The sequence below is a fragment of the Podarcis gaigeae genome (assembly GCF_964106915.1).
Source record: "Podarcis gaigeae genome assembly, chromosome: 13".
NCBI lineage: Eukaryota > Metazoa > Chordata > Lepidosauria > Squamata > Lacertidae > Podarcis > Podarcis gaigeae.
The window spans coordinates 24,788,705-24,851,199 of NC_139689.1; the positions used below are offsets into that span (position 1 = coordinate 24,788,705).

A 62,495-nucleotide genomic window follows, 5' to 3' on the forward strand; every position below is an offset into this window, starting at 1 on the left:
GGTCTCTAACGCAAAATGTGAATCTAACTGTTTTACAAAAACCAAAAACAAAACCCTGTTCTAGTATTGAATGAGAGGTATGTATCAAGAAAATTTTGGTGAGGATTGTAACAGAATCCCATTGGCACAGGAACTGGATGAATTACTCTTTTGAAAATATATTTAACAAAAAGTATATACCTCCTGACTGTATTTTTTAAAACCCTCTAATGGGTTTCCAAAAATATTTGCAGCAGTTTTTGAAACAAGCTTAGCTTAATCCCTTTAGATAGAAATTTGTATGGTTCATCATACACTACACTAACATGTAACTACAAATGTGTGGGTGATCCACAAGGGGGCAATGGTGTCCTAAAAAGTAACACAAAGCTACCCTCAAGAGTGTGCTTTTTGAATTAAGCCCTTTTTGTTGCTTTGCAGTGGATGTGATCTTGGCTCCCAAGACAGCTCACCCCAAACTGAAAGTGACTAAAGATGGGGAAAGTGTTCAGAACACAGGATTTTTTTCTAATGTTGCTGACTGGGAAAAGAGGTTTGACTCCCGCACATTCATTCTGGCAAAACATGGATTTTTATAAGGGAAACATTACTGGGAGGTAGAGATTGGTCAGAAGAAAACTTGGGACTTGGGAGTTGCCTCTGTAAACATTTTGAGAAAAGGGAGGATCACCCTGTCTCCTGAGAATGGCTACTGGGTCATAGGATGTGATGATGGGAAAGATTACTGGGCTCGAACAGAGCCATGGACCCGCCTGAAAGTGAAAGGAAAGCTTACAAAATTAGGAATATTCCTAGATATGCATGATCAAGTCTTGTCCTTTTATGATGTTTCCAGTGAAAGGAAATTGAACGTTTACAAAGGACTTGGTGATGGGAAGCTTTATCCCTCCTCTACAGGCTCTATAACTACAAAGCAAGATGAACAGCCGCTGAAAATTGCAGTACAGTTGTACCTTGGATCCCCAACACCTTGCGAGTTGAACGTTTTGACTCCTGAATGCCGCAAACCCAGAAGTGAGTGTTCTGGTTTGCAAACATTCTTTGGAATTTGAACATCCAATGTGGCTTCTGTGCAGGAGCTTCCTGCAGCCAGTCGGAAGCCGCACCTTGGTTTCTGAATGTTTCGGAAGTCTAGCGGACTTCTGTAATGGATTCCGTTTGACTTCTGAGGTGCAACTGTATTTGAAACAAAAGGAGATACTGGTGGGGAAATGAAAAACAAAACAAAACAACCCTTGGCTGTCGCAGAATCAATTAAGGGCATGTCTTTAATTTAACCAGGTTGTTTTTTTCTGCTCTTTAGATATTAACACCTTTTAGACTACTTAGATATTTGACTCTATTCCAGGGGTTGCCAGTGTGGTGCCTATGGGCACATATATGCCTGCAGAGTCCTTCCCTGGAATATACAGAGTTTGCTTCTCTGTTCCTCTGCTCCCCATTGAAATTAGGCTTGGGGAAAACTATTTTATTTGCGGGCAATAGAAGAGGATACAGAGTGTGCTTGGTTGCAATTTGTGTGGGGTGCCCACAACATTTCTCGAGTTTGCAAATGTACCCCAAATAATTTGAGGATGCCTACAATCTATTACATTGTATATTTTAATGTTGAGCCACCCTGATACCCTCACTTATAGAAATATTGATAATAAAGAAATATACTAAACAAGGGTTTTATCTTTTACAAAGTATTATCCCTAACTAACTGTGCTAAACATTTGTGATAAACAAATATCCTTATTTTGAACCCAAACACACCAAATAAAACATCGATATTCCTACATCTAATTTCCAGAACTATGTATTTGTATGAGTTTTTTTATTTTTCATAGTTGTTATTCCATTCCATTTTATTTATTTCTTCAAATGTTCTAAGAAAGAATAATGCAAACATTGTTCTTAAAGATTCATTTTGATTTGATTTGTTCTCAGTATGCTCTTTTCCCATAGTATTTTATGCAATGAAGCCTCCAATATGTTCCCAAACTCAGCTGAGCCAGGATGACCAAGTTACACCATTTGAGCCCATGTTGGGGGGCTGATTGTGGGCTGAGTCAGGATTTAGCTGTGCATCCTGGAAGATCTTGTCATAGGATTGTCCTCTTAGCTGGATGCAACAATCTTTTTATGAATGCTTGTTTACACTTTAATTACAAAGGCAAACAATATTGCAAAGAAGGATTACAATTTGAGCTGCTAGAATGAAGTAGGAACTCCATTTTGAAAAGGAAAAAATATAATAAGAACTCCTGAGCAGGGGCATTGTGGAGGGGAGCCAGGGAGCCAGAGCGCAAACACACAATTTTGAAGGGCTGCAAGCCAGGAGCCCCCATGCAGCGATCCCCGTCCTCCCCTGTGCAGGCAGGGCACAGAGGGTTCACAGAGCCTGCCACGCCAGCCCAGCCTTTCCCACTAGCCGTGTTGCTGGTCCCCTTGATTAATGGCCACCCCTTGATGAATGGCTCAGGTGGGGAGGGCTGTCCTGGCACAATGCCACTACCGAGTGTCAGGAGGGGGTGGGGTTGCGGGCTCTCATCCCCTCCCACACTCCCGCGGGGCTGGCTTCAGCCTCGCGGGAAGCCGGGATTCCCTCTCGTAGCCCGCGCGCCAGCCAATCGGCTGGCGGCATGGGCGGGCCTTCCAGAGGCCACTTAAGGTCGGGGCAGCCCTTGGCTCGCCCCTTTTCTTTCCTGCAGCTTACACGGTTTGGAAGGCTTTCTCTCGCGCAGCTGTTTTCCTGGCCGTGTTTTGCTGCTTTCACCTCGTGGCTTGCATACGTTTCACTGGGTCGAGACTCTCGCAGCTAGTCTCCTTCTAACCTTTTCCGGACCTCCGTGCCGCCCCGCCTCGACAGACCACGACCGCGAACGGCCGCAGCGCTCTCGGTTTTCGGAGCCTAGGAACCGGCGCTACTTTCCTTCCCCCCTCTTTTCGCCCGCTTGCCGCGATTTACCAGTCGAGTCTTGCAGCGCTCCAACAAAAGCTTCACGGAGGGATCTTCGACAGTGAGCAGCTGCAGCGCTCACTACAGGTTTTTTCACTAGCGGTTGTCAAGCAGGGGCGAGGGGGGTAACGGGGGTGTCCTTTGAGGGTCGAGCGGGCGCGGAGCCTGTGGCAGCGGAGGGTTCCTTTTCTTCGGCATCTTTCCTGCTGTTCTGTGTTTGTTTTCCCTACGCCTCTTGGAGCGGCAGTAGACCTATAGTGTTCAGGGGGTCCCGTGTGGGAGCGAACGGGCGCGGAGCTTGTGGCGCCGGCGGTTTCTTTCCCCCCCCCGTTCCTTTTGTGTGCATTTTTCGCTCCTTTGTTAAGTTTTGCTGTGCGCTGCGGGGACATTTTTAAAGCTCCTGCTTCCTTGTTGCCTTAGCAACAATCGGACCGGCCGCCATATTGGGGAAACCACGTGGCTTTGCGGCGGCCATCTTGGTCGAGGCATTGCCAGTCGGCAGAACAAGGAATCTCAACGCTGCCCCGTGCTTCCCCTAGGAGCTTCTGTGGCTATATTTATGCCTTTTGATATCGTTTTCCCCTTTGCGATTTATTAGTTTTTATTATTCCTTTAGCCTTTGTCTTTTATTTACCTTGCAACTTCATTTTGTTAGCCAGTTATTCCTTCCATCTTAGCGCTTCCCTTGCTTCCTTACCGGAGGAGTTACGGTGTTTTGTTTTTGTTTTTGTTTTTGGTTTTTTTTTTTTCCCCGTAGATAATTTTCCTTTGGTTTGCCCCCCCCTGTGCGGTTTAATTAGCCATTACTATACGCTGCTTATATGCTTTAATTAGATATCTCTTGTTCCTCATTTCATCTTAATCGCCTCTTACCTCTTTAGCCTTCTTCGCCAGGCTTACAGATTATTTAGCATTTTCTCTTTATAGCCGTTATTCCCTCTCTAGCCGTTGCAGTTTAATTAGCATCTTACGCTCACTACAATTGGCTGAGCCAGCCGGTGAGTTTTGTGAGCCCTGTGTTATTCATTTTATTTACTGCTTTTATTAATTTTACTGCTTTTCAGTCTACATCCAGCTGCGCTTAGGTCTTTTCCATTATTCTGATATATCAGTGATTTCTGTGGTTTTTTTTTTTTTTTTGCGCTCTTGGATACTAACTTTGGATACTATTTTACAGGTATCTAACAACTGGTGTAGGTTGCATAGGGAAGTAACAATTTCTCTCTCTTTTTTTTTTTAATCCGTGTATTTGTATTTCATCCTTAATCATAAATAATAGTATTAATAATAAGAAAACAAATTAAAAAATAATTAATACAATAAATAAATAAATAAATAAATAAATAAAAATAAATAAATAAATTCATAAATAAAAATATTATATTGAAATTTCGATAATTAGATTTAAAAAAAAAAAGAGAGAGAGAGAGAGGGGTGACGGTGAATAATCAAATTAATCAAACAAATAGAAATTAGGGAAGGGGTGCCGGCCTAAGCTGTTCACCGCATCCACGCCTGCTTTCGCCTTAGCATGGAAAGCAGTGGTAACCCCCAAGCATCCCAGCCTGGTAACGCCCTGCTACCAGCAGGTCCTTGTAATCCCCAGGCTCTGGCTCAACTTTTTTCTGCACTTCAATCCTTTTACGTGCAGTGCAGGACTCCTATCACTCCCAATCCGAACATAGTGGAAGTGTCTCAGGATTGTATACCGGACACCCCCTCTAGTCAGCAGGGTCAGGACGGTCCCTCCACTAGTGCAGCAACCTTGGATAAGCAGGCCCCCAGCAGACCTCGGACGCGCTTGCAAGCGGCGCGTGCTCAAAAATCTAAGTCGGGGCCTGGAAAGGGTAAAGCAACAGCAAAAGAACCTAGGGCTAATACCCGGAAGGCCAGGCCGGCAGTGGTCTCTCCTGCTGCCCCTCGGCAGGAGGTAATCGATGTTCCTAGTGTTTTTCAGGACAACCCAGTTGAGAGCTCTTCGGAGGGGTCATCATCGGACGAAGAACTTGCCCCGCAACAGGAGGCTCCAGCCGTCGATGACCCAGCCCCACGTGGCAGCGGGTCTCATAGTGGAAAAAGGAAGGCAAAGAAGAAGCATCGGGCTAAGAAGAGCAAGAAGCGCGACACTTCCGAGTCCGAGGAGGAGACAGGTACTTCCTCTTCCGATGGGGATAGCGATGCCCCAATGGAGACATATTGGGGTGAGGGGGAGGACACAGGAGCCCCCTTGTGGGTTCATGAAAGAAGGGCCAACTCACACCGAAAAACCTTTAATGGCACTCTTGATTGGAAGGATGGTGCCTTGGTTCAGGACGTCAAAGTCTCAACCAACTCGGCTACTGACTTTATTCTAGGGAACCACCTCTCTAAGAGGAAGAGGAATAAGATATTGAATGGTGATTTTGTTGACATGTTTTCGTTGCTACCCCCGGCTCAAATTAAGGGAAAAGGGGAGAAAATGAGATATTATGGTAAGAAAAGGTATAGGACCCTCCGGGTGGAGCGAACTTTTGAGAACTGGCTTAACGGGTCCCAGGTCTTCATGGCAGTAGTGTCTGGTTGTTATCCCAAGCGAGGCATGCACCTCGCGTCCTACCTGGCCCATGTGAGGAGGGCGCGCGAGTTGGCGGGAGATGAGGCTGCCTTGGCGTATGACGAGGAGTTTCGGAGAAATGCCTCGCTACTGTCTTCTATGCGCTGGGACCAGAAGGACAATAATTGCTGGATGGAACATGTGGGGCCTAACATCGAAAAGAAAACCCTGGTTCAGCAAAAATCTGGTAAGCTGGAGGCGCAACGCCGCAGACAGTGTTGGGACTTCAATAAGGGGACCTGTCAGCGTGCAGCATGTAAGTATTTGCACGAATGTGACAAGTGCTTAGGCAGCCACCCGGCCATCAATTGCTATAAAGGGAAGCAGCAGCCCTTTCGTGGAGGCAGGGGCCACCTCAACCGGGGTGGCCGAGGTGCCCCTGCTGCATCTTCAGCACCCGCCCAGGGACCAACTGGGTCCCGTTACTAATGTTTCCCTTGGCCTAGCACACTCCCCGATAAAATTGCAGCCCCTGAGATCACTGTTGAAGCTTTACCCAAATAGACAAGCTGCCCGTCTGCTGGATGAAGGGTTTTCCCTGGGTTTTAGGATCCCTGTTGCCTTTACCCCCAACGCTGGTTGCCCTCCTAACCAAAAATCAGTCCTAGAGAGACCTGACATAGCTGCAAGAAAGATCCAAAAAGAGATTGTTGCCGGGAGGGTGGCCGGCCCCTTCACAACACCTCCCATTGAGGAGCTGCACATTTCCCCGCTCGGTATTGTCCCGAAGAAGGCCCCTGGGGAATTTCGGATGATTCATAACTTATCATACCCCAAGGGAGCCTCAGTTAACGACGCCATTCCACAGGAGATGTGCACGGTAAAATACGCATCGTTCGATCAAGCAGTTAAGTTGGTAAGAGGTTTCGGTAGGGGCGCCTTTATGGCAAAATGCGACATTGAGTCAGCTTTTCGCCTTCTCCCGGTCCACCCAGATGACTACCGCTGGTTAGGTTTTAAATTCCAGGGAGCCTACTTCATCGATAAAGCCATGCCCATGGGTTGTTCTATTGCCTGTGCCGCCTTCGAGACCTTCAGTACATTCCTGGAATGGGCCCTAAAATTTAGAACTGGCGTCGGGGGAGTAGGTCACTACCTGGATGATTTTATTTTGGTAGCGAGTAATGCTGGTGAGTGCAGAACCCTGCTCCAGGCCTTCGAGTCTTTAGCCAGGGAGCTGGGGGTTCCTCTGGCGAGCGAAAAGACTGAGGGTCCGGTCACGACCATGACCTATCTGGGTATCGAACTTGATACCCTCGCCCAAACGTCACGCTTACCAGCGGAGAAGTTAGTTGCCCTGAGAGAGCTTATTAGCCAAATGCTGCCTTTAAAGAAGGTTACCTTGAGGCAAATACAATCCTTCCTGGGGCACCTCAACTTTGCCTGCCGTGTGGTATCTCCCGGGCGTCCTTTTTGCAGTCGACTAGCCAAGCTGTCTGCGGGTTTCATTGTGGCAGGATACCTTGGCCCTGCAGTCGGATTTCCAGGTACATTCGGACGCAGCCGGGTCCCTGGGTTTCGGTGTTTATTTCAAGGGTCAGTGGTGTGCTCAGCGATGGCCTGCCTCTTGGCAGGGAAAACCAATATTACGTGATTTGACATTTCTGGAATTCTTCCCCATTGTAGTTGCAATCCACATATGGGGGGAGCAGTTCAAAAACCATAGGGTCTGTTTCTGGACAGACAATCAAGCGGTGGTCTCGGTTTTGAATAAGCAATCTTCACACTCACCTAGAGTAGCATCGCTCTTGCGGTATTTCGTCCTGTCGTGCCTGCGGTTGAACCTTCATGCGTCTGCCAAATTCGTCCCTGGTATAGATAATAACATCGCGGATGCTCTATCTCGTTTCCAGATGGAGCGCTTTCGCTCATTGGCGCCGGATGCGCAGCAGCAGCCGCAGCCGTTTCCGGAGCACCTCTGGAGTATTGGCAACGAGAAGCAATAAAGGGAGTATTGTCTGCACTGGCTCCTTCTACCCTTAGATCCTATAATAAAGCATGGCTTGACTTTACATCCTTTCGCAGGAAGAAGGAGCGGTTTAGGCCCGGCAAGCCGCCATCTAGGTCAGAAGTCATAGAATATATGGTTCACCTTAGAGATCTAGGCCGTGCTCCCAAAACTCTTAATATCCATTCGGCGGCAATATCCTTCTTTTCGAAAGCCTTATTCTCCGTAGATCCCTGTTCACATTTCGTAGTGCGTAAAATGCTTGAAGGCTGGCGCAGGTCCAGACCTCAGGGCCAAGACAGTAGAAGGCCCATAACACTTGATATACTCACACAAATCCGCGGGAAGCTTAGGGTTATCTGTTGGTCAAGATATGAAGCCAGATTATTCTCTGCGGCATTCTCCTTTGCGTTCTTTGGGGCCTTGCGCATAGGTGAGGTAGTCTGCGATGACCGAGCAGCCAATAGGGGCCTACTGTTGGAGGACGTAACGGTAGCCAGCTCACAGGTGACATTAAAGATACGTAGTTCCAAGACTGATCAGCTCGGCAGGGGAGCCCTTGTTCGCCTCCAGGCAACTCAGAAGGCTGGCCCCTGTCCGGTAAAGGACGCTAGGAAATATCTATGGGTAAGGCCAAAATCACAGGGCCCCTTTTTCTTGCATTCTGATGGATCCCCTCTCTCTAAACACCAGTTCACGAGGGTCATGCGCAAAGCGATCGCGGCCATTGGTCTTCCGCGAGAGGAGTATGCCGCGCACTCCTTTCGAATTGGGGCGGCAACCACTGCGGTCCATATGGGTTTACCGGCTGAAAGAATTATGGACATGGGGCGTTGGAAATCTAACGCATACAAGGGTTACATCCGGAAGCCTTTTTAATCTTCCCTCAATTTTCCCTCCTACCCTCTTCATGCATTCCTTCTGACCCGGCCCTCTTGTTCTATCCTTCCAGGTCCAGTTATGGTGCGACTGTGGATTATCGGCCACAGTATCGTGCATTGGGCAAAGCGTCGAGCAGCGCTCAGACGAGGGGATGCTGACCTCCTACTACCTAACAACGTTAAAGTGTCTTGGATTACCAGGCGTGGTATGCGTTGGGAGGAATTTTTCCCTGCCATATCCAGAAGAATCGCAGATGAGGGCTCGCCCAACGCCTTGGTTATACAACTGGGCGAGAACGACCTGGCTTACAGGAAAGGGGTGGACTTAATGTGGAACATCATCAATGACTTGGAGTTGTTGAGAGCATCCCATGCAAACATTACAATAATCTGGTCATCCTTACTGGAAAGGCGATTTTGGCGGGATGCTGAGAAACCCGCGGCGGTGGATAAAGCCAGGAGGATAGTAGAGCGTACTGTTGCGCGTAGGGTGGCCGCTTTGGGTGGACGGGTCATCAAGCACCCTGAAATTCAATATAACAGGGATACGCTCTACCGCGGGGATGGCGTGCATCTATCTGATGCTGGTAATGATATCTGGTTGTCGGATATTTTTCAAGGAATTAGGGATTGGTTACAGGCATGAAGGTATTGGCGGCGAGCGGCTTAATGCAGCTCGGGTGGCGGTAGGCATTGGCCGGGGTATTGTTATGCAAATTTGTTCGGGGGGGAGGAGCGCCATCACCTCCCCCATTGCTTGAAGGGTAGTTCGTTAAAGGACTCCGAGGGGCGACGCCTCGTCCGAAACCTACGGAGGCTAGGGCCTAAAGCGCGCCCCCGAGCGGTAACCCCTCGGGGAGCGCCTAGGGATATGCATCTCGGGTAGCTCCCCCTGTTGGTGTTTAACCCTTCCCGGTTAGACCGGATAGTCGGTTAGGGGCCAATGCCTAAAGCCAATACCTCTCTTACCTGTAATCAATAAAGTTGTGGCCATTTTCGCCCATTAACCTAAATACATGTGTCTAGTGTCTTTATTCACTCTACCTGTGGGGGGGAGGGAATAGCCACGCAATGCCACTACCGAGCGTCAGGAGGGGGTGGGGTTGCGGGCTCTCATCCCCTCCCACACTCCCGCGGGGCTGGCTTCAGCCTCGCGGGAAGCCGGGATTCCCTCTCGTAGCCCGCGCGCCAGCCAATCGGCTGGCGGCATGGGCGGGGCTTCCAGAGGCCACTTAAGGTCGGGGCAGCCCTTGGCTCGCCCCTTTTCTTTCCTGCAGCTTACACGGTTTCCCACCCACCCACCCTTTAGGTTTGCCATCGACCTTGCTATGGGCTTCGGCTGGTCGCCGCATGGGGCCGGGTAGGAATTTTCCATTTGGCTAATTGGCTGGTTGTGGAGCCACTTGGTTTTTCGCCTACCTCGTAGCAATTCGTCACAACTTTCTCGGTTTTGGCGGTAGGCATTGGCCGGGGTATTGTTATGCAAATTTGTTCGGGGGGGAGGAGCGCCATCACCTCCCCCATTGCTTGAAGGGTAGTTCGTTAAAGGACTCCGAGGGGCGACGCCTCATCCGAAACCTACGGAGGCTAGGGCCTAAAGCGCGCCCCCGAGCGGTAACCCCTCGGGGAGCGCCTAGGGATATGCATCTCGGGTAGCTCCCCCTGTTGGTGTTTAACCCTTCCCGGTTAGACCAGATAGTCGGTTAGGGGCCAATGCCTAAAGCCAATACCTCTCTTACCTGTAATCAATAAAGTTGTGGCCATTTTCGCCCATTAACCTAAATACATGTGTCTAGTGTCTTTATTCACTCTACCTGTGGGGGGGAGGGAATAGCCACGCAATGGTCTCTGTGAATCCTCTGTAGCCTGCTCTCTCCTGTGTGCACATATTTGAAAGCATTGCCTTCAAGAGCAGAAGACCCAAAAAAGATACAGGAAAATTTTCTCAAATTTTATGAGAAGTTATACAAAAAAGGAGAAGAAGACCTAATCCAGATAGAAGAGTATCTCAAGAACTGTGAAGGAAAGATTGTAACAGAAGAAGAAGGGTCCCAATTAAACAGACCCATAAGAATAGAAGAGATTCAGGATGCGATTAAAAAAATGAAGTTAGGGAAGGCACCAGGACCGGATGGCTTATCGGCGAAATACTATAAAGTTTTGGGAAATCAATTGGCACCAGCGCTTTGTAAGGCCATGAATAATATCCTGAGAGGGGGAAAAATACCTGAGTCTTGGAGGGAGGCATTTATAACGTTAATTCCAAAACCAGACACAGACAAACTGAACATTAAAAATTACAGGCCAATATCTCTATTAAATAATGATTATAAAATATATGCAGACATCATGGCTAATAGAATGAAAAAGTGTCTTACAAATTTAATCCACAAAGATCAGGCGGGTTTCCTCCCGAACAGGTTTTTGAAAGATAATGTGAGACACGTTATTAATATAATTGAATACTTGGAGATCAATAATGAGATACCAGCGGCACTGATTTTCATAGACGCCGAAAAGGCGTTCGATAATGTCTCTTGGGCGTTTTTAATAAAATCTATGGAAAAGGCAGGGATAGAGGGAGAATTCCTGAAAGGAATTCAGGCAATATATTCAACCCAATTTGCCAAACTGGTAATAAATAACAATCTCACAAATACATTTAAAATAGAGAAGGGAACAAGGCAGGGGTGCCCTCTCTCCCCGCTCTTATTCATCATGGTGTTAGAAGTACTGGCGAGTAAATTAAGATCGATACCAGAAATACAAGGAATAAAAATAGGATCAAAGGAGTATAAGTTAAGAGCCTATGCGGACGACCTGATGCTATCCCTGGAAGAGCCGCAAGGAAGTATCGGCAAAGCGCTGGAGACTTTGGAAGAATACGGTAAACTTTCAGGCTTCAAATTGAATAAACTAAAGACAAAGATGTTAATAAAGAACTTAGGAAAGGTAGAAAAAGAAAAATTAGAGAGAAAATATGGAATAATGGTAGCTAAAAAAATAAAATATCTAGGAATATGGCTCACATCAAAAAACATAAACTTAATTGAAGACAATTACTCGACAACATGGAAAGAAATCAAAAAAGATATGGATGTCTGGAACAGAGTCAATCTCTCATGGATGGGTAGGATGGAGGCAATAAAGATGAATGTCCTCCCAAAAATGCTGTTCTTATTCCAAAACATTCCGGTAATTAGGGGGCCTAAATTGTTCAAAGATTGGCAGAAAACCCTCTCAAAATTCATATGGCAGGGAAGGAGGCCAAGGATTAGATTTAAACTACTTACGGATCGAAAGGAGAGAGGAGGATTTGCAGTTCCTAACTTAAGATTATATTATGAGGCCGCCTGCCTATGTTGGGTGAAGGATTGGATAACCTTGGAAGATACTGACTTATTGGATTTGGAAGGGGTAGACAACAGGTTTGGCTGGCACGCCTACCTGTGGTCAAATAAGGAGAAAGCTCACAAAGGATTTTCAAACCATATTATCAGGGGTCCATTGTACGAAGTCTGGGGAAAAAACAAAAAACTGCTAGAATGGAGAACTCCTTGGTGGCTGTCCCCAACAAATAATTTAACAATTAAAAAAATAAATATGGAGGAGCAAAAATTGACATATGAAGATTTATTAATAAGATCGGAAGACAGCTGGAAACTAAAACCATATGAGGAGCTGAAGGGGAAGTTGAAAAATTGGCTACAGTATCATCAAATCAAATCAAATTTTATTAAACGGTCACAGACCAGATTGACTCGTCAGCGAAACATAACACCGGAAAAAACAAAGGACAATTTCAATACAAATTAGGCCATAACTACAATTTAAAATTGGACAACATGAATAAAATTAAGTATTTGCCTTCACCTGCATGTTGACATTGGAAAGCTCTTGTTTTCTGCGCCTGATAGCGGCTGCACAGAATTTAGCAACATTGATCGTGATTACAGGAACCTTATCTTCTACCAAGGCTCTCATACATTGAAGTTCTGATTCATTTTTAAACTTTCGTAGAACTGGGGCAATAAAGGTCAGGCGTAGATCCTCGTAATAACTACAGTGCAGCAATACATGCAAACTTGTTTCCACTTCCGATGAGTCACATGGGCAAACACGTGACTCATATGGTTTGCCCTCATATCTGCCTAGCAGCAGGGCAGAGGGCAGAACGTTGAATCTGGCCAGGGTAAAGGAATGTCTGTACTTAGGTATTTGTAAATCAGCCAGATAGTTTGCGGGTGAGAACCCTCTCCCAGAGTCTCTAATTGTGGCGTGTTTATCCATTTTGCCCATATGACATTGCAGCTCTATGTCCCTAATGCGCTGGAGCACTTGACTTCTGGCTCTCTCATATCCTGCCGCTATCAAGATCTGCGGGGAGAAACCCAAGCTTCTTATCTTTTCAAACAGGGAAGCTTTCCAGGTAGAATGAAAGGTGTCTAAGAGTGTTAGGGGAGCCAAACCGGCCGGGGAAAAAATAAGTTTTAACCAGTAGTGTATCTTTAGAATCCACAAACGCGTGTTAACAGGTAGTTGTCCAACTTCTAAGCGGACAGCTATATTAGATATACAGGGAGGGATCCCCAATAAACACCGGTAGAATTTTGCTTGAAATGCCTCCATAGGCGCAAAATTTTTAAAACTGCAAACCTGGGATCCATAAGTGAGTTGTGGGAGTATTTTTGCAGCAAAAACCTGGGAGGCCGCCGGAACGTATTTTCCCCCTTTCCCGTGAAAGAATCTTGTAAGGGCTTTGTTGGCCCTTCCTGCGTTGGCGATGGCGTTTTTCATCTGTTGGTGCCACGAGACCCTTTCCTGAAAAGTTATTCCCAGGTATTTGAAAGTTGCTACCTGGTCAATAGGTTGACCATTAATTCTCCATTTGTGTTTCCTTCTTTTTTTTGAAAACACCATAATTTTAGATTTGCTGTAATTTATTGATAGTTGTTCCACTTGACAATAATCAGCAAGTGATCTCAAAAGCTTCCTCAAGCCAACGCAGGAAAAGGAGAGTAGGACTGCGTCGTCCGCATACAGAAGCACCGGGAGGGGCATACCTGCCAGTTTGGGAGGGTGGGCATTTTCTTTCGCCATATTTGCTGCTAGAGAGTTAATATAAAAATTAAATAGCATTGGCGCGAGGACACATCCTTGTTTAACCCCATAGTGTGTTTTAATTTCTTTAGTTAGATGGCCTGACCGATCGCATCTTACCCTCACCCTGGTGTTTTCGTATAGACCACGGATAAGGCGTAATAAGCGTTTATCTATGTTTGTAGCGCCAAGCTTTTCCCAGAGTCTATCCCTTGGTATTAGATCAAAGGCCGATTTGAAATCCACAAAAGCTGCATATAAAGACCCCCCTTTTCTAGAGTATTTGTCTGCCAGGTGTTGAAGGATAAGGGCCTGGTCTATAGTTGAACGCTTTGCTCTAAAACCAGCTTGAGCTTCTGATAGAATATGCTCTCTTTCCATCCACTCCACTAATTTGTCACATAAATGAGCAGCGTATAGTTTGCTGATAATACTTAATAGACTGATTGGTCTATAGTTAGCTGGCTCAGATCTGTTTCCTTTCTTGAATATTGGAATGATGATGGCTAAGCCCCAGTCCTCAGGGATAATAGCTGTTTGATTTATACTGGTGAATAAGGCGGCTAGCACAGGGGCCCACCATTCAACATTTGCCTTAAGAATTTCTGGTGGGATATTGTCAGCACCCGGGGCTTTCCCTGATTTAAGAGATTGAATAAGGCCAGTAATTTCTTCTGTGGTTACAGGGGGCCATTCCTTGCCAAATTCACTTGAAGCGGGAGGCAGAACTGGGACCAGTTGATTTGATGAATATAATGAGAGGAAAAAGGCCTCCCATGCTCCAGCAGGTATAGAGTATTCGATTTCAATCGGGGAGTCTCTCCAGCTTTTTGCGATTGTTTTCCAAAACGTGGCAGAATCTTTCCTTCGGGAGGCCTCCACTAGGCACTGCCATTCCTCCCTTTGTGCCTGGAGCTTTTTCTTGTTAATCAAAGCTTTATAACTACGTTTTAACTCAAACCAGTCTAATGGAAGCGAAGGTAGGTTGCTGCTCTATATTTCCTGTACTTATCCAGCAGGAGGCGTTTCATAGCCATGCATTCTTGGTCAAACCAGGGTTTGGATTTATTAGAGTGTAGAGATTGCCGTGGCATTTTTTTGTTAGTCAGATAAGGTTGTAGGGATGAAATCAGTTCCCGGAACATGTCTAATCTAGCCTCAGGAGTTGGGGAATTAACGAGGTTCTCCTTTCTAGCAAGAAAAGTATCTGAGTGAAGTCTTTCCGATATTTCATCACTCAATTTGCTGGACCATTTAATACGTGAGTATCTTAGCTCCATGTTTTCGAAACATGGGGCTTCAAGTTTATCAGAGCAAAATAAATCTTTTCTTACGTCCAGTATTAAACAGAGCGGTAGGTGGTCGCTGTCGACCCTCTCCACCACTTTGTATTCCCGTGCTCTGCTCAAAAGGTTAGATGACACTAGGACGTAATCGATAGTGGAGGCTCCCATGTTGGATATAAATGTGAATTCCCCACTGGGTTCTCTGTCGACACGACCATTTAATACGGTCAGATCCAAATTGTTGGAAAAACGTAGAAGGCATAGGCCTGCGTAGTTGCAGCCCTTGTCTTTTGAGAGCCTTGGGGGAATAAGATGGACTTCTTCAGAAATGGGAGGTACGTCATGGAAATGAGCATATAATGCTTCGTCTGATTGGCCAATTCTGGCATTTAAATCCCCAGCCAGCAGCACTGCCGCTGCAGGAGTTTGGTTCATTAGCTCATCGACATATGATTCTAGCCTATGCCAGATATTTTTGATAAGCTGCTTGCCTCTTTGGGGAGGGGCGTATATATTAATCAATAGAAGTGTGCAATATCTGCATTTCATTAATAATGCCATGGCCACACTGCTCAGAGGCTCCAGCTCGACGAAAGATGCTCTCAGCCTTGTGGATATTAGAATGCCTAGCCCACCCTTAACTCGTCCCCCTTTGTTGCTTGGTGAGCCTGCGAGCGAGAATGAGGCAAAACCATTTACATCTAAATCCCCTGTTAGCCATGTCTCTTGCAGGAAGACTATATCATGATCTTGAATGAAATTGACAAATGATTGGTCAGTCGCCTTGTTGAGCCAACCAGCAATGTTCCATGATAAAAATTTAAGATTGGCTTTATCGGAGTCAGGTCTTTGTCAATTATTAGCTAACGTACTTTTAGGGTTTGTCGCTTTATGTATCGGTCGCCTATCGTCTTTGTATGGCGGGCTATCCAGCCGCTCTATGATTTCACTAGGTGGATGCAAAGTGCTCACGTTTGTGAACACCAAATCTTTATTATGCATATCTTCCTTCTGTGGATATTCTGTTGCGGCCTGATTTTGGCCCAATTCTGTTTCATCTAGGTATCTCATTTTGTCCCATACGTCTGGTGGGGTCACCTTAGGGATATTTCTCCTTCGGGGGGGTGATGGAGTGCTCTCTTTGGAGGGTGGCACATTCTCTCTTGGTGGAAAGTTAATCTCCGCTTTAATCTGAAGGTTACGTGCTGTGGTCTTTTTTTGGTCCCCCTTAATAACCTCGTTGCCTGAGGCTCTCTCGGCCAGCTTATCTCTTAGCTTGTCTAGTCTTCCCAAGATGTCAGTTTGTATTAATGGTGGGAACGTCCAGAACTGGTCAATTAGGATATTTTCTTCCATAGTAAAGAAATCCTCACCTTTGCTCACAAGGCATTGCGGGTTCTGTTTGTCAGGCCAGAATTTTGGGAGTTGTTTCCCCTTTCTAAGGTTTGCCTGCTTAGTTTTCAAAAGGGGGCTCAAAGGAGCCTTATTTTCAAAGAGCCTAAGTATTGTCATCCGTGCTTTTAAAAAGGCAGGTCTTGACCTAAAAATAAACTTGGCCAGGTTCTGATCCCCAAAAGTGGTCAGTGCTCTCACTGAGTGACCATCATAATGTAGATATTCCACCGAGGTGATATCATTAGAATTAACCATTCCTGGTAGTATATCATTTAGACTAGATACAAAGTTCATTATTCGCTGTTTCCCTGTAAGGAAGCCCTTAGGTTTCGGGAAGTTCGTGAATACCAATTTTTGGGGATTTAGAATCAAATTCCACTCTCTTTCCTGACTGTAGGCTTGCCAGGTCTGAAGGGGGGTATCATCTCTACTAAACGCTTCCTCTTCCCCGCTGTTCAATTTGCTAGGTGTTTTATTGCCTTCATAGGTAGAGGCCTCTACTTCCGCAGCATCAGGTTTGTTAAAGAGTTGGTTATCCAGGGACTGAATTGTTACTTCTGCCTTCTCACTTGCTACTGGAGTCAGCCTTGGCGAGTCCTCCTTAGCCGGTTGCTGTGTAACTGTCTTTGTTTCTCTCTTTTTACCCTTCTTTTTATTGCCCCGTGTGGTCGATTTATTTGGAGCCGAGGGCAGAAGTTTAAACAATTTCTGCCAATGTGTATTTCGATTACTGCAGGTATACTTGGCTTTCCTTGTTGCTTTGATATTTTTACTTTTCTTCACTTTTACCCTTGAGTTATGTCTTTGCAGACTCTTATTTATTACTGGTTTGTTCGTCCCCACTAGCTCAACTGTTTTATGCTCTTGGGGCATATCATTTAGTTTTATCTCTTTTAATTGAGGTGTGAAGTTTTCTACTAACGTCAGCAATAGCCCATTTGTTATTATTAGATAATTTTTTATGTTAGCTAGATCAGTACTTATTGCTAGGGAATAATCCAAAGGGCAGCCGTCACTCAGTTCTGTTTGAGAGTATTTTGGAATAAGTATTTTTTGATGGGTAGATGTAATTTCTTCCGTGGGCCGCTGTTCCTTAGTAATAGAGGTATTTCCCTCCTGAAGTTCCTCGGCTAAAGCTAGTTCTTGCGCTAGGTTGCATGAAGAGTTAATATTACCACTATCTTGATATGTCTCTTTAAAATAAGACGTCCAATCAAGAACAGTTAGAGAGGGGGGTATTACTTCATCAAGAATTAACTCTTTTTGTGGACTCTTGTCCTCCTCCATCTTAGGGAAGTAATTTGTGATTTTGCTTTGTCTTTTACCAGGGCCCGGGGAGCTGATTGCCGAGTCAGGCAGTATACCCAACTCCTTATATGTTCTTCTAGTAAAAACCATGGTAAAAGTTGTCTTGATGTAGAGAGAGGGCAGTTTACCCCAGGTGCGACTGCCTTAAATTGGGGGGCAAGTGGGGGTATCAATCTATATTCCCACCTGCTCTCTACAGCAGCTTCCTGATGTGCTCATCAACAGCCTCAGTATATTTCTCTAGATTAAAAACTTCCTATAAAAAACAACAAAAACAAAACAAAAACAAACAAACAAACAAGCAAAACTCAGGATGCCTTCATCAGGAGTCTCTGAGAGTATAAATGCTGGTCTCCTCAGAACAGTTTGTTAAAATAAGGAGTCTTTCCAGCTACTGCACTTCCTCTTCAGCTGTGAAGCAGGAATGCTGTCTCCAGCTAGTTCACACAGCCCCCCAGCTGGGCGGGGGTCAGTCAGTTCAGTTGACCCCCAAATCTCCAAGCTTTATCTTTCTCTGTGTTCAGCAGAGCTGGGTATCTATGGGCCAGTCTCAAAGCAGGGCTCACAGTCGTGTCTCTCCTTACCCTCCTTCTCCAGGCACCGTTGGTCGGGTGAGCAGTTCACTTCTCTCTCTGGTCTCAGTTCAGGCAGCAGCGTTCTCTCCTCTCTTGCAACCTTGACCAGGCAGCTGATAAGGAGGGAGGGAGCAGGCTGGGACAAGCTGAAGGCAAGCTGAAGCTCTCAGAGGCAGCAGGAATTGTAAAAGTACTCAGAGTCTTTAAAATGTTTTCTGTTTGTTTAAAAAAAAAAAAAAAAGGACGTCTGGAGGGCAATTAAGATAAGGTTTTAAAAGAATAAAAGTGAGCGCCGGGGCAGCAGAGCTGGGTGTCTATGAGCCAGTCTCAAAGCAAGGCTCACAGTCGTGTCTCTCCTTACCCTCCGTTGGTCGGGTGAGCAGTTTGCTTCTCTCTCTGCTCTCTCTGCTCTCAGTTCAGGCAGCAGCGTTCCCTCCTCTCTGGCAACCTTGACCAGGCAGCTGATAAGGAGGGAGGGAGCAGGCTGGGACAAGCTGAAGGCAAGCTGAGTCTTTAAAATGTTTTCCGTTAAAAATTGGCATCCGGAGGGCAATTAAGATAAAGTTTTAAAAGAATAAAAGTGAGTGCCGGGGAGCACAGGGGAGCGTGACTTGCCTCGGCGCCATCTTGGAAGGCTTCCAGAGTTATTAAATCAAATCAATGCAATATGGACAGAAGACAAAAAAATTGGAATGAATGACAAGAAATCGAAATTTCAGATAGAAATAATTGAAAGCAAATCTAAGTTACTATCCAAAATGTACAATATACTATTAGAATGGGATACAAAAGATGAAGAGATTAAGGAAGTTATGGTGAAGTGGGCCATAGACCTGGGACATAATATAGAATATGAAAAATGGGCAAAACTGTGGAATGAGGGAATAAAATTCACGGTGAGTGTGGCAATCATAGAAAACTTAGAGAAGATGATACATAGATGGTATATAACACCAGAGAAACTAAACAAGATGTATAAGACTGGAAATAAGGCCTGCTGGAAATGCAAAACAAAAGAAGGCAACTTTATACATATGTGGTGGACATGTGAGGAAATAAAAAAAAATTGGGATACGATATATAATGAGTTAAAAAAAATATTTAGATACACGTTCCCTAAAAAACCAGAGGCCTTCTTATTAGGTATTATTGGGGAGGAAATTAGGAAGGAAGATAAAATCTTATTTCAATATTCAACAGCAGCGGCCAGAATGTTAATTGCCCAAAACTGGAAAAGTACAAATATACCAACGGTGAGGGAGTGGCAAACAAAACTATATGACTTTGTCGAATTGGCAAAAATGACGCAGAGAATCAGAAACCAAAAGAATACAAAGTTGAATAATGATTGGACTAAATTCATGGCATATATAGAAGGCAATTATAGAAACCTACCAACTACAGCAGGTATATTATAAAACTTCCGATGTATAAACTAATAACCAATATCAGCTGAAAAAACGAAATCTTTAAAACTAGGAGTCCGAAATCAGGAGGGAAGGAAGTCAGATAGTGAGTGTTATGTATTAGTTTAATTTTTATTCATTCTTTTTTTTTTACTTGCCCCCCCTTTTTTCTTTTTTGTGTTGGTGCATTTTTGTTTTTTCATTTAATGTTTATGTGCTATTTTCTTTTTTGTGTATGTGATGAATGAAACTTAATAAAAAGAATTTTAAAAAAAAAGAGCAGAAGAAGGGGAAAAACAGAGGTTGTCCAATTGTTCCAGAAACACTTCTGGAACCCTTTGGAACTAGAATAATCTATGTCAGCTAATTTAAAAAGCAGGTGCATTCGTCATCTCCTACTGCAAATATATAAAAGCCTGAGAGTGGAAGTTGTGTTGGAAAGTTACTCTGCAACTTTGGTCCACTCTAAGGGTTGCAGAATGTCCACAAGCATCAGTGAACATTTCTCTTTATTATGTGATCTCTTTTGTTCAGTTCTGGCCTCAGCAAAATAATGTAACATTTAGGGAAAAAGATGCAACCCAGCAGCCCAGCACTAGAGGCTAAGATGGAGAAGATCTCCACAGCTACCATGTATTTCCCTTTCGTGCTCAGGTAGGTGGGAAAAAAGGATAACCAAACACTGCAAAACACAAGCATGCTAAAAGTGATTAGTTTGGCTTCGTTGAAACTGTCAGGTAATTTTCTAGCCTGGAAAGCTACAGTGAAGCTCACAATAGCCAGGAAGCCCATGTAACCCAGGACACAGTAGAACATAGTCACAGACCCCTCATTACATTCAAGTACAATTTCTTCAGTCACTGAATTCATGTCAATATCTGGAAATGGAGGATTAATTGCCAGCCATACGGTACAAATAATTCCTTGAACAAGAGAGCAGAGAAGAACAATGGAGTTGGCCACCTTTTTCCCTACCCATTTTTTCATGCTACTTCCTGGCTTGGTGGCCATGAAAGCCAGAACCACTGTAATGGTTTTTGCTAGGACAGAAGAGACAGCCACTGAGAAGACTATGCCAAATGCAACTTGACGGAGGAGACACATCACCTTCACAGGATGGCCAATAAACAACAAAGCACAAGGGAAGCAGAGCAGGAGGGAGATGAGGAGGGTGTAGGTGAGGCTCCGGTTGTTGGCTTTGACAATAGGAGTGTCACGGTGGATTATAAAGGCTCCTAGCACTAGAGCAGTGATCAAGGAAAAGAAAAGTGCAAAAATAGCTAAACTCATCCCCAAAGGGTCCTTATAAGACAAGAAGGTTATCAGCTTTGGAATGCACCGATTTTTTTCTTTGTTTGGATAATGATCTTTTGGGCACATTGTGCAAGAATCTGCATCTGAAAAAAAGATGAAAAACTTTTTCAGAAGTTGCTTTTTGCAGTTGAAGCTATTCCTTCTATTTCTACAATCAGGTTTAGGAATAGCACCCCCCTTAAAAAAATTAAATCATGCTGTAGTCTTCCCTTTAAGAAGACATAAGTGTGTGTATGTTGATGTGCAACTTTCAAGATAAGTGAATAAAACTACTAACATATCACTTGGCACCAATTGTATTCTAAGGCAAGCTTACCCTTACTACTTACTAATGTTCCAGCTAGGCTGAATTTAACAGGTAACAGAGAGAGATTGAAACATTTGCACTAACTTCCAGGATGAGATATCTCTGCCACATAATTCAATGGAAGTAATAGTACCACTCTAACTTGCCTTGGTCAGATGTGGAGTGCTGTGTCCAGTTCTGGGCACCACAATTTAAGAAACATATTGACAAGCTGGGATGTGTGCAGATGAGGTGATCAATGGGCTGGAAACCAAGCCTTATGAGGAATGGTTGAGGAAGTTGGGTTTGTTTAGCCTGGAGAAGGGGAGACTGAGAGCAGATACGACAGCCATCTTCAAATATCTAAAGGGCTGTCACATGGAAGATGTGGCAAGCTTGTTTTCTCCTGCTCTGTAGGGTGGGACACAAACCGCAGAGTTTCAAGTTACAAGAAAGGATTTTCTGACTCAACATCAGAACTTTCTGGTGGCAAGAGCTGTTTGATAGGGTAACAGACTCCCTCAGAAGATGATGAACTCTCCTTCCTCAGAAGTTTTTAGGCAGAGGCTGGTTGGCCGTCTGTCATGGGTGCTTTACTTGAGATTCCCCCACTGTAGATGGAAGGGGTACCAGCTCCTGGGGACTGTGCCCTTTTTGGCCCCAGGCTGGGCTCCCCCCAAAGTCCAATAAGTGTGGAGGTGAAATACGGAACCAAGCATGGCATGGCTCCAATGGCCAGCCCCTTCTCCACTTCCTTCTGCTGTGAGTGGAAGGAGGGCCAGTTGTGGTGCCAGGAGGAAGCAGAGGCAGCAATGACTACTATCACCAACTACAAGGTGCTTTAACGAAGAGGCCCTTTGTGCCATCATTGCCATACTCTTGACACAATGGTGCAGAATGCTAGATTACTCTAGGTGCTGCATATTCTACCTTCTTCATGAGAAATCTTCCCTTTTGGACATTGAATACAATCATAGCAGCAAAATGGCTCCCCCTCCTTTTTCTTCTTCTGGTAACCAGGTTGACAGTTGCCGTTACAGAGTGAAAGGGGCATCACCTATTCAGGAAATGTGAATAATTCACATTGAGAATATATATTTATCAAATAGCATGATAACATCACTATCCTCATAGAATTATCCTTGGATTCTGTCATATTAATGCAGGTGCTCATGAGGTGTTGAGCAGTGTCAGTTGGGATGGTCAGTCGGTCTCTGTACCTTCTGTGCTGGTAGCATTCTCAGTTTCATTAACATACAGTGGTACCTCGGGATACAGACACTTCAGGTTACAGACTCCGCTAACCCAGAAATAGTACCTTGGGTTAAGAACGTTGCTTCAGAATGAGAACAGAAATTGCACAGCGGCAGCACAGCGGCAGCAGGAGGCCCCATTAGCTAAAGTGGTACCTCAGGTTAAGAACAGTTTCAGGTTAAGAACGGACCTCCAGAACGAATTAAGTTCTTAACCCAAGGTACCACTGTATAATAATAATAAAAAAACTGGGATAAAGACTATAGAAACTTCCCATTAAGGATGCTACAAACAATTGTTTCTCCTCTCCCTCCCTCCTTTTATTTTATGGAAGCTAAAAACTATCATGATGTCCCACCTGGTTAAAACTTCTAGGCCACACAATGGCGTCTTCATCAATGCTCAAATGTTTGCCATGAGGAGCCCAAGGATTCATTCTTCCAACTTTCATTCTAACAAATGACTTATTGGGGAAAGTAATCAGATTTGTAATATCAAACCCCATTGTCAATTCTCCATTCTCATTCAAGTGCACCGTTTCTCCTGCACTGTTGTTAAACGAGATGCTCCTCAGAATATGATGCAGCTAGGTGGAATGGAAAAATAAATCAGTGTTAGAATTATATTAGTATCCAATAAATTTCCTCTAAACTTGCATCCCATCCCATTCACTTAGATTTGTGGATGAATATTTGTTGATAGGGTCAAATACACCCCATGTGAAAGCATGCTGTGAACCACACATGCCTTGCCCAACCCTTCTCCTTTCTTCGGATTTTCCTCTCTACAGCATCTTCACTTCTTGCCCTTATGCAAAAATAATAGCTGAAGCTATTTCCATGTTGTCCCTTGTTAAACTGCATTCAAAGTGTTTAACTTATTATATATACTTGCAGTGTCTGTATGTTAAAGTGTATATTCTTGGGAAAGTATTAACTTGAAGTTAAACTTTAATTATGTTTTTAATTGCATATTAATTGTGTTCTGCTTTTAAATTATAGTTTTAACTGTTTCATTTTGGTTTGGGAGACAGCCAGAGAATGCCTGCTTCAGGAGGTGATTTTACTGCGGTTAATAAATTAACCCACTTATCCATCTGTAAGCCCCACTGAATTTAATAGGACCTGTGGGTTAAACCACAGAGCCTAGGACTTGCTGATCAGAAGGTCGGCGGTTCGAATCCCTGCGACGGGGTGAGCTCCGGTTGCTTAGTCTCTGCTCCTGCCAACCTAGCAGTTCAAAAGGACGTCAAAGTGCAAGTAGATAAATAGCTACCACTCTGGTGGGAAGGTAAACAGCGTTTCCGTGTGCTGCTCTGGTCACATGCTGGCCACATGACCCGGAAGCTGTATGCCGTCTCCCTCGGCCAATAAAGCGAGATGAGCATCGCAACCCCAGAGTCAGTCACGACTGAACCTAATGGTCAGGGGTCCCTTTACCTTTACTATTTCAGAGTAGGCATGATTAGAAATGCAGCCTAGGGTAGCCACCAGACCCAATAGAACTGGCTTGTTTATGTTGCTACCTTTCCATGACCAGCTATTCTGTGTTGAGTCAAGTAATACAACTGAGTCTGGTTTCCTTTAAAGACATCCATGATTCTGCTCTTCCACGTGTGATTTTCATAACCCTAAGACATACGGTGTCCATGAATAGTCAAAGATCACCCAACGTGCTGATTTTAGACTCCTATAATACCCTAGTCCATTTCATATCCCTCTACATTCTGGAAAGAAGCTGTAGAAGTGAATAAGTTGGGGGGGGTTGAATCTTTTTCCATTGGGCTGAAAGTTTTGGAGGGAACTTGTTAACAGTTTGTATGACACCCTTGACACTAAACAGTTCACAAGAGCCAGTCCTATCTGGTTTACATCTCCATGAAATTTAGTGATGCTTACTTCTGAGTAATTTATGGTTATTGTGACATCAATCCACACTAGAAAATGTGACAGTAGGGATCCCTTCTAAAATAAAATTGGACACTTTGCAGTTTAGTTGGCACTAAGTACTTATATAACAGCAAAGCTTTGATGTCCACAACTTTGCAGTGGAGGATGTGACAAAAACAGAACTTGCCCTTGCCCATGTGACCTATTTGTTCCCACTCATTTGACCTTATTGACTCCATCTTCATGACCTCCTTGACCATACCAGGTCCAGGTACTAACAACTGCCACTCATTATATATAAATATTATTATATCTACACTTATACAGGGCCACTTAATACAGGATGGTACTTTTAGTTATATTTGCAATCAGGTGCTCTGGGTGGACCAATATTTCTGTGACCAAGAGCAACCTTGTAAATTTCAGAGTAAACAATTTATAGAAATGTTATAGATATCTCTTTCATTTCCACAGAGAAAACAAGGGGAGAAAACTGTAAAACCGAAAAATGTTGTATTGCAATATTCAGGAAAGGTTCATAAATGCCCAAATGTCAAATTATACAATTAAATTAAAAATCTTTGAGGCGTTGTGTGAAAGGCCTTCAGAGCACATGATCTTGACACATACAGGCTTCACCAACTGATGACCTCCAATTGTTTTAGAATACAATTCCCATAATTTCTCACCATCAGCCCTGCAGACTCAAAGTGATGGGAGCCATTGGATACACGTCTGGAAGACATCAGAAGGGTGAAGGCTGCATTAAGATCTTGTGCTCTCATGGTGAAGGCAGAATGCTGAGAAAACTACTACCTTCCATGGCTGCATATTTTTAAGCTGTAGCTTCCTTCTTTCCACCATGACTTTAGATTTGAATATGGATAAGTACATGGCATGTACCGAATTTGCCAGAGCCTGTACAGCATTGTAGATACTGTAGCTGTGGCCAGTCATGCTCATTTCAAAAAAAGGCCCAGGAAGATTCTGCAGCCTCTCTTCTCCAGTACAAGTGTCCACATCATCTCCATTAAAATGGGAATTTGGAAATGAACAGCCAAATGCTTGCTCCCAGAATGGTCGGATGAAGCCATCTCCCTTCATCAAATGAGGGTTTAGCTTTCGAAGAAAATTTTGGAATCCTGGCACCTCCTGTGAGTGGGCTGTGAAGGCTAAGGCACCATGGAAGGCTTCTATATCCCAGTCCTTGTGCATGGACACAGCTACAATGTCCATCTGGGCTACCATAATCCACACTTTACGAAATGATTTCCCATACTCAGATTCTCCTTCATGCAGCAGTCCTCTCAATGTTATCATGGTCAAAACTTCTCCATAGACAACAATAGTGTTGGCTTTACTTTTTACAATGTCTGAAAATATTTTGTTCCACTTTTCTTGCAAATTTAAGAAGTCACCCAAAAAGGCTCTTACAGGAATTTTCTCAGTGAAGGCAGCACAGATTCTGTTCTGAGAAAGTATTGGTAGTAGGTTGCTCAAAAATGTTTCTCCAGTTTCCTCCTTCATGGTCATTAGACCCACCCAAATCCATTGGAAATGCAGAAGTAGCTGGACAATTCCCTTGTACTGGTGGATTTCATTTGGAGCCATCCGATACAAGGACAGTGAATGAGATTGATCCTTCAGCATGGGGACAAAATCACCGTAGGTGAACTAAAAAGGGGGGGATTCAGGAAGTTGTTTTAGAAATTGATTTGGAAACCTGTAAGGCTGGGTTCATGGTGTGCGTGCATGTGTGTATTTATAGATACTGAACATTTTGTTTAAAATGATGTGAGTTGCTTGTGAAGAGTACTCAGAAACTTCACCCAATATAAAATTCTCCTCTGCACCTTAAGTAGCAGATAGAGAGACATGAATATTTAATTAAAATTTACAATATTTTATACTGCTCAAAAGAAATATCAAATAATTTACAGAAGGAAGAATAATATGCACACCAAGAACATTTAAAAGCAAAAACGTCTTAACTGATAAAAGCTAGCAAGGAGAGAACAGCTGGAGCTGGCTGGGCCAGAAAGGTGATTAATGTCTCCTTCCAAGAGGAGTTGGATCCTGCCTCCTCAAGAAAGGCAAATAGTTTTGAGAACTCTATGTTCCAAGAGTATGTTATACCTGTGGAAACTTATACATGTCCAAGATGGCAGCCAAATAGTAAGAGGTTTCAGAACCCAGTCCTCCTATGACTCCTATGAGGTTGTTCTTGACATCACAGTTATAATTAGGGACAAATCTGTACCGTGTGGAGAAAAACTCCATTGCAATGTGGAAGCTCCACTTCTGGCTGAAGTAGCTCTCAGGGATGTGGAATCCAAAGGAAGCGTTCGGTAAAATCTTGGGATTTCTATTAATCTCATTTACAGCAAATATCAAGGCCAGGACATGCTGGTAATTCTTTGTCACAACACTGGGGAAAAAAGTTAGATAATAAGGCACCAGGAAATGTAACAAAAATAAAGTTGTTTAGTAGCTGTCCCGCTTCATCAATAGCAGTTGATAGACTGCTGAGAGCATAGCAAACTTGCAGAACCACAGAAAGCTGCAACATGTAGAAAGTGATAGTATGTATATATTATTACACCTTGATCCTGAGGCAATGTATCTGGCATTGTGGGATTAGAGGATTTCAAATGATTTAAAGGTCATTGTAGAATGATCAAACTATATGTGAGATTGAACGAATCATGTATAGTTGCATGGATTTTTAAAAAACGATTAATAGCATCTTCTGAATACCCTATGAATATAAGCCCCTCCGGTGTTTACTGATAAACATTCACATGTGTGCTACTGATTCCATTAAGGCTGCAGTTGACAACCTTTGTCATAATACAGAAAAACAAAAGATACTTACATGGGAAAGCTAGTATCAGGAGTAGGGTATTCAGTGAAGGAAAATGAATCCAAAAACAGTAGCATCAGAGAGGCAGCCCCACCAATTATAAGATCGCCTGACTTATAATACTTATGAGGCATATAGATGGGGTCATGAACAATGCATCTTGCAGTATGCTCCTGGAACTCACTGTGAGGTATCTGCAACAGCATTAGAAACATCTCCAATAACACTGTCCCAATAATGCTCATTCCCCTCTCAGTGCAGATGCCAGAATTTCCGCCTTCTTTCATAACAACAGGTATGTATAGCAGTCTGGCTTGAAAAGCAGCAGCCTCTGCTGATGCAGTATTTGGAACCTGTATCCTCTATCTACATACATATACCAGAAAACTATATGGAATTGGAGTATGCTGGATCCTGGGTCCTTAGTTCCAGTTTTGAACAACAAGCAAGGTTTTTAAAAACATAGCTTGGCCTTGGTGTTTTGTTAGGATTCAGATTCTGGAAACCAGGAGGTGGCTGGTCAAAAGGAGAAAAATATGGCACATATCAGAGGCCTTAATGACAATCACAATGTATGCAATTGAGAATGGCAAAAACTGTAATTAGCCTCCCCCAGGGAACTAGGCTCTTGGTGACATTCTGCCCAACATACTTGCTGGAGAAGGAAAACATGTTGGCCAAAACAAGCACAACTTTTTCTGTGTTCCTCAGGGTAGCTGAATTTCTGCTACTTTCCCGACATCATAGCCATGCCATGTGGCAACTTGAAAGGATCTGCTGAAAACCACTGGCGGAGAAAGGGGGTGCGGTAGGTGCCAGCCACCCCGGGTGTCATCCTTGAGGTGAGGTGACATTGCCGCCGCCACCCCACCCCCTGAGATGCTCGCCGCAGGCGGCACTCTCTGGGATGCTCGCCCCACCCCCCGTGGGTGCCTAGCCCCGCCCCACAGGTGGCAAGCCCCGTCTCCAGGTGCACAGCATGCGTGCCGCTCCAGGAGCCGGAGTAGCTAGCTCCACCTCTGCTGAAAACAGACCTTTACAGGAGCTGAAAAATGAGTACTGACAAGCAGCCTTGATTGCACTGATCCCCTCAACTAATGAATATTCCGGGGGGGGAGTCTTTAAATGTTTTTATAGGCACAACTCTACTCATTTTAGGATCATCTGCATACAGTTGTCAGACTGCTTAGGCAGAATTCCTAACCCCACTTACCTGAGAGTCAGGTTCTGGATCCAGCTCTGTCATTGTAAGCTCAGGTAGCCTCAGTGACTAGAAATGCTTTATACCAACTGCAATTGATTTGACAACTACAGTCATTCCTGGACCTGGAAAGCCCGGCTGCAATAGTTCATGCTTTGGTTATTTCAAGACTAGATTATTCAATGAACTCTGTGGAGCTTCCTTTCTGCTTGATCAAGAGGTTGAAGTAACTGCAGAATGCTGCAGCACAATTGCTGACTGCAGTTAGGTCTTCTCAGCATATAATTTCTGTGCTCAGAGATCTGCACCGCTTGCCAATTTGCTACCACACCAAGTTCAAGATGTTATGATTAGTATATAAAGCCCTTCAGAATTTGAGACCACTTTACCTATGAGATATATATGCCCATTCAAGCACTTTGATTAGTCAAATTGTTACTGTTACAGGTACCACATAATACCTATTCTGCATGTGTATGAACATGGTCTTTGAGTGTGGCAAGACTTTGGAATTCCCTGTGGCAGGCATCTTCATTGTATTCCTTTTCGTGTCTGAATATTTTTGTTTAGACAAGTTGTGACGGAAAAGTTTGTTTTTGCTGGGCAGGTTGGTTCACCGAGTGTTTTCCTTTTCTTATTTTCCTGCCAGCAAATGGTTAACCACCGGCAGCTTCTGATTGGTCAGGGTTCCAGGAGGGAGGGTTGAAAAGGAGAGGATTTTGAGAGGCAGGTTTTTTTAGGTTGGGAGATAGGTTGGGAGAGGAGAGAGAGAGAGAGTTGGTTCTGAGTAGAAACATCCACTCTGAGGAATATATCAAAAGCTAGAGAAAGGAGACTCTGAGCTTAGTGTGAAGGACGGTGTGTGGTGTCCTGTGAGAGTATTAGGCCAGGAGTTAACTGGGAGATTGAGGCTGAGGCAGTGGCAGCAGAAGTAGAAACTGGAAAGATACAGTCTACTTTGGTCTCATTCCAGTCGGGAGGGGGGAGATTTTGCTACGAAAAGAGAAGACGCGCCAAACCACTTAAGAGGGGTGTGGTGATCCCTTGGCTCTGTTACTTGGAGTACCTCAGGAGTAGGGTTGTCAAAGGGGTGTGTAACTGAGAGGAAGTACCACCTTGTTTAAGAACCAAAGTATTAAGCAGCAACAGCTGTGCAACAACTGAGAAAGAACTGAAGTGAAATAGCATTATAATCTGAAGTATCCTGTGTTTTACCCACTTTGTGTCATAAACTTCCTTTGTTTAATAAAATATTTATTGTTTATTTAATCAAATCCTGCCCGAGACTCCAAATTATTAAGCTTTCCCTCACACAAGTCCCCCACTGGGGTAGTTTGTAGGAATTCGTGGAACTGGTGTTCTGTGAAATGGGTGCACTATATTTAAGTGAAGGCAGGCCCAACAGTACCAGGGGGGAAAGTACCATTGCGCCATCACACAAGTCTACACAAATATTTAGAGGATTGATGTGAATTTTATTGTTATTTTAACTTTCCAAAGGTTTTAAATTATTGTTATCAATTCTTGGTATTGATAATTTTATTGTCTTAACCACTTTGAGGTTGTTTTTACATTCAAATGGTGTATAAATCTTATGAAATAAAGAAATATAGCAAATCTGGATGTGTATTTGTGTAGGGGATGATGCAAGAGCTGCACAACAAGCTCTATGATCTCTGAAGGGTAAAGACACAACTTCCTTTAGAATGGCTGCATGTTCAGTCAGTGGAAAAAGAACAGAACAGGCGTTAATGGCAAAATTGGGGTGAGATTCATCCAGCCCAACTCTAGTCACAGAAATCTAAGGGTGGTTGTTTGCTTATCATATCGCTACCATCAACATTTGCAAATAAATTTACATAATAGATGAATAACAATATGATCTTACTTACTTTCTCTATTTCTAATTATCAGCTGCTCCCTGTTGTTCAGCTCAGGCCTCAAAACAATAATATAACATTTGGGGGAAAAGATGCAACCCAGTAACCCAGCACTGGAAGCCAAGATGGAGAAAATCTCCACAGCCACCATGTATTTTCCCTTGGTGCTCAAGTAGGTTGGAACAAAGGACAACCAAACACTGCAAAACACCAACATGCTGAAAGTGATGAACTTGGCTTCATTGAAACTGTCAGGTAGCTTCCTGGCTAGAAAAGCCACCATGAAACTCAGAATGGCCAGGGAACCCATATAGCCTAAGACACAATAAAACATGGCAGCTGATCCCTCCTTACATTCCAGTATGATTTCCACATTCAAGGAGTCCATGTTCCTATCTGGGAATGGTGGGGAAGTACTTAACCAAAAAATACAAATTGCAGCTTGGATAAAGGAGCAGGAAAAGACAATAGAATTTGTCAGGCCTTTCCCAACCCATTTTCTCATGCTAGATCCTGGTTTGGTTGCCATGAATGCCAGAACCACGGTGATGGTCTTTGCCAAGACAGAGGACAAAGCTACAGAAAAGATGATGCCAAAAGTCATTTGTCGGAGGAGGCAAATAATCTTTCCAGGCTGTCCAATGAAGAGAAAAGAGCAAAGGAAACAAAGGAGGAGGGAGATGAGGAGGATGTAGGTCAGAGTCTGATTGTTGGCTTTGACTATGGGAGTGTTATTGTGCTTCATAAATGTTCCAAGTACTAAAACTGTGATCAAAGAGAAAAAAATGGCCAAGACAACTAATATGATCCCTAAATTTTCTTTGTAAGAGAGGTAACTTAAAACCTTGGGAATACATTGAGTTTGGTAATTGTTGGGATACTTATCTTCTGGGCATTTGACACAGGCGTCCATATCTGAAAAGTACAAAAAAGGACACAAGCAAATTGAATAATTTCCCAAATTAAAGAAAAATAACAGTAACAACAGCAACAACCCCCACAACAAAACAAAAACACTACACAATATCACAGCCCAGCCCAAGTGATGGGCCCTGCCCTCCCCCCATTTAAAAGTAGTCATGCTTCACTTAGCCATATAGCTTCTGGCAGTGCACCTTTGAATGCTGACTTCTTTAATCAAAACATTGGCATTTCCCAAGCAAAGAGCCTGAATCTTTCAAGCAAGGGAGGGAAATAGGATAATAGTCTAATCAACAGGGCTATGTTTTGAGGGGGTGAGAGGTCTGGGGTCTGACGCTATGCACAGAATCCACGGTTTGGATTTACCTCATCTTACTGACCTCTAACCATAGACAAATAAAAGGAGGGATGTTAATTTTATAGTTATTTTTAATCTTGCATATTATAAAAGGTTAAAAGGTAAAGGACACCTGGACGGCTTTCAGGCCGAGGGAGCCGGCGTTTGTCCACAGACAGCTTTCCTGGTCATGTGGCCAGCATGACTAAGCTGCTTCTGGAGCAACGGAACACCGTGACGGAAACCAGAGCACACGGATAATCCTTGCGTGTAACAGCCACTGTTTCAATACAGCTTATTTCACATTATTTTCTCATGTGACCATATGTATAATGTGCTTTTGACTTGCCATTTATATTATTTGTGGATTATGTTTCCTTTTTCATCAACTAAAACTTATTCACTTGTGTTCTATTGATATATTGCAAATAAGACATCCCCGTAACGAGTGATTGGTTGTTAAACCCCTCTGGGAATTGTAGCTCTGGAAGGGGAATAGGTGTCTCCTAATAAATCTCTGCACCCTTAAATTTCAGTCCCAGAATACTTTGGTGGAAGCTACAATAGTTTAAATGGGACTTGGGTGGCACTGTGGGTTAAACCACAGAGCCCAGGGCTTGCTGATCAGAAGGTCGGCAGTTCAAATCCCTGCAACGGGGTGAGCTCCTGTTGTTCGGTCCCAGCTCCTGCCAACCTAGCAGTTCAAAAGCACATCAAAGTGCAAGTAGATAAATAGGTACCACGCTGGCGGGAAGGTAAACGGTGTTTCCATACGCTGCTTTGGTTCTCCAGAAGCGGCTTAGTCATGCTGGCCACATGACCTGGAAGCTGTACGCCGGCTCCCTCGGCCAATAAAGCGAGATGAGCGCCGCAACCCCAGAGTTGGCCACGACTGGACCTAATGGTCAGGGGTCCCTTTACCTTTACCTTACCTTTACAATAGTTTAAAAGGCTGTAAATGTGGTCATTGACTGTCTTACATTGTATCCTATCCGTAAGGTAGCAGATAAATGAAAGAGGACTTTGTCTGGATAGCATTTGAAATATAGGTTGGTCTGGTTGGAAAGAGGAAAGGTAGCCTCTAACCTAGCCATGTAGGATATATGTTGAAGAGGTACTATGGCTTCAGATAGAGCCTTCTCAGTGTTTATGGCACTCTCTGGCAAAGGAGGTCACCTTGCCACTTCTTATATAGACAGGCACCACTTCAGCTGTTTGAATTTCAGATGCCACGATCCCTTAGTCTTATTTAATTACTTACTTACTTTACTATTTCATTGATAGGCTCCCTTTCTCCTGAGGATCTGGAAAATTCTGTTTTGTGAACTGACCTCATAAATACTCAGGGGATATCCAGTACATTCTCCAAGCAAATGTAATACATATGTATGCTATGGAAATTTATTGGGATCATGCATCCTACCTTTCTGGCTAGAGATCATCCCTTCTGGACATGGAGCACAATCATAGCAGCAAAATTTCTCTCCTTCCCTCTTTTTCCTATTGTAGCCGGGATAGCAGTGGTCATTGCACACAGAAACAGGCAGCACCTTTATGGGATAAGCAATAAGAGTTTAAGTGCTCTTCACTTTCCACCTACTTCAAATATGTGAGTAGGTCCAGCTCCCTCCGCCCCACTCCTGCAAGCCATTTCCACCACCTCCATCTTGTTGGGGGGCTTAATGTATACAGCTAGGAGTCTTCTCTAATGCATTTCTAGTTATATCAGCCATGTCAATGGATTTAGAAGCACACATGAATAGAGAAGGCTCCCTGCTGCACCAAGCCACCAAATATGTCATAGAAAGCCATTGAGAGCACAATGGACGATTGCAGCCAATAGACTTATTTCCACTACACCCATCAAATGATTCCATTCATGGGATTAAACAACCAAAAAGGGTCCAAGTATCTTGAAAACTACCGTTCTGAAAATAGTGAGCTATTGAAATTGATGGCATTAGAGAGTCCAACCGTGATTTTAAAAGGGGAGGTTAGATGAATTTGGAAGGGAACTTGAGGGGCTTATCATAGCCTGCCTCAAAGATGAGACAAACTCTACAAACTATCAAAAAACAATATTTATATAGACATGAAAAAGATGTCTCATAACACATCAAAGTCTTTTTCGGCCAGGGATGATCCATCCCATTCTCGCTCACAGAATCAGGAATGGGGAAAATATATAATGTAGAGACGTTCTTTACCTATAGGATAGCTTTATATGCAGAAGCAGCAGGAAAGTTACAGAATACTTTTTGAGCTAAAATAGTGTCAACTGCCAAAGGGATTTTTAATCTGAATTATTTGGGGTGACTAAATTTGGGGAAACAAGTTGAGAGAGAGAACGTCTCCAAATGCCCTGTTCCTTGATCACAACAGAGTTCAGTTTTAAACAATCTTAAGGTTGGATAATATGCAGGTCTGAACACTTGATATATTTTAACCCACTCTTTGAGTGTCTTGTTATTTTTTAAGCTTTCTATTGCAAGGGTCATTGGTAGCAAACAATAAGAACTTGACATTCTGAATTTTGAACTTTTTATTGCATAGTTACAAAGAAAGATGGGAGCTACGCATTTAACCAAATGTCTCACTTGATTGAAGGTTGGGTGCCATGTAATTTCATCTTCATTAATGGTTAACTCTTTGCCAGGAGGAGCCTGGGGTTCAAGTCTTCCAATTTTTACTCTTACCACTGAACCATTAGAGAACATCACCCAGTTTGTAACATCAAAACCAGCAACTAATTCTCCATTGTCATCAAAATGCACAGTGTCCCCTGCACTGTTGTTGAATAATAGGTTACTCAGAAAGTGATGGATCTAGTTTGGAAAAACATATGAGCAAAGGGACAACAAAGTCTTGAAATGATTTCAAAAAGTGTCACAAAGGCTTATCTCACACTTTTAAATAAACGTATTTCTGGTGACTTTATCTACCTGCAATTCTAATCTGTTTTTTGTTTGTTTGTTTGTTTGTTTGTTTGTTTGTTTTTAAACCCACTATTATATGGGTTGCCTATTATATGAATGCCTATAATCCAAACTAAAATAAAAATACAGCTGCAAACATTTTGTGTGGTAATGAATTATTTGAGTATACAGCTCCTTTCTCCCCTTAATCTAAAGTTATCTGGGTTTTATTATTTTTGTGTTTTTAAGTATTGGGTTGTAATTACGTGCCATGGTTGCACATTTTGAAATACCAGCCTCTCCCCTTCTGCCATTCTTCTCCTTATGGAGTTGGATTTGTATATGGCCTGCAAAGCATGTGCCACAGCATAGACAGCATTGTAGACATTGTAACTATGGCCAGTCATGTGCATTTCAAAGAGAATTCCAGGAAGGGTCTCCAGCTTCTCCTCTCCAGTGCAGGTTTTCATTTCATCTTCCTCCTCCCTCCCTTGAGAAATGTTTAACAAACAGCTGAATGCCGGTTCCCAGAAGTCTTGGATAAAACCATCTCCTTTGGCCCATGAAGGTCTTAATATCTGAACAAACTTTTGGAATCCTAATGGCTGGTTTGAGTGAACTGTGAAGGATATGGAACCATGGAAAGTTTGCATATCCCAGTTCTTCTGTAGTGCGTGTGCCGCAAAATCCCAGTGGGATGTGACAATCCACACTTTACCCAGAGGTGGAAAGTCACTTAAGGGTGCTACAAAAAACAATGTTATTAATATCTGAAAGCATGGATGTTCTCCATAAATAAAAAATACACTGGGGTTTCTCTCAAAGACAACTATATAATTTTTCCAGTTCTGGAAAACATAGTCTATCATCTCATCCACATAATTCCATTTTGGTATTCTTATGGTGAAGGCATGGCAGATGCCATTCTGGGAAAGGATTGGCACAATTGTCTGTAAAAACCTGTCCCCTCTGTCATCGTCCACAGCCACGAGCCCAATCCATGTCCATCCAAAATGTTGAAGTAACCTCACAACTCCCATTTGCTGGTGAGCTTCATTTGGGACCATCTGGTACAAAAATGGTAACAGCATATTAACACCTTGTAATGGCAAAAATGATCCATAAGTGAGCTGGGGAGGGAGGAAATGTTTACGTTAATTTTAAATCCTAGAGTTGCAGGAAATCTTGTAGGCAATATCTTCCAACAGCCCATGGAAATCCAGAGTTCAATAATCTGCCCAAGTCACTGCGCACCCTCTGGTTGAAGAACTTCACTGAGAACACACACCCCTTAGTAATTTATTTCATTATGTATTGCAATGGGCCACTTGGCTCAGATGCCAGATTGAGAGGTTCGTTTTGATAACACACTGAGCTGCCACCAGCGTATGTCTGCTCTCCTGCCACTGCTCTGCCTCAGCCCCAATTGCACTGTCAGGAGAAACACCTGCCAAAAGGTGTGACTTCCTGAGTTAATGCAGCTTGTAGCATCCATGTTAGGTGTGCCATGTGGACAGCTGACTAGGCTGGTGAGCACCTAGAGCACCAACTAGGCACCAGCCACACAGAGATTTAATAACAGCTATGTTGATAGAGCCCTCTGTTTGTCCTATCTATCTAACTGAAAAACAAACAAGCATTACAGCCCTTAATGAATCACAGTATATAAAATCTAATTGTGAGTTTGGTGACAATTCTGTCTACCAATAGCTTTGCTTACTTCGACTTACTTTGACCCATTGGCTCTGCCTGCCCCTGATTCGGCTTGCTCTTAGATGCCCCACCTGTACAAATGTACATCTGGAGTAACAATGCTTCTATAATTTATTTTGTGTACTCTTGATCATCGCTGTTGCCCTTCTCTCAATCTCCTCAGATATGTCTGTAGCCTTCTTTTGCTACACCACAGAGAACTGCGCAAAATACTCCACATGATGATGACTAGTGCAGAGCAAAGTGGTATTATTGCATTTTATAACATACAATCTATGGTTCTGTGAATGCAGTCTAAAATTGCAGTAAATCTTTTTGCAAGCATGATATGCTTACTCATATATCACTTTTGATCACCTGTTATTCTTGGGGGTTCTCCTTCATTTTCCTAAATGAAATATGTCTCATTTGTCTCTATTAGATTTCCTTATGTTAGTTTCAGCCTAGTTTTACACTGCATCAACATAATTTTGAATTTTATTCAAGCCATCCAAAGTGCTAACTTTCCCTCTCAGGTTTAGTCACCCACAAATTTATAAGGATTATCAACTTTGTTTGGCTCATTGAACATTTTTTTGAAGATGAGCCCTGAAGCAGCCCGGTTTAAATCCCTCCCGACGTTGATGAGGAACCATCAATGCACACTCTTTGTGTACAGTTTTTTGATGTGGTCAGAATCCACCAGATTGTATGGTTAATTTACATGTAACCTATTTGATAACCAAAATAATATGGAAACTTAAATCAAATAGTTTGTTGAAACCCAGATAGTGTACAGGCAACAACCATTTTGTGCAGGGGTTATGTTTCTGACCCATAAGCCCACTCTGCCCCACTACTCCCCATTATGCCCTTGCACCCTTTCCACCCCATTTTCTGGTTGTGGCTATGCACACAGTTGCACATCAGTTGGATGTGTGTTGATTGGCCACACGTTTATTGGTTCTTGCCTGTACCACGGTTGTGAAATTTCATTCACACAGCTTACTTGTGGAGTCTTGTAGATTGCTGAAAGGATGGCCACACTGGCAGAGATTTCAGAGATACACCCTCCAATGAGTGCTATCAAATTGTTCTGTTTGTCACACTTGAAGTTGGGGATAAACCCATGTTGTGTGGAAAGCAGGTTCATTGTCGCCTTATAAGTCATCCTTGCAGCATAATAGCTATTGAGGATGTGGAACCCTAAAGAAATATTTGATAAAATGTTGGGATTCTCATTGATCTCCTTGACAGCAAATGCTAAGGCCAGGATGTGCTGATAATTCTTTGGGACTGAACTGTAATGAGAGTTAAAGCTGTTTAATAAAGCTATAATAAGAACCACAGCAAAAGCATATTTGCACCCTACCTCAGCACTCAACTGCAAACGACCAAATTTTTGATTTCTCCGGATTATAGTTTTGGGCTAGCAAACCATTTCAAATTTTCCCCAGATTTTGGCACCACACAGGGCACTGATAAAATTGGAGACCCTGAGGTCTGCCACTGGGGAAAAGAAACATGTTGTTATCTCTATAATATGGCACTAAGAAATTGCAAACTAAAAAGATGTAGGGTTTTGTGGTAAAACTGAATAAAGGTTTAATCCACCAAGTTTTCTTTTCTATAGGAGTAAAATAGAAAAAGCACAGAAGCCATTCATTTTTACTTGGCTTCTGGAGGAATCTTACAAGTTTAGGGGGTCCAACAATATATTGTAGAAAATGATAAATAACAATTCCAGTCACACTTTTGTCACACTACAAATAAAGCACATCATTCCTCGATGACTTGCTCCAATCATGACCAAGTGAGAGATAGAGATGTCTTACAAAGGTTCATCGATCATCGTCTGTGAAGGCTGTTCCATGAACGAGAGGGTATTATAGTGGAAGAAGACTTGAGAAACTATTTCACCAATGAGAAGGTCTCCGGACTGATAAAATCCATGAGGAGTAGGGAGCGGATCATCAAACATGCTGAGATTAATACAATGTATGTTGCATACAGTATGACACAGCAAGACAAGAAGGAAGGCCACCACTAGCACGAGCCTGTTCATAAAACTTCCCCTCCAATGATAAATTCCCATATTTCGAGAGTTATCAGTTTTGTTACAGTCTTGAGTGAACGATGGAGGATTTTGTTGCTACATAAATTTACAACATGACTAGTTAGGTAAGCTGTGAACTTGTATCCTATTTGTTTACTTAATAATAGCTCCTTGTTCATCAGTGTTTCAAACAGTGCTTTTTCATCCTGAGAGAGAGAGTATGAATTACAAAGTTATTGCTGTTTGCTTTCTTTGAAAAATACCACGAGAATCTCTTTTGATAACTCATTCCCTTGATGGGCAAAGAAGCAAAATCATAACCATGTGAATTCTCTGTCGGTTTGCCCAAGTCTGTGAGGTGGAAGTCAGCAAGGAAGAGGAAGTATGAGGAACAAATATTCTCACAGGATCACTTTTTCTGGTTAAAAATCATGGTGGAATCAGTTGTTGAAAGCATAACCTAACATATAAACGGGTATGGTAATGTCTGAGCCCTACATAGTCCTAGATCCAATTCTAAAAAGCACATGGGTTTTATTGCTCTTTTCAGGTGTTTATTTTTGACCTTGCTTACTGGCTCTGGGTGTCCATTGCGTCAGAGAAAAGCAGCAATTTTGATAATGATATGCATGGTTATCATTTCTCCAGTGTGTTTGAAGTTGCAGCTAGCATGACAAAATTGCTAATGGTTATTTTCCTGGATTCTGCAGCTATTATTATCTTCCTTAAGAGATAATTAGTTGCCAGTGAGATTTTGCTCAGTTTGTATTGCCTTTGCCAAGAATCAGCTAAGTTCACACAAAAGTAATTCATATTTGCCATAAATCACGCTCTGGGCATCACTGGTGGTTCAGGGCTTCGAAAGTGGTTGTCAGGGACTGGGTGGACAAGGAAGAGTGGTGGCAGCCAGTGGTCAAGGAGGCATCTGAGGGGGGACGGGACTTTGAACCAGGTTCAGATGGATGGGACAGCCTGAGGGTGAAGGCTTGAGCCAGCCATGGACACTGATAAAGAAGAAGCAGGGGCTGTGTCTCCTGCTCTTCAATACAGTCCTGATTAGGCTCCTTCCCCTCCCCCACTCTCAGCACAGGGACAAATATTCGAGTAAAGGCTAAAACAATTGAGAAAAGCTGAGTCACAGTGAAAAAATGCAATAATGGAGGTATAAATAAGGGGGGAGAGGGGCCGGAATTTTAGCTTCTGCAACTTACTTGCTTACCTGATGGATGTGCCTTGATTACTGAGCAATAAAATTAATTACTGCAAGCACTGTGTCTGGTTGTGCTTACAGCGTTGGACCACAGACAGAAGCCCTTTTCTGGCAGCCTGACAGTGGGATCTCAGAAGCCTTCTATCGTCTGAGATCTTGGGGACAACAATACACTGTGGCATGTTGCAAGAGGGAGGAGGTGAGGCCTAAAAAGGTCTTGCTCACATTGCCCATAGCAAACTTCAGACCCACCCTCGGTGTTACAGCCTCACTAGAACATTTCAGTTGCTGGTTGACAGGGTCAGAACTGATTCCCTCCCCCCACCTTAATAGGTTCCTTGGTTGGTGTTTTTTTCACATTTCCCTCTGTGATTTAAGGCTTACTGTTGTTAAATGATGACTGGACCTCTGTACAGTGGTACCTCGGGTTAAGTACTTAATTCGTTCCGGAGGTTCGTTCTTAACCTGAAACTGCTCTTAACCTGAAGCACCACTTTAGCTAATGGGGCCTCCTGCTGCCGCTGCACTGCTGTAGCACGATTTCTGTTCTCATCCTGAAGCAAAGTTCTTAACCTGAAGCACTGGGTTAACAGAGTCTGTAACCTGAAGTGTATGTAACCTGAAGCATATGTAACCCGAGGTACCACTGTATATTGGTGGAACTAGCATTGGGCAGGATCAACATAGAAAAGGGTGCCTGCTTGATAGATTGGCCATGGCTGGGCTGTCACATAGTCAGATCCTGGACACCTGACTTACAGCACACCAGGGCTCAATGCTGGATGATTCCCAGAGAGGGCATTTAGGCCATTCCCAACTCTGATAGAGGGCCATTCCATCAGGAAGGGCAGGTGCAATGGGAAATTGGATTCTTGCCTTACTGCCATGCCAACCCTACTTTCTGCTGCACTCAGTAAATATTTGGCTGGATTGTGGACCTGCGTACAGTGTACAACCCATGGGGAAAGACTGAAGTATTAACAGGATAACAAATTAACACAACTACTTTATGGAATTAAAATTTTATTTGATTACAGATGTAGATAGGCTTTGGTTCAGGAATTGTGCATGTATCCTGAATTAGCCTTTGGGTTGAAGGTGGAAATTTGCTTAAGGTTGTGCCTGGGTTAAGGACTACCTCAAGACAGCTCAACTAAGCTGCCTGCTCACCAGGCTGCTATTAGAAGTTCTATAGCCCATCTGCCCTCCACTTGGTTTCAGGACAGAAACTTTCACCCAGACCCCTGTGATATCACACCTGCATGGGGTCAGGGTGATGCACCAAATTACCACCACATCCAAAATTGGACAAGGATTCCACCTAATGACTTATCCGCCAAAGGGCTGGAAGGTGGCTTTATAAAGAGTCTTCACTATGGCTGACCATCACTTGCCAACCAGAAATTATGGGAAATTAATGATTTTGCTTTTACTTCCTATGGTACCATGTCAGGCCTGCCACACCTTTACAATACTTGGAATAGCAGTAATTCCCCTCCCAAAGGATTTTCATCCCCATCATTGGAATGGGCATTATGCACTCACTAGCAGATAATCTGTACCAATTTTCAGAAATTTCTAATCAGCCCCTTCAGCAGATGACTTGCTAACACCATAGTGCATCTAAAGAGAGACGGAGGCTGCCTACTGCAAATTCACATGGAGGAAGAGTTGGAGGAGGAGTAGGCTTCTAAAGCCAAGTCCCCCACCCATACTCCCCTATTGGCTGTGCGGTGTTCACATCATTACCCTTAAACACTTCCCTTCAGAAGCAACTAGTGCTCCTGAGTCATGTTTATTAAGAGAAGGTGAGGGGGAAGCTCCCTTATTTGCAGGACAAACATTATAATGTGCTATGGAAATGACAAATCCAAGGGACAAGAGCACCTCTGTTTAATAATTATAGCTTTAAAAATGCTTTCCAACTAGTGTAGACATTAGGCCTGTTGATTTCCGGTGTCAACTACAATTTTTTTAAAAATTAGAGCTGCGTTAGCTACCATATCTTCAAAAACACTTGATTTTAATCATACTGTGTATGGCAATTGGAATGGTGATTTATTAAATCATCACATGCCAGTAAGGATGTTATCTCTTATCAGATCCAGTTGACTTATTTCATCAGATACACTATTCCAAAGGAACACATGGGTAAAATTTTCCAAACCATGACAGACAAAGGGGAAAAAAGAATAAGCATTTTTTCCAATTCAGTTTCATCCCATGGCAATAAAAGCTGGTCTTGAATACAAAACAGAAATTGGCTTCAAGGACAGATGAAGGGAAAACAGAGGACATCAAATTGTTCCAGAAACAGTTCTGGAACCCTGTGGAACTAGAATAATCTATGTCAGCTAATTTACAAAGCAGGTGCATTCGTCATCTCCTACTGCAAATATATAAAAGCCTGAGAGTGGAAGTCATGTTGGAAAGTTACTCTGCAACTTTGGTCCACTCTAAGGGTTGCAGAATGTCCACTAGCATCAGTGAACATTTCTCTTTATTATGTGATCTCTTTTGTTCAGTTCTGGCCTCAGCAAAATAATGTAACATTTAGGGAAAAAGATGCAACCTAGCAGCCCAGCACTGGAGGCTAAGATGGAGAAGATCTCCACAGCAACCATGTATTTCCCTTTGGTGCTCAGATAGGTGGGAAGAAAGGATAACCAAACACTGCAAAACACAAGCATGCTAAAAGTGATTAGTTTGGCTTCGTTGAAACTGTCAGGTAATTTTCTAGCCTGGAAAGCTACAGTGAAGCTCACAATAGCCAGGAAGCCCATGTAACCCAGGACACAGTAGAACATAGTCACAGACCCCTCATTACATTCAAGTACAATTTCTTCAGTCACTGAATTCATGTCAATATCTGGAAATGGAGGATTAATTGCCAGCCATACGGTACAAATAATTCCTTGAACAAGAGAGCAGAGAAGAACAATGGAGTTGGCCACCTTTTTCCCTACCCATTTTTTCATGCTACTTCCTGGCTTTGTGGCCATGAAAGCCAGAACCACTGTAATGGTTTTTGCTAGCACAGAAGAGACAGCCACTGAGAAGACCATGCCAAATGCAACTTGATGGAGGAGACACATCACCTTCACAGGATGGCCAATAAACAGCAAAGCACAAGGGAAGCAGAGCAGGAGGGAGATGAGGAGGGTGTAGGTGAGGCTCCGGTTGTTGGCTTTGACAATAGGAGTGTCACGGTGGATTATAAAGGCTCCTAGCACTAGAGCAGTGATCAAGGAAAAGAAAAGTGCAAAAATAGCTAAACTCATCCCCAAAGGGTCCTTATAAGACAAGAAGGTTATTAGCTTTGGAATGCAGTGATCTTTTTCCTTGTTTGGATAATGATCCTTTGGGCACATTGTACAAAATTCTGCATCTGAAAAAAGAAGATGAAAAACATTTTCAGATCTTGCTTTTTGCAGTTGCAGCCAAGAAGCTAAGATTTGCATTTTGGAATAGTATTTCCTATTTTTAAAATAGGATTTCCTATTTTTCAAATTTCCCCTTTTTAAAATCAAATCATGATGTCTTCCTTTTAAGACAAAAGGATTAATGCACAACATTCAATGTAAGCTCTGCACCCAGCTCCCCCCCACCCATGTCCTGACATCACACACTCAACGTTTGCCCCCACAATCATCCTCACAACCTGGCACCTCTGACTTACTCTAAAATATCCTCACAGCTTGAACTGCCTAGGAAAAGAAAAGGGCTGCAGAAAAAGACACTACTCATTTATCTGGTCAAATGCAGCATTTCGAGCATTCAAAAACTATTTCCCTTTAAGAAAGGTCCCTAGTATTGTGCACCGATGCATTTCTTTCATTTCTTTGGTTCCAAGGTGAAAAGTGCCCATAACTACTATTTTGAGTTGGTTGATATCAGGATAGTTTCCAGGAATACTAGGTAAAGAACTTCTCGGCCAGTAATTACTACCATCACCACCTACAAACCACTTGAACTAAGAGGACCTTTGTGCCATTGCTACCACACTCTTGACTAGATGTACCCAACAGTGCAGAATGTTAGACGACTCTGGGTGCTGCATATTCTACCTTTCTCATGAGACATCTTCCCCTTTGGACATGGAGCACAATCGTAGCAGCAAAATGGCTCCCCCTCTTTTTTCTTCTTCTGGTAGCCAGGTTGACAGTTGTCGTTACAGAGTGAAAGGGGCATTACCTACTCAGGAATGTGAATAATTAGCATTGAGAATATATATTTATCAAATAGCACGATAACATCACTATCCTCACAGTATCATCCTTGGATTCTGTCATATTAGTGCAGGTGCTCATGAGGTGTTAAGCAGTGTCTTGAACTGGGATGGCCAGTCTTTTTACTTTCTTTGCTGGGAACATTCCCTGTCTTCATTAAACTAGTCAGACTAGATTCCATAAAAAGGAAGTTGGAATAAAGTAGGGATGAAGAGAACTTAGAGGAACTTTGTTGTTTTAAACAATGGCGGAGGTTTGTTTGGGTATATTGAATGTATATGCACAACACACCCAAAGCTCATCCTTCTCTAACTGAACTAGCTAACTGAAAGGCTTGCTCTCCAGACTCTATTCATCTTAAAGATACAGTCATATGTATCAGCATGGGCTGCAGAATAGAAGAGAGGAGGAGTCAGGGAAATGTGTGGTGGTTTGTGTGCAAGGGAGAGTAGAGAAAAGAAAGGTGGAGGGTGGAGGTAAAAAGGAGTGAATGTGAAAATTGGGGGTTAAAGTGAGTTGCAAAAAGAAGAGAGAACAAGGAGTGTGAATGGGCTTGAATATGAAAGCTGGTGTATCAGGGTCTGAATAAAAGCTCCCAATAAGAGCAGTCTACTTGAAGAATGGAAACGAAAATGTAATGTCTTGTCTTTGTCTTTTTGTGTCACAAGTCACTGATAAAATAAACACAGCATTAGTTAAAAACACATATCATTGTTATAATATAATATCTTTTTAAAATGTACAGAGAAATGTTTATATTTGCAGCAGGAAAATTGGAATATCCTATACACACTCACACACTCCATTCATCACAGTGGGACTTCTTTGCAAGCAAAAAAAAAAAAAAAAAAAAGGCTTCACATTTTGCCAATATATACACTCTGAGAAAAAGACTATAGAAACATACTGAGGAACTGACAAACGATTGTTTCTCCTCTCCCTCCCTCCTTTTGTTTTATGGCAGATAAAGGCAATAGTGTTGTCCCACCTGGTTAAAACTTCTAGGCCACACAATGGCATCTTCATCAATGCTCAAATGTTTGCCATGAGGAGCCCAAGGATTCATTCTTCCAACTTTCATTCTAACAAATGACTTATTGGGGAAAGTAATCAGATTTGTAATATCAAACCCCATTGTCAATTCTCCATTCTCATTCAAGTGCACAGTTTCTCCTGCAGTGTTGTTAAATGAGATGCTCCTCAGAATAGGATGAAGCTAGGTGGGATGGAAAAATAAATCAGTGTTGGAATTGCATTAGTATCCATGATATTTCCTCTACCCTTGTATCCCTTGAGGGTGGATATTTGTTCATAGGGTTAAATACACCCTGTGAATCACAAATGCATTTTAAAATTTGTGTCAAAAGTTCCCCATAATTCTCTTCCCTTAGAAGGAAAGCAAGCCCTTCTAATGCATTTGACATTTGTTGAAAAAAATTCTCTTCTACCATGCCTTCCCAAGATTTCAGCACTTTATAATTCTTCATTTTAAAATGTTTTTATGATGTTTTCTTATCTTTATTATGTAGGGAAATGATGCTCCACTCATACTACTTTGTTGTTGTTCATATTTTGATGTTTTGAAATATTCAGGAAAGGGTCATATATGTTGAAATTTAAATGAGAGAAATTCCATTGGTTTCTGATGTCCAAATGTCAATTTCAAATTACACAATTAAATTCAACAGCATTGAGACTTCATGAGGAATGGCTACAGATCACATACTCTTGAGACTTACAGCCTTCTCCAACTGATGACCTCCAAATGTTTTAGAATACAGTTTCCATAATTTCTCACCATCAGCCCTGCAGACTGAAAGTGATGGGAGTCATGGTATACACATCTGGAAGACATCAGATGGGTGAAGGCTGCATTAAGATCTTGTGCTCTCATGATGAAGGCAGAATGCTGAGAAAACTACTACCTTCCATGGCTGCATATTTTTAAGCTGTAGCTTCCTTCTTTCCACCGTGACTTTAGATTTGAATATGGATGAGTACATGGCATGTACTGAATTTGCCAGAGCCTGTACAGCATTGTAGATACTATAGCCGTGGCCAGTCATGCTCATTTCAAAGAAAGGCCCAGGAAGATTCTGCAGCCTCTCTTCTCCAGTACAAGTGTCCACATCATCTCCATTAAAATGGGAATTTGGAAATGAACAGCCAAATGCTTGCTCCCAGAATGGTCGGATGAAGCCATCTCCCTTCATCAAATGAGGGTTTAATTTATGAAGAAAATTTTGGAATCCTGGAACCTCCTGTGAGTGGGCTGTGAAGGCTAAGGCACCATGGAAGGCTTCTATATCCCAGTCCTTGTGCATGGACACAGCTACAATGTCCATCTGGGCTACCATAATCCACACTTTACCAAATGATTTCCCATACTCAGATTCTCCTTCATGCAGCAGTCCTCTCAATGTTATCATGGTCAAAGTTTCTCCATAGACAACAATAGTGTTGGCTTTACTTTTTGTAACATCTGCAAATATTTTGTTCCACTTTTCTTGCAAATTTAAGAAGTCACCAAAAAAGGCATTTATAGGAATTTTCTCGGTGAAGGCAGCACATATGTGGTTCTGAGAAAGTATTGGTAGTAGATAGCTCAAAAATAATTCTCCTGTTTCGTCATTCATCGTCATTAGACCCACCCAAATCCATTTGAAATGCAGAAGTAGCTGGACAATTGCCTTGTACTGGTGGGTTTCAGTTGGAGCCATCCGATACAAGGACAGTGAATGAAAGTGATCCTTCAGCATGGGGACAAAATCACCGTAGGTGAACTAAAATGGGGAAACATTCAGGAAGTTGTTTTACAAATTAATTTGTAAACCTATAGATGTGTTTGTGTGATTTTATGGAAAACTGAACATTCTGTTTAAAATTAATATAAGATGTGAGTTGCTTGTGAAGACTGCTCAGAGACTTCATTCAATGTAAAATGCTCCCCTATACTTTAAGGAGTGGATTTAAGAAGACATGGATATTTTATTTATTTATTTATATTTAATAATATTCTATGCTGCTCAAAATAAGTATTAAATTGATTTACAGAAAGAAGAATAAAATGCACACCGTGAAAATTTAAAAGCAAAAGCAGGGCTTCTTCTCAGCCAGAATTCAGTTCCGGCTCCTCTAAGGTAGGCACCATTGCCATTAACAGAGAGCAAGGGAAGTGTTCGTGGTGAGTTCTGGCACCTCTTTTTCTGGAAAAACAGCACTGGTTTCAGCCCTGAGAAACTTACACTTTATCCATTTACAGTTACATTACTACTTAAAAATGATTTATGAAACTTTTCTAACTGCCCACCTTTACTTTCCAGAATTCTTTGAATATTGGCTAAGATTTCAATGTTTGTGCTACATTTGTTTTAATGGAATATACATCTGTACAAGCAACCACCAACACCCTCCCAGAAAGGCAATGGAAAGACAAATAATTTGTCCCACTTCTAAAAACCTGTGGAAATTTGTAGATGTCCAAGATGGCAGCCAAATGGTGGGTTGTTTCAGCGCCTAATCCTCCTATGACTCCGATTAGGTTGTTCTGGACATCACAGGTATAATTGGGGACAAATCTGTACTGTGTAGAAAACAACTTCATTGCAACATAGTAGTTCCGCTTCTGACTGAAGTAGCTGTCAATGATGTGGAATCCCAAGGAAACATTAGGTAATATCTTGGGATTTTCATTAATCTCATTTACAGCAAATACCAAAGCCAGGACTTGTCGGTAATTCTTTGTCACAACACTGAAAAAAAGTTAGATCATATGTCACCAGGAAATTTAATAAAAAGTAAAGTGGCTTGGTAACTGTCATGTTTCATCAATAACAGAGTCGTACCTTGGTTCTCGGATGGCTTAATTGTCGAACAAATTGGCAGCCAAACATTGCAAACCCGGAAGGAAGTGTTCCAGTTTCCCCGAATGTTTTTCCAAAGCCAAACATCCGACACAGCTTCTGCAACCAGTTGGAAGCTGTCCCTCAGTTTCTGAATGGTTTTGGGAGTCAAATGGAATCCCAGAATGGATTAAGTTTGAGAACCAAGGTACCACTGTATATGAATTAGTTGAAAGACTGCTAAGAGGATTGCAAACTTGTAGGACCACATAGAACTGCAATATATAGAAAGTCATAGTCTGTATACATTATTACACCCTAATCCTGAGGCATTATATTGGGCATTGTGGGATTAGAAGACATCAGTTTAAAAGTCATTTTAAAATGATCAGACTATATGTGAGATTCAGCAAATCATTTGTAGTTGAATGGATATTTTTAAAATGATTAATAGTGCCCTCTGAAATATACTATGTGCATCAGCCCCTCCAGTGTCTATTGATAAACATTCACATGTGCACTATCAATTCCTTTAAGGCTGCAGATAGTTTAGCCTCAGGTGACAACCTTTGGCATAATACAGAAAAACAAAAGATCCTTACATGGGAAAGCTAGTATCAAGAGTAGGGTATTCAGTGAAGGAAAATGAATCAAAAAACAGTATCATCTGAGAGACAGCCCCACCAATTATGAAATCGCCTGACTTATAATACTTATGAGGAGTATAGAAGGGGCCATGGATGGCACATCTAGCAGCATGCTCCTGGAACTCACTGTGAGGTATCTGCAACAGCATTAGAAACATCTCCAATAACACTGTCCCACTTATGGTCATTCCCCTCTCAGTGCAGATGCCAGATTTTCTGCCTTCTTTCATAACAACAGGTATGTATAGTAGTCTGGCTTGAAAAGCAGCAGCCTCTGCTGATGCAATATTTGGAGCCTGTATCCTCTATCTACATACATATACCAGAAAGCTATATAGAACTGGAGCATGCTGGAGCTTACATCCTTAGCTCCAGTTTTGAACACCAAGCAGGGTTTTTGAAAACATAGCTTGGCCTTTGTTTGCGTGTTGTTATGATTCAGATTCTGGAAACCAGGAGGTGGCTGGTCAAAAGGAGAAAAATATGGCACATCTCCGAGACCTTAATGACAATCACAAGGTATGCAATTGAGAATGGCAAAACCTGTAATTAGCCTCCCCAGAGGAACCAGACACTTGGTGACATTATGTCTAACATACTTGCAGGAAGGGGAAAAAAATGTTGGCCAAAACAACCACAACCTTCCCTGTGTTCCTAAAGGTAGCTAAATTTCTGTTATTTTCTTGTCATGGTTGGGCAGGGAGATTCCACAAACTGCTCAGAAGACTTAATGTACAGTAATGGTGGAAAACTGAATCCAGCCAGTGCACTAGACATTCGCCCTCGCAGGCCAACTTTGCCGGGGGCCACCCACATGTCCACCAGCTGACATCATAACAATAACATGTGTCTGTTACGATATGGATGCAATGCAGCTGCAGACTGCTAGCTTGAAAACATCACATGATGGGAATGTTGGGACTGTCTGTGGGAAACAGAGGGACAGTCAGTTCACAGAGCAATGCACCGGAAATTGCTCAGAGTGTAACTTGAGACCTTCCTCTTGTGCTTGTACAGGAAGTCTTAGTCACTTGTTTGCTGGAGTCTGAAGTGAGCAGACATGTTTTATGTGGTGGTGAAGAGTCAGAAATAAAATCATGTAAAAACGTTTCTGGCTATCTCTTTTCCCTGCCGGGGGAGCAGGAAAGAGTGGGTGTGCTCTTCTTACACTGGGAAGGGTCGCCTATTGAGACCTAGCCTGAGTTGCTGGGGAATGCAGCCAGGGAGGTCATCGGAACTCAAGCCGGGTGCCTGGGAGGGGTGCCAGCTTCTCCTGATAGAGGCTTGAATTCCAACAGTGTGATCTTCATTTTTTTTTTTTAATAAATTTTTATTGAATTTTAAAGAAAAACAAACAAAACATCTCAAATTTCATACCCTTATTTTCATTACCTTCTTTCATTGACTTCCCCACACACCCCTTCCCACCTTCCAATTTCGTTAATTATCTCAGCAAGTTATTTCTTCTCATCTCTTAAATACAGTTCCTATCTTTTCTTACAATTTGTCATTTTTACTTGATCCGGTTTTACTTATCCAATTTTACACATTTAATCCTTTTTCTAAGGTCGGCCCAAATTCTCTCCCACGAATTCCTCCCTTTTTGTATTTAACCAAAGATCATAATATTTCAATTCAAAATCTCAGATTCTTATTACTCTATTCTCCCCTCCCCCCCCTGGCCCGGTTCCTGTCCCTTCCCAGACCAATGTCCTCAAAAGAAAAAAACAGTTTAGCCCGGATTCCTCACATCAGAGGCCCTTAAGCCCCAGTTAGTCTCTCTCCACCAGTTTTGTTGGTAGTCCTTTTTGTTGGCCCTTTCTTCTCGAGGAAGTTCTGTCACAAGCCCCTCATATTTTCCTCCTTCCAAATCAGTCAAAAACAATTTCTGCCCAGGATCCACCGATCTCCCATGCTCCAGTCTAAAGAAGAAATCCCCATCATACTTATTTACTCTTTTATAGTCCATTATTCCAATTATTGCAGGGGTTTCTTCTTTTATCTTTCTCTCCTTTTGCAGATTTGTAGTCCACTGGTCATCTTCTTTATTTCCTTTGTTCCCAAAGGTTACAGGCTCTGGATTGAAGCTCTCCACCTGGGTTTCCTCTTCTCCTTCTTCTTCTTTTTCCCCCAGTTCCAAAGTTATCTCTTCTTCTGCAGCTGCAAAGTTTTTTTCCATTCGCTTACTGCCATCAACAGAGTTGTTTAGTTTAAGATTGAAGGTCACCAGCTGTTCACTCATAGCCATACTCTGCTCTTGTAGAATTCCCACAAAAGAAAACATTTTCTGTATCTCTGCCAGTAATTTTCCTTCAGCAGCCATTGCAATATCTTTAGTTTCCTCCAGGGGGATTTCCATCATGATTCTTTTCCAACAGTCTGTTACTTTATTAATCAAAATTACTTTGTTTCCAGTCAATTCAGTTTAGTTGTAACACTTTTAATCCAAAAAGATATTTGTTACACAGTTCCAGGCCTTGGCCAGCCGTTTGACAGCTCTTTTGACAGCTGTCAAACTCTTTATTCCTTTCCTCGGGCTCACACGCAGGGCACTCCCGGGATCCCAAAAAGGTGGGGGGTTAGCCAGGCAAGGAAAACTTCTGAAATTTCTCTCTCCTTCTCTCCAGCACAGTAACTTCTTAGTCCAATTCGTAAAAGTTATATGTTTAAACACCAAAGTCTTTCCGCCTTAATACTCCTCTCCTTGCTTTAAAACTTTTGGTGGGGGGGGGAGTGTGGACTTCCTTTTTAACACGTCCCCCGATCGTACTCGAATTCAAGGATGAAAACTTTAGTGCCGAAATTTCATTTTACTCACGGGTTGCTTATTTCAGTCCAAATTTCAGGAAGAAAGACAGCGCTCTCCGGCAATGGCTCGCGGCTTCGCTCCGCCGAGGTAGCGATGAACTCTCAGCACCGCGTCACTCTCCAGTCCGCTCCGTAGCCTTTAAAAAGGCTCTTCGCGGGTCGGGGAGGGCGCTTAAGGTGCCCACCGAGTTACCAGGTCCGCAGGCTTCCGCGCCTGCGGTTTTTAAGGGTCCCCGTGTCGCCGGCACGGCAAGACCCGTCCTCGACGGAGCCGATTCCCTCCGGAGCTCGGAGGGAATCCGCCATTACTCGTTCGCGCTATCCCGGAAGTCCCCCAACAGTGTGATCTTCAAAGGGTCCACTGAAAACAGAGCTTCACTGGAGCTAAAAAATGGGTACATGACTGCACAGATTCCCCTACCTAATGAATGTTTTTTGGGGGACGTAGATCTTTAAATGCTTTTATTGATGAAGCTCTACTTATTTTAAGAACCTCTGTGTATAGTTGTCAGGCTGCTTAGGCAGCAATTGTAACCCCGTTTACCTGAGAGTAAGAATTCAGTAAGACTTCTCAATTCAATAAGACTTACTTCTAAGTGGACATTGTTTGGATTTTGCTCTGATTCTTTTAACTGATGGTGCAATAAATAGAGAAGCATGCAGAGAAAGGATGATGCTCCAGTGGCTGCTATTTATTATATTGACAATTTATATACCACTTAATTACAACTGACTCTAAGCAGTACATAGGAGACTCCGCATAATGTACCCTCATTGATTTGGCAGACCTTTGACCTTCATCCTTGCTGCTACTGGAAATAGTGTGTGATGGCAAGGCTTACTGCTGCCTTACTGCCCATTTCAATCTAAGCTTTGGTCATGTGACCATGTGACCATGTGATCAAAGGAAGTCAGCAGTTTGTATTAAAATTAAGGTCTAATTAAAACCCTCCCCAAGTGCTGGTATATTTTCCCAGGATTTCAAAGGTGGAATTGTCATTCAGAGGGAATTCATGAAAGGTGGCACTTAGTCCGGGATTTTAGGCAAGCCAATTGAAAATTTGCAAATTTTTTGGCATTTTTGTTTTTTAAAAAAGGCTCAAGAACTTTCAGAGTGTCCTGGTTTTTACTTTTTGGAATATGGCAACCCTCCCCTCCCCCTTCTGACTAGGTCCAGCCTAAGGTGAACCACAAAATGGTGCTTCTCCTCCACCCTCAGGCCCCCTGGCCAGTTTAGTGATGAAATTTTCCTTTATCTGAAAACGGTACAAAATCAGGCTTCTAAACACACCACTCTGTAGCCCCCACAGAAGGAAGCACTGAATAATCAAGTTGTAGTGCTTTTGTGCTCTGTGGAAATTTCAAGAGATTACCTGCTTTTAGCATTCCAATTCAGATACCAAGGATCATTGTGTAAGTTCTGCGTTGCCACAAGTCCAACTGCCCAATGCGCAGAGTAACACACTCCGATATCAGATCCAAACCCCAGCTTCTCCTTAAAACCCACATGGTCACCTTGAGCCGATTACAGCCTCTCGGCCCAACCTACATACCTCACAGTATTGTTCTCACAGTGGCAAACCCAGTGCCTACAAGCAGGATCTGAGCACAGGACAGAACCTTTCAGTGCTCCTAGACTTGGATCTAGAGTAGTGAAAGTTGCACTCTGCATATGCAAGATGCTTTTCTGACCCCCTTCCACATTATAGCACTCTATGCCTTGAAAGTGGCACAGTGAGATGCAGTAGTAATAAGAGTTGGTAGAAACTGCGGTAAATTTTTTCAATATGCAACAACGGCTGCAAGAGTCCTACTAGCTCAAAATTGGAAACAACACAACATACCGACGGTTGAGGAATGGAGAACAAAATTGTTAGACTACGCGGAGATGGACAGATTGACGGGGAAAATTAGATATATAAAAGACCAAAGGTTCATTGATGACTGGGGGAAATTTGTGGAATATCTGGATAACATAAGTGAAGGTCAGATAACGCTAGTTGGGTTTAAAAAGGCTCTGTGAAAAAGTAGGAATATTGTCTAAAGAGAAAAGGAAGAAAAGAGAAAATAATGTCAATATAAACTAGGATTTGCGTAAACTTTTCAAATAAGGGCACGGATGATTTGTGGGGAAGCTGAAGGAAGTCTTAAAGAAAGAAATTTGTGATAACAAGATGTAAATCTTTTTATTTTTGTTTGTTATGGTTTAAAATCAATAAAAAATTATGTTTGCAAAAAAGAGTTGGTAGAAACTGAATGAGGCACAGCCCATACAAGTTGACATGCCCAATTTTTTAACACATCCTAAGCAGTTGGAGAGAATCCCCCAAATGTACAGAGTAGCTTTTATGAGACACAAGGGACTGTTCTGGGGAGAAGACTGGCACTCCCATCTAGGGCTTGGTTAGCTTTGTGACTATAGCAAATGCAACAATAGCTGGTATCTCTTGCCATTATGTGAGTGTCTGCTGCTATTCTTTTGCTTCCCTCGCTGCCTGAGAAGAAATTATGGGTATAAGTCACTTCCAGATGTCTATTGAACATTCATCCCAGTGGCTGCTGCCTTGCACCAGCAGTGAATCGTGCAGTGCCACAACTGCCGCCCACAAGAAGGTGAGCAGTGTTTCGTTGAACCATGCCTCACACAGTAAAGCATAATAAGACTTCCAGTAGCAGGAAATAACAAATCTGGCAGCCACTTGTAACATCAATACGAAGTTCTTAGAACACTCCCAGACTGCTAGAATTAAAAGGGAGAGGGAGACTAAAAGTAAAGGGAAACAGATTTTGATCCTTGTCTACAACAGGGCTGCCAAATTAGGAGAGACACGCAAGCGAAATACATTGGGGCCAAACTAGACATGACATTACACACATAACTTTCCCTGTGTGATGTTATATATATAAGGGGGGGGGAGGGCTAGGGCCTGTGCTCTTGCTGCTTTCCAATACCACCTAACCCTCACTAACCCCCACACCCCATTGCCAACCCCAACCCCCTTCCTTTACACCTCACACAAACTTCCATATCCTCACAGCTCCTTCAAGTTCCCTCATATCTGCACAGCACTTCTGTGTGTCTCCAGATCCTGCCTTATTCCACCCTCTGCTCTTGTTTAAAACCTGCCTTCTCATTCCCTCCACTCACCTCCCCTGACCTCATGCAAATCCAGGACTGTGGTTCAGCACTACAAATCCTCCAAGGCAGAATGTTTCATGATAGCTATACATTTTTATGTATATAGGAAGAAATGGCAGCTATACAGGGACGACCCAGATAAGACAGGGATTTTTTAAAATACAAAACAAAAAAATCTAGAGGGGCAGGGCTACCTAGGAACTACGTTAGAGACCCCAGACTTAAAAGTACAAACCCAGATCCTCTGGAGGAAGAGGTTTTCAGGCCAGAAACAATTGTACACATGATTTCTAGTTTTGTGCTGCATGAGAAAGTGTCCTTTCTCCAGAGGTTATGAAAGCTGAGGCTTGCTCAATGTTTCAGAGAACCATGCATTCCGTTCGGGGCAAAACAATGCTGATAGTGCAAAGTAAATTGAGGACTTGTGTCAAAGATGGAACTTTCATCTATGAAAAGAGAAGGAAACGTGACATTCGTCATTGAATTTGCCTTTATTGAGATGTTACTGGGTTTCTTTGTCTTTCTTAAAAAATAGTCAAAGGAACACTAATGCAAGTAGTCAAGTAGGCAAGGATTCTTCCTGCTTTGAAATGGTATGGACCCTTTTAGGGCAGTAATAATAATAATTGTTGTTGTTTAATCATTTAGTCGTGTCCAACCAACTCTTCGTGACCCCATGGACCAGAGCACGCCAGGCACTCCTGTCTTCCACTGCCTCCCGCAGTCTGGTCAGACTCATGCTGATAGCTTCAAGAACATTGTCCAACCATCTCGTCCTCTGTCGTCCCCTTCTCCTTATGTCCTCAATATTTCCCAACATCAGGGTCTTTTCCAGGGAGTCTTCTCTTCTCATGAGGTGGCCAAAGTATTGGAGCCTCAGCTTCACGATCTGTCCTTCCAGTGAGCACTCAGGGCTGATTTCCTTAAGAATGGATAGGTTTGATCTTCTTGCAGTCCATGGGACTCTCAAGAGTCTCCTCCAGCACCACAATTCAAAAGCAGCAATTCTTCGGTGATCAACCTTCTTCATGGTCCAGCTCTCACTTCCATACATGTTCTATCACTTTCTATGTTCCCCTGGAGGATAGCTGAGGGGCCCTAGGACACTGTGGACTTGCCTTGCCATGGGTGGTCAGTGGGTGAAACTACTTGTTAATCACACAGGCATCTTCATGGCCCTGGTGGTACTTTTCATGATGTGTGGTGTACATTCTAGTTGAGCTTCTAATATACATATAATTAAGAATTCTCAAGAATTTTCGAGAGACTTGGTTCTCTTGATTTGCTTTAATCCAATCACTTATTTGAGATGAATTTCCCTTTTCTGGAGTGAATTACCCATTTGCCTATATATTGAATTAGATAATACTTTTGTCTCCATTCCTAATTGCTTCAACAACACATCTTGCACCAGGTCCTGGGTATCACTTAAAACTAAGCCCAGTGTCACCACTACTCAGTTTAAGTGTTCTAGGGCATAGTTGTTTAGGGTATTTAGAAACTGTATGTCTTTGTTGTGACTGGAACACATGGGTAGCCAGTTTATGTGAGAGTAATTGCAGTCATTCTGTGGAATGCCCTCCCATCAGATGTCAAAGAAATAAACAACTATTGGACTTTTAGAAGACATCTGAAGGCAGCCCTGTTTAAGGAAGTTTTTAATGTTTGAAGCTTCATTCTGTTTTTAGTGTTCTGTTGGAAGCCGCCTAGAGTGGCTGGGGAAACCCAGCCAGATGGCCAGGGTATAAATAAATTACTACTATTACTATTACTATTACTATTACTATTACTATTACGATTACCATTACCATTACCATTACCATTACCATTACTATTACTATTACAACATTTGCTTTCTTGGATGCCTCATTTATTTCCTTTGCCTTTTCCATTTCCATTTCAAACTGAGCATTTTGGTCATGGAGATGATAACATATATCCGGTACTAAATTACTCTTGGGGCTCAGTACCACTACCAACCACAACAATTCTGTGCAGGAATCTGCCCTTTCGGGATTTTTAGCTCGTTGGACTCTGTCCTCTGTGACATGCAGAACAACATCACCTGCAATAAACCGTTCCCTGCCCTCCCTGTAGAGCTTGTGTCCAGAGATAAGCCTGTCCCAGTGGTTCTCTCCAGCTTTCCTTCAAACTTTTGTCAAAAGTGCCTGAATGCTGTTAGAGCATGTTTGTGGTGATACTGAATTGGTATCAGCTATGTTGACTGCAACCCTTGATTTAGGGTTGCATGTTAAGATGTGGACAAATTTGGATTCAGCAGGCTGAAAAACATTTTAAAAAACACAAGCTAACAAATCCCACTCAGTCTCAAATCTTGGGAAATAATCTGTCTACATGTCTTTCTGCCAGGGTAAACAAAAAGCAATTATTTGTTCAGAATTAGGAAATTTCTCGCTTCCTGTCCCAACCCCATACAAATCTTTTATTTTCCAGTGAAAAAAAGATACTTGTCTCCATTGCAGCATTCTCAGCTGAAATTTGCACAATGTTCGGTGAACAGCTCAGGATATGTCGGCTCCTAGCTGATTTCCTGTTTTGTATAGAACTACTAAATGCCATACAGATCTTAGATTGACCCAAACTTAAGTCACGATGAGGAAGCACTGTATTCCATAATTGCAGATTCATCATAATCCACTCTGAAGGAAACAATAATTGCAAACTCAGGAACATCTAGTGCTTTAAAAAAAAATACATGTCACTGGTTAGGCACATTTATCAAATATATATATCTCAGTGAAATATACATCAGTCTCATCAATTAAAATTTAAGCAATTAAAACAATTTAGATGGCTTTTCATATCACATGAAGATGTGCTGACAACCTCATCCTATGTGTACTGCAGAAAGTAATCTACTAGCAGGCATTATCTGATGTTTCTGAGTTTTGGTGTTTGGTGCCTATTGATTTTACTTTATTCGTTTTTTCTAGAGTTTTAGCATTTCAACAGTACAGGAATGAAGGGCTGCTTCCTGGTGCTGTTGGTGTGAATAGGAATGTGTTTCTCTCATTCTGTAAGAGATTGAACTGGATGCTTCTAAGCATACATCTTTGATAGAGTTGCAAGTTAGGTGGATAACTGAAATGCCATGGACAATAGTATACTGTAACTTCAGCAAAGCATTTGACTATGTCTCCCATGAATCTTCTCCTTGAGCATCTTTGCCTGGCTGGAATGGGTCCTTGAATTCTGATAAATACTCTTCCCTGGATGGAAGGTAGATAGGGGTGCGTGTGCAGAAACAAACGGCCTATATAAAGGTGAATTTTACATTCAAAGGATAAATGGACATAAATCTGACACCAGGAATCACAAGATAGAGAAACCAGTAGGAGAACACTTCCATCTCCTAGGACATTCTATACAAGATCTCAAAGTAGCTGTCTTATTACAAAAGAATTTCAGAAATAGACTGGAAAGGTTAGTTGCTGAATTGCAACTTATTACCAAACTTAAAACCATGGAGAGACCTGGTCTGAATAGAGACATTGGATTCTTATCTCATTATACATGATAAAGCTATTTTTAGCCATCTCGCCCCTTGCTTTTTCCTGTAAGACCAATTGCAGTCGTCAACAGCTTTACCACACCTATCAGCAAATCACCCATTCCCATCACCCTTCTGAGTAATACCCCTCCCCACCCTTTCACTATATATAAGGGTCTGGTGACTTCTGTTTTAGTGTATCTGAAGAAGTGTGCATGCACATGAAAGCTCATCCCAATAACAAACTTAGTTGGTCACTAAGGTGCTGGAGGAGACTCTTGAGAGTCCCATGGATTGCAAGAAGATCAAACGTATCCATTCTTAAGGAAATCAGCCCTGAGTGCTCACTGGAAGGACAGATAGTGAAGCTGAGACTCCAATACTTTGGCCACCTCATGAGAAGAGAAGACTCCCTGGAAAAGACCCAGATGCTGGGAAAGATGGAGGGCACAAGGAGAAGGGGACGACGGAGGACGAGATGGTTGGATAGTGTTCTCGAAGCTACAAACATGAGTCTGACCAAACTGCGGGAGGCAGTGGAAGACAGGAGTGCCTGGCATGCTCTGATCCATGGGGTTACGAAGAGTCAGACATGACTAAACGACTAAACAACAACAAGGTGCTACTGGAATGAATTTTTAAGTTTTGTTTTTACATTCATTGATCTGCTGGCTTTTGCCTCCAGCAACCAAAAGATTGCTCAGAAGGGAATGTGTCTTAGGGCTCAAAAAGGGTTGCCAATCGTACAAAAGGTGGCACTGATTTCATCACACACCGTATTGGCCTGAATATAAGCCACACGTTTTTCCCCAAATTCCGACCATGAAAAGTTAAAGTGCAGCTTAAATTCGCAGCCTTACAAAAATGGGCTTTTACGATATCACTGCTAAAACAGACATACGGTAAAACGGAACCAAATGTTTTATTGCCGATTTGCGAGTCTGAGACTGTTGTGCAATTAATTCTTATGTCATTCATCGCTTTCACTTGTGGGTCCTCTCTAGTACCCATAGGATTTTCTTCTACATTTGCCATTTATGAGTGTGAATGCCTGCGGAATTTTAAAGGAGCAGCTTATATTCGGGTATTCTCCCCGCCCCCTTGAATTTCAAAGATGCGGGTGCGCCTTATATTTGGGCCAATGCGGTATTTTCATTGCCAGATTTATTGTTTCTCCTGAAGCAGGGGAAACAATGGAACCAGCAGCAAATAGGCCACTAATGAGCAGCCTCGTTAAGAACACTGGTAAGCAGCAACAGAGATCAATCCATTAAAGGTCCTGCATATTTGCCTAGAAGCCCCAATTGAAATATGGTCACATTCACACAATACATTTAAAGCATTCTTATACCACTTTAACAGTCATGGTCCCCCCCCCCCCAAGAATCCTGGGAACTGTAGTTTGTTAGGGTGCTGATCTCACTGACCTACAGTTGTCAACACCCTTAACAAACTACACTTCCCAGGATTCTTCATGACTGCTAAAGTGGAATAAGGGTACTTTAAATCTGTGGATGTGAGCTTAATAGTAGCCCCCAAAATGCCCCAGGGCACTTGAGAAGCCCAATGAATGTAATTAACCTCAGAAAAATGTGGAGGGTAAATCACCTAGAATTTTAGAAAGCTGCATAATTGTTCAGGGTCTCTGCAGTCCACTCAAAACCTTTTGACAGGCCATATTTGGCCCGCTGGCAGTGGGTTACCTACCCCTGCTTTAAGTACCAAGAAGATGGGTTCTCTGTAATTTGAACCAAAGACCAGTTTTGTTGCTGTGTCCTTAACCAAATTAAGCTTCTAGCCCTACATTGCAGTGGCATAGTTACCAGAATTTATACAACTGTAGTTGCTTCACACATTTCAAGGAAGGGCAGCAGCTTGCCTAACAGCCCAAGCTGCAAAGCACAGAAAACACTTGAGCAACCAACTCATCCCCAGAGGTGAGTCTAACAGCACACCCATACTGTGAGTCTGCTTCTTCATTTTAAGTTAGGTTGATCCTACCAAGAGTTGAGTCCTTGTGCTCAAGACAGGTTCTGGGCTCAAGTTCTGTTTCCGAGAGCCCTTAGCACACCAATTCATACTGTGAGAGAAGAATGGGAAACTGTTGACTAGGATTAGTCTTTGCCAAAGCATTTGCACACGTCCCATTCATGTGATAGGTGAGAGAATCAGTTTCCTCGTGTTGGGCAATTCCCTCTGCCATGTTTGTGCATGGTTTGAAAGTTAGAGTTGTTGTTTTTTGACTTGCTTCTGCAAACAAATGCCTCGATCGCCAAGAGTTCTCTGTTTGATCACACCGCTTCAAAAAATGTCAACATGTTCGTGTTTAAGGCACTTTGGCTGACACAGTTCTCTCATCAGCCCGTAAGCTATGGATACAAAGGAAGATCTCACTGGTTGTTGAATGTGTGCATGAATGAGTAAGTGAATGAATTAACAGCTGCTTGTGTTTTGGTCCCCTTCAAGCAGATGAACTAATTTACCCCTTCATTCCTTATGCATCTACTTTTCTTTAATTTTATCTTTTTATTAAAATATCATGATGTGGATATATATCATCACACGTGCTGGTAGTGTTGATAAATGTATACTCTGCCTTTCTACAAATACAGGAGGCATCTTACACAAGATCAACACAGTACATGCAAAAATAAAAATATACCCTAAAAACAAAGCAAACAAGTAAAACCAAAAAGAGTTAAAAACAAGCAATGAGAAGCAAGCATTTTAAAAGCAGATCACACAACTGAATATTAGAAATCATAGGACTGTGCTGTCCTCCCTTCCTTTGGCTCACATTTTCTCCTTCAAAATATGCGAGCAAATAGTTTGTTTCAAATTTCACAGCAATCTACCTTCATTTTTCATTGCACTACTTCCAATATTTAAAAATATCCAAAGACGAAAAGGAAGATTACATCCTCTATCAACCTAATCTGTGTGGGAGAAGGAGTATGTTGTTCTTCAAGATACACACAAGTGTTTTACAACAGATGCGCAAATGAAATGTAATCAGCAAGAAATGGTTCAGGTTGCACTTTTCTTTTCCTAGCTTCCCCAAAAGAAAGTAATAAGGGATGGGGAGAAATTGATTTCAATTTTCATTCAAAGCTGGATCTATCAAATTTGCACTTTCTGAGCAACAGGAGAACCAAAAACTCAAAAATCCTTCAAAATTCACCTATATCTGAATTTTGTGATGTAGTTCTCCCATCAATTTTTACAAAAATGCAACTTAGGAGAAAGCGTGCATACAAAGTGAAAATAACATTAAAAATGCATTATATGAGTTGAAATTGCTTTACAAAAATGTGTGCATCAATCAGAACAGCATAGAAATACGTGTTTATGAGGAGAAATTCACACCAAAAAGCTGAATAGTTTTCATGAGGCTTTAACAACAACAAAAATAGATTACAGATTGCTGCAGAAATTTGGAGAGCTGAATTTAAGGTTGGGAAAACAAGAAACAGAGAGGAGAAAATAACAGATTCTTCTATCCATAGTCAGGAGGCATACTGGAGTTGGCAGTCAGCAGGACAAGAGCCAAAAGCCAGTGGGGAGATCCCTTTTGTTGCTCTCCTTCCCTCTCTGTCTGTCTGCCACCACTTCACCTCTTTTCCCCATACTCTCTCTTCCTAAGCAACCAGCACAGGGAGCGCTTGGCTTCTGAGCAGGTTGCCAAGAAATGGACTTCACTTTCTCAGTGCCCCGCATGGAAATGTAGTTAGTTGGTGGTTCCCCACACTTTCCCTAGAAAACCCCACTGGTTCTCCTAAGTTTCAAAGACAGCACAACTTGTAGTGAAGATGACTGAAAGTTCTTGAGTGAGACTTCCGGTTGGCGCCAGCGCTAATGGCGGCTCTCTCTCTGATCTCCGGAGAGAGGGCTGCTCCACGAGTTCGGGTCTGACCGCTACGGCGAAGCGGGGACCCCTAAAATCACAGGCGCGAAAGCCTGTGAACCCTGGAGACTCGGTGGGCACCTTTTGCGCCCCCCCTTACTGCAAAAGGGCCTTTTTAAAGGCTCCGGAGGAGCATCGGGGGATCGCGCGGTGCTGAGAGTCGTTACCCAGCCCGTGGAGTGAAGCCGCGTCGCCATTGACGGAGAGCGCCGATTCCTTCCTGAAATTTGGACTGAAAAGTAACTCCCGTAAGTAGGATTGGAAACCTTACTGGGATTTTAAATTAAAGCTCTTGAAATTCGGCCGAAAGCGGGGACGGTAAATAAAGGAAGTCTGCCTCCCCCGGACTGCATGATTGCTAAAGCAACGGAACTAGGAAGCTGCAATTGATAATTTATGGCGAACTTTTGAGTGGTCTAACCCTAGCATTGAAGTTTAACTCCCCCCCTAGTAAGCAGGAACAGGGGGGGGGGGAGAAGAAAAGGTAACCTGCATGAGAAAATTCTTAAAGGACAATCTGCTGCAGCCTCTGAACCTGGGAACGGACTGCCTGGGTGAAACACTTTGACAGGGAACTGTCAGATTTGTTGCAAAGTGGGGACTTTATTGGATATAATTATTTGAGATTCTGCAGAAATAATATTGTTGCAACTAAAAGACTGAAAGACATTTTTAGTAACTTTTTCCCTCTGAGGGTTTTTGGATTCTTTGTTTCCTTTGCTTATGGGACATTTGGCTCCCTTTAGAGGGTTGAAGGTAACAGTTGCAACATTGACTCTTAAAAGCAAAGTCACTGGATTTTTCCATTCAAGACCTGTTCCTGTGGGAACGACCTTGGGACATGAGTGGCCCTGCAGAAGAAATAGCAACAAGATCTAAGGCTAAAGCTGCACAAAAGAAAAGGGGCTCTTTATCAGGATTACCGCCAACAGGCCCAGCTGGACAGGATAAAGGAATAAGTGCATTCATGGAGTCAGTGACGCAGGCACTATTGAAAATAAATGAATCTTTAGAAAAGTTGAATAAACAGAGTACAGAAAATACCAAGCAACTGGCAGATCTTACGGCAAAGTTAGATTTAAATACCAAAAGCGTTACATCTAATACAGAGACTATAAATAAATTGGTGTAAGAAAACGCCACAATTAGAAAAATTGCGGA

General features: G+C 42.7%; 2 protein-coding genes across 2 annotated transcripts; both read right to left on the reverse strand.

Moving 5' to 3' along the window:
* Window positions 1–19,760: 19,760 nt before the first annotated feature.
* Window positions 19,761–28,288, reverse strand: LOC310830481 (vomeronasal type-2 receptor 26-like; the record flags this gene model as incomplete). The annotated part of the gene is made up of 4 exons (XM_083710261.1): window positions 19,761–20,833; window positions 25,190–25,853; window positions 26,316–26,594; window positions 28,256–28,288. The coding sequence occupies 4 exons, from the start codon at window positions 28,286–28,288 to the stop codon at window positions 19,929–19,931; spliced, it is 1,881 nt and encodes a 626-aa protein (XP_083566387.1). The 3' UTR covers window positions 19,761–19,928.
* A 1,839-nt stretch (window positions 28,289–30,127) lies between these two features.
* On the reverse strand, window positions 30,128–37,969 carry LOC310830482 (vomeronasal type-2 receptor 26-like; the record flags this gene model as incomplete). Its single annotated transcript, XM_083710262.1, has 6 exons — window positions 30,128–31,038; window positions 32,805–32,931; window positions 33,979–34,206; window positions 34,563–35,426; window positions 36,998–37,175; window positions 37,824–37,969. The coding sequence occupies 6 exons, from the start codon at window positions 37,967–37,969 to the stop codon at window positions 30,128–30,130; spliced, it is 2,454 nt and encodes an 817-aa protein (XP_083566388.1).
* Between the last annotated feature and the right edge of the window lie 24,526 nt (window positions 37,970–62,495).